The sequence below is a fragment of the Meriones unguiculatus genome, chromosome 6 (assembly GCF_030254825.1).
Source record: "Meriones unguiculatus strain TT.TT164.6M chromosome 6, Bangor_MerUng_6.1, whole genome shotgun sequence".
NCBI lineage: Eukaryota > Metazoa > Chordata > Mammalia > Rodentia > Muridae > Meriones > Meriones unguiculatus.
In genome coordinates, this window is record NC_083354.1 from 51,801,570 (window position 1) to 51,872,678 (window position 71,109).

The window sequence follows — 71,109 nt, forward strand, 5'->3', positions numbered from 1 at the left end:
ACACCACGGAGATGAGCGTGTCGTCGTGTGGCCCGGCGGGCGCCTCCTGGTCGGGCTGCAGCAGGGGCTCCGGGCGCGCGGGCTCGTGGAGGCGGGGGCGCTTGGCAGGGCCGGGTCCGGGCGGCTGCGGTGCCCAGCAGGGCGCGGCGTCGGCGCTGGGGCTGCGGGGCCTCACGCACAGCATGTGGACGGCGCTGCGGGGCCGCGGAGGCGCGGGGCGCGGGGTGCGGGGCGCGGCGCGGGGTGCGGGGCCTGGTGCGGGCAGATGCGACGGCGCGGGCGGAGCGGCTGCAGCCTCGCGTTCTGGCACGTGTGCCAGGCCAAGAGCTGGGGGAAATCTCGATCTTGCGCACTGAAGGCCGGATACGTATAGCTGTCAATCAACTTGCAAAAGATGAACCGGAACCATGTCAACACGGAAAAGGTCAGTCTAGGCTGCACCTTAGGGCTGCTGAGTCCTGGAGGCTCCGCCCAGGAGTGTCGGCCTGACCAATCGTCTTGGCTGTAGTTGGGAACTACTTCTTTTGGCCTATAGGAGGCAGAACAGTTTACGCGGAATAGAATTTCAAGATGGCTGGGGATTAGAACTCGTAGCGTTTTTGGGGAGTCTAAAGATCGCTGAAAAACTTGCCTCCGCCCTTTAAAACCCGACCTAGTTAGAAGCTACGGGAAATTGCTTTAACAGTTTTTTGTTGTTGTTGTTGTTTTTGTTTTTTTTTTTGGTCTTTTTTCTGTGTTTGGAGAATGGGTTACTAGGTAGCCAGGGCAGACAGGAGATGTGAACTACTGAGATTGTGCGTGTCCTTGTGCAGCCTGTACTCACGCCGCAGGTAAAGAGAACTGTGTTTGAGGCAAAGAGTCGCTGCAGAGTGACACATTGTCTCAAACAAAACAAATCTGGTCCAGACAGAGCTCAACAGGTAAAGATTCTCAGCGCCTTGCCTGGTGACCTGAATTTGATCTTGGTCCCACTTGGTGACACGCGGTGGCACACAATCCTACACATAGTAAATAAATGTAATAAAACCTTTTTTTTTTTTTTAATTTAAGATAGGGTTTCTCCGTAGCCGTGGATATCCTGGACTCACTTTAAACTCACAGAGACCTGCCTGCCCCTGCCTCCCCAGTGCTGGGATTAAAGGAGTGTGCCACCATGCCTGGAGACAATCTTTTTTTATGCTCTCTGGACTCCTTATCCAGGAGAATGTGACTTTGAACTTGTAATCACCTGCCTCCGACTCCCAAGTGCTGGGTCATAGCCATGCACCGCAACAAGTGGGCTTTATGCCATGCAGGGAGTCGAATGGAGCCAGGGCTTTCTGCTTGCCTGGCAAAAACTCATTCTTGCTCTCATCTGTTAAACCAGTGGTTCTTAACTTGTGGATTGTGGCCTCTGGGAGATGTCGATTGACCCTTTCACAGGGAATGCATATCAGATATCCTGCATATGGGATATTTACATTACGGTTTATAATAGTGGCAAAATTACAGTTATGAAATAGCACGACAATAATTTTATGATTGGGATTATCACAACTTGAAGAACTGTATTAAAGAGTCATAGCATTTGGAAGGTTGCCCTAAATTAAATGGAAAGTACAGATTCCCTTCTCCAGCTCTAGAAAAAGATTTTTTTTTTTAAGTTTTTTATTTCTTTGCTTTTCAAGATAGGGTTTCTCAGTGTAGCCCTGGCTGTACTGGAACTCACTCTGTAGACCAGGTTGGCTTTGAACTCAGAGCTTTGCTTGCTTCTGCCTCCTGGGTGGTGGGATTAAAGGCCTGTGCCACTACTGCTTTGGCAAAAGGCATTTAAACAAACAGTAAAGGGGAACCTTTGTATAGATGCTTCCTGAATATCAAGGGAGGCACTCTAATTTATTTAAATTTTATGGATTTTTGCCAGCTTGTATTACCTGGGCACCACATTCATGAACTGCTCGGGGAGGCCAGAAGAGGGTACTGGATCCCCTGCAGCTGGAGCTACAGATGGCTGTGAGCCAAGATGTGTTGGGGGTCAAACCTGAGTCTTCTGGGAATAGCAACAAATACTCTTAATGGCTGAATTTTTTCTCCAGCCCCTTTTCCTTTTTTTTTTTAAATTAATTAATTTATTTTATGTATATGAGTGATCTGACTTCACACACACCGGAAGAGGGAATCAGATCCCATTGTAGATATTGTGAGCCTTTATGCGGTTGCTGGGAATTGAACTCAGGACCTTCTGGAAGAGCAGCCAGTGCTCTTAACCTCTGAGCCACTTTTTCAAACCACGTTTTCTTTTTTCTTTTTCTTTTTTTCTTTCTTAAACTTTGAAATTATTACTTTCTTGCTGAATGCATCCATGAGTGCTGATTTTGTATAATTTCCACCCCTACCTCTTTCCATCCTCCAGTCTCATTCGTTTTTTGACTTCTTTAATTGTCACAGACATATCTTTATATGACATATAAATACAGCCCGCTGATTCCACTTAGTGTTGACCTCATGTTTATTTATTTAGGGCTGATCCGTTGGGTTTGGATAAACGACTGGTGGGGCTCATTCCTCAGGAAGACTGATTCTCTCTCAGCAACAGATTCTGCATCCCTTTCATCTCTCATTACATGTTGGCATGTCAACTGGTATTTTTACTGTGCGGGCCTTGTTTAGATGACCATTTTTTTTTTCTTTGAGATTTCTCGGGTGTGGCTTCATATACGGAGAACAATGTCTCATAGCAGGTGACCTAGTTCTCTGGCTCTTACATTCTTTTCTTTTCTTTTTTCCTTTTTTTTTTTTGAGAAAGTGTTTCACCATGTACCACTAGCTGGCCTGGTACTTATTACATAGAGTATGCTGGCTGGCCTCAGACCCACAGAGATCTGTATATATACATATATATATGTGTGTATATTATAAGCAATATATAATATATTTATTATAAGCCATATATATACGCAGTTACATGTTACCTTCAAGTTCCGGGAGGACCAAGGGCAGTAGCAATAGCCTTTGTTATTTTGAAAGCTTCTACCATTCCCTTCACCAAGAGCTTGAAGGGAGGGTCACTACGCTTGGTGCTGGGGTAGTCTATGGCTATCTGTAGGTACTTTCTGGGATGGTTCAATCAGTTTTTGCTATCCAGGATTTAGGATATTTTGACCAATATGTGTATGAGACCAATCATTTGTGCCCCCCAAGGTGTAAATTCTTATCCAGCTATAGTCGTACATACCTATAATCCCAACACTTGGAAGGGTGGTGGCAGATAATTTATTACAGAATTACTAGGCTGTCACTTTCAAGGCCAGTTTAGGCTAAAAAAATATATTCTATGAATATTGATTGGTCTTGTCTATGGTTGGGGACATTTTAGTTTTTAATTTAGCTCAGGTCAAAAGGCTAAATTCCATAGCTTCCTGACTCTCTGGACCTTATGAGGACTGGGAGTCTTTAGAAGCAATTGACATGCTAGGTTCCTGGCAGAACTGTTGGGAAAAATTAGTAGGCCTGGACAAAGAGAACTGCAGTGAAGAGTGATGGAGGGGCTAGTGAGGTCACAGCCTAGAGAGGAGGTCCTACTGCCTCTACTTTACTAAACCAGCATAATTCCTAAATATTTATCCTTGTGCTCACAGATAAGTGTATCTCTCACCTCTCATCAAAGGAACTTCTCTTTGCAACTGGTGGAGATTGTGATAGAAAACTAAAAGCACTCACAAAGCAGAGATAAAGTGATCATGGGGGGCCCAGCACCAACTATTATATCTCCCAACCTCCCAACTGCTGTACCTATGGCTGGGGGAACATAACGGGAGAGGAGGTGGAAAGAAGGTAAAGAGTCAGAGGACCAGAAAACCTACTGTGAGAATAAGTCTCCTATAAATGACAGGGAAGGGCTGGTGAGATGGCTCAGTGGTTAAAAGCACCATCTGCTCTCCCGAAGGACCCAGGTTCAATTCCCAGCACCCACATGGCAGCCTAATTCCAAATGACCTGGCACCTTTACACTAATGAACATAAATTAAAATTAAAAAAGATGCTCTTGAGTACAAAGAAATGACAGGAAAGCCACAGCCATGATAGCTCAATGACACGGCTGCCTAAATAAGACCTGAAGAAGTACACCCCCAAAGGATATGTTAACATGGAATGGGGGAGATCTCATGAGGTCCCTCCCAGTCCATAGACAAAACTTACAGGCAGCTAAGGAATGCTGGGAGTGGAAGAAACAGTCTTCTCCACGATGAGTCCCCTAACTAGTTATCCAGTACCAAGTGGTCAGTCCTGAAGTGATACACATACAAGTAACAGTAAAAAGACTGAGCATGTTTTATATGGAGCTTGGGGAGGGGAAAGATATATTGTCTGAAAAAATTTAAATCAAAGAACAAATCAACATACACTTTAGATGAATAATGATTGGAACAGAGTAACCATAGAACCAGAGAATAATTCCTTGAGGTCATTGACAATCATTTAGTTACTAATTCTCACATCAATCAAAGGGGTCAAGGATATGGACATTTCATTCCAGCATCTCTAATGTATTAATACCTGAAATTGGACCATTTGTGATGTTTGAATATTAGAAGTATTGTGTGTGTGTGTGAGAGAGAGAGAGAGAGACAGAGAGAGAGGGGGAGAAAGAGAGGGGGAGAGGATACATTCCCTACAGTTTGGCTCTTACTTACTTTTGGATCTTTGGAAACCAGGAAGAGGCAAACGTAAAATTCTCGTATAGAGCAGAAAGCTAATCTCCCTCTAAGCTCAAATTTGTGTGTTTAGAAAGAAATAACTGACACAAGGAAAGCACTGATGATGTAGGTTCATCCTATCAGGTGGCATAGTGACTGAGGAGGAATTCAGAGGTTCAAGATAAAATTATTCTGTTTTAAAAAACAATATTTTCTGTGGATTAAGCCAACCTCACATATGCTAGGAGAATATTTTTTGTTACAGCTGAGCTATATCCCAAGGCCAATGACTCATTTTTAAAACTGAACTGCCGAGAAAGAATTAATCCCCAGATTTAGGAGATTCAGTGGAATGCAACAGATACATCTCCTAGGATTAGACATTTTAACTTGAAGGTGTAGCTCATCAAAGGCCATGAAAACACTAAAACGAACACCCTCCGTCAAGACAAAGAAATGGCACTGCAACCTGAGAGCGACTTCTCATCTGCGACAACGAACAGTATGAAAAATAACTCATTGAATTAAGTGAGAGACGCAGAGGTTACCTCAAAATGGAAATCCCGGCTAAAGCAGCACAGGTGTCGATGTAAGAGACAATTCCAGACACAAAGTTAAGATTCATTACACAGCAGAGGCCGTGGAGGAAAGAATCCTTAAGAAGCGCATTGCGGGCTCCGCGTGGGAACACCTGCTTGGAATGAAATGCTTGTGATGCTAAAGCAGGAGGATTGAAAGTTTAAAGCAAGCCTGGCACAGGGCAGCCCTGTCAAAAAACAAGAGAACTGTACTGAAGCAAGAAGACACATGAGGACAGGATGAAGGGACGGAGTGTAAGAATGAAAGTGAGGAAAGAAACTGGCAAAGCATTTCCCAATTTAAGGAGTAAATGTGAATGTTCTACAAAAAGGCCAGCATCTTGTGGCCTTTTAGCTTTAGCAGTAATGATTCATTTCCTTATAAAAACATGGGCAAACCTGTAAAAAACAGACAATTAAGCATTAGGAGTGATGTGCATAAAATCCAAACAGCAAACACAAGAAAAACCAGTCCTAAACACTACAAGGTCCTTCCCCACAATAACACTGAAGAACAAAACAACCGTATGGAATTACAGACAATCCCCTGAAATAGCAGGAAGGCAAAGAGCCTTAAGTGTTACAAGTCCTACCTGTGAAAGTCATTGCATGAAAAAGACTGCACGAGCAACAGAGAGATGGCAGCAGTTAAGAGCACTGGCTGCTTTTCCTGAGGACCTCAGCCCCATGTGGCAGCTCACCCCCATCTGTAACTCAGGGGTTCGAATACCCTCTTCTGGCCTTCACAGGCACCACACCCATGTTGTGCATATAAATACATTCAGGGAAACACATAAAACAAGAACAAAATCTAAGCTGGGCGCGGTGGCACACACCTGTAATCCAGTACTCAGGGAGGCAGAGGCAGGTGGATCTCTGTGAGTTTGAGGCCAGCCTGGTCTACAAAGCTAGTCCAGGACAGCCAAGGCTACACAGAGGAACCCTGTATTGGAAACAAACAAACAAACAAAACCAACAGCAACAAAATGAAATCTTAAAAAAACAAAACAAAATGGGAAAAACACTGAAAAAATGACAGCACAGGAAGCCAGGCACATAGCAAATGTTTGTAAAATTTAACATTTAAAGCCTCAAAGTGCCTCTTTGATCATTTTCTCCTCCTACCCATTTGCTTCTAACTCTTCAAAAGACTATGTTACATTTACAGAGGCTAACCAGGCCACAGAGGAAGACAATGCAGCCAGTCCTGATGAGACCTGATAGGCTAGGGTCAGATGGAAGGGGAGGAGGACCTCCTCTATCAGTGGACTGGGGGAGGGGCATGGGAGGAGAGAGGAGGATGGTGGGTTTGGGAGGAGGCTACAGCTGCAATACAAAGTGAAAAATTGTAATAAATTAAAAAAAGAAAAAAATATTACAGAGGCAGAAGCCCTAACCCTGCTCTCATTCGTTATTCTCCGAGTTCTGTAGTAACCTCAGTGGCTTCAAGCTCCACTTTGCTCCTATGTGAAGACACCTGAGTAAGTTTAAAATCTTAATTCCTTTATTAAGTCAATATTTTAATTAGTTTGGTGAAGTCGTTTTTAGTTGCTTAACCAAACTAACACAGATCTCTGTGAAGCAGAAAGATTGACAAGTAGCTCCTTAAACTACTTGTTAAAGGACTACTGGTCAACCAGATCTCTTGAGACAGGACTTCCAACCGTGAATTTCTACCTGGACTTAATATCTAACGCAGATCATCAAGGAAAATTAAGCTTGTCAAAATCGGCTTGTGTCAGTTTCTCATTAGAAGCATCATTGCCTTTATCTAACAGCTGCAAGCACCCAGGCACAAATTATTAAAGAAATCAGTATTTTGTTGGATCAGATAAAATGTGAACCATTTCATACATTAGTAATAATAAATAAATTCAAGCTCTTGTGATTATTCCTATACGTAATTACCATAGCCTCAGGAGTGTGTGAAATTCTTCAGAGTAGGAGAAGTTAAGAATACACAAGAAGGCTAGAGGGATCACTTGGCAGTTAAGAGCACTTGCTGCTCTTCCAGAGCTTGGCTCCCAGACCAACATGGAGGCTCACAAACCTCCAACTTGAGTTCTACGGAATCTGATGTCCTTTGCTCCCTCTACAGGCCACCAAGCACAGATGAGAGGCACATACACACATGCAGGCAAAACACTCACACACAGGAAATAAAAATAAATCTTTAAAAATGTACTAAAAGAAATGAAGTACTTAAAACATACTTAGAATATTTGGTTCTCCTGGAATACCTCTCTCCCCAAAACAAACCAAACCAAAAACAGCTAACCAACTATCATTACCATCCTCAAAAGCCAAGACAGAAACAAACCCCAAACCATAAAATGTTGAAAATAAAAATGATTTTCTCTCTTAACTGTTTTTTTTTAAAGATAGCACTTTATTTTAAAAAATTTTATTTATTACAAATTATTCACTCTGTATCCCAGCTGTGGCCCCCTCCCCCATCCCCTCCCATGCCTCTCCCTGAGTAGACTGCTAGGGAGGTCCTCCTCCCCTTCCTTCTGACCCTAGCCCATCAGGTCTCATCAGGACTGGCTGCATTGTCTCCCTCTGTGGCCTGGTAAGGCTGCTCTCCTTGGGGAGGTGATCAAAGAGCAGGTCACTGAGTTTATGTCAGAGACAGTCCCTGTTCCCATTACTAGGGATCCCACTTGGAGACTGAGCTGCCATGGGCTACATCTGTGCAGGTGTTCTGGGTTATATCCATGAATGGTCCTTGGTTGGATTACAGTCTCAGAAAAGACCTCTGGGTCCAGATATTTTTGTTCTGTTGCTCTGCTTGTGGAGCTCCTGTCCCCTCCAGGTCTTTCTATCTCCCCCTTATTTCATAAGATTCCCTGCACCTGCTAAAAGTTTGGCTTTGAGTCTCAGCATCTGTTTCCATACCCTGCTGGGTAGAATCTTTCAGAGGCCCTCTGTGGTAGGCTCCTGTCCTGTTCCCTATTTTCTCCCTCTTCCAATAAAACAGCACTTTATATAAAACAAAACATTGCTGGGCATGGTGGCACATGCTTTTAATCCCAGCACTCAGGGAGGCAGAGGCAGGCAGGTTGCTGTGAGTTTGAGGCTAGCCTGTTCTATAAATCGAGTCCAGGGGAAACCTAAGGATACACAAACCCTGTCTCAAAAAAAAAAACAAAAAACAAAAAACAAAACAAACAAACAAAAACCTGTTCCCCCCCCCAACAAAACCCCCCAAAAAACAAAAACAAAATGAAAAACCAAACAACAACAAAGAAAAAAAATCTGTGTAGTAAAGCTATCTACTGGAGTCACCTCAAGGAAATAAGAGCCCAGATAGACACAAAGTAGGAGAGAATTAGGGCCAAACACTACCAACCAACAACAACAACCACAAAATCATATTATTAATTGCGAATAGCTAATTAATCCCAGAAGGGGTACATGGTAAGGTAGAGTTTTAGGGAAACATGTTGGAGCTGAAGTTTGTGGCACCACTTGGGGTGTTCAATCTCTTGAGTCAGCTCAAGGACCAAAAGTAGGTGACTTTCAAACAGTATGTATGTTTTGGTGGCGATGATTTTTCTTCCAGGCTTTCCAGTCAACCACCGATCCAGTATTCTGCATTCCTGTCACTTCAAAACCCCGATGCAGGGCATCAAGGATTTGTGCGGGGCAGTTCATTCACAGAACAGTCTCCTCCGGGCCTTGCAGGGGGTCCGCGGAGGGCACGGAGGGCGCTGCTCCTGGGGGCTTGGAGGAGGAGATGGAGGCAGGGGCCGCAACGGTGAGCTGGGGAAGGGTCCCTGCAGGTAGGTGTCCAGATCCCAGGCAGACCTCGGAGAACACGCCTCTGCACTAGTGGAGGGCACCAGAGGCCAGGGCTCTGCTCCTGGGTCCTGAGGCCAAGGGCTGTACACTCTCGTGGAGGAGAGAAGCCCAGTGGTCTGACCCGTTGACGGATCCATCCAGAGCTCCAGGAAGTCCTCCTCCTCCTCCTCCTCCCAGGAGTCTTCTTGGTAGGAGATGTCTAGGACATACTCACAGAGGGAACCTGGCTGGAGGATGACAAGGTGGTCCTGGGGCAGGTCCTGGAGAGCGGCCTCCTGCGGACTGGAGGGCGAGAACCCAGGCTGGCCAAGCTGGGCGGAGGTCTGGAGGCCCTCTGGAACCAGGATGATGGTGTGTCCTTGGAATGTCACTTCCAGGACCGAGGTGGGCTCGGGCTCCAGCAGCAGGTCGACGCCGTCCAGGGGCAGCTGTAGGGCGGAGCCGGCGGCCAGGAACACCACGGAGGTGAGCGCGTTGTCGTGGGGCCCGGCGGGCGCCTCCTGGTCGGGCTGCAGCAGGGGCTCCGGGCGCGCGGGCTCGTGGAGGCGGGGGCGCTTGGCAGGGCCGGGTCCGGGCGGCTGCGGTGCCCAGCAGGGCGCGGCGTCGGCGCTGGGGCTGCGGGGCCTCACACGCAGCATGTGGACGGTGCTGCGGGGCCGCGGAGGCGCGGGGCGCGGGGTGCGGGGCGCGGCGCGGGCAGATGCGACGGCGCGGGCGGAGCGGCTGCAGCCTCGAGCCTTGGAGCCCTGGGCTTTCCTCACGCACCGCCGGATACACCCTGGACGTCAATTACACTTCAAGCCATGCACCGGAAAGTGAGGTCGTGAAATGTCACACTGGGCTCCGCCCCTCAAGCCTCCATTCCAGAGGCTCCGCCCAGGAGTTTCCTGCTAGACACTCCAATAGCCCAGGCTGTATTTGAGAAATGCTTCTTTGGCCTATAGGGGATAGAATAACTTTCATTCTTTTTTTTTTCCTTTAATGACAGACTAAGAATTCCCGTTTTCCAGTGGTTTTAGGGATTTGAAAGACCACCAAAGTGAGAGTAGCCTGGTCTACATATTTGAGAGTACAAAGAAAGTCTTTCTGTCTCTGTCTCTCTGTCTCGCTCCTAAGAAAAAGGCAGAACATCGAAAAGGATGCTCCGTCCACTCCCCAAAGATTCTCTTCCCTCCTTTTTCTTTTCTTTTCTTTTTTTTTTTTTTTTCGTTTTTCAAGAGAGGGTTCCTCTGTATAGCCTTGGCCTTCCTGAACCAGGCTGGGCTGGAACTCCCAGATCTGTCTGCCTCTGCCTCCTTGAGTGCTGGGATTAAAGGCATGTGCCACCACCGCCTAGCTTATTCAGTTCTCTTAACATCTGTGTTTGTCAAATTATTTATTTATTTTTAATTTTTTTTTGGAGAAAATGTCATTGTGCACATATGCCCTGTGGTGGATAGTGCAAGTATACGCTCCCAGCATTATTAGAGGGAGTTGAGGTGAACCTCAAGCTTTAGTTCAACCTGAGTCACATAGTGGAACACCATTTTGAAAAACAAACAAACAGGCCTGGATGGATTGCTCAGTGGTTAAAAATGCTGGCTGCTTTTCCAGAGAACCTGCTGTTCAATTCCCAGCACTCACAGGGCAGCTCACAACAGTCTGAAACTCCAGTGCCAGGAGATCTGACACCCTCCCAGACATACCTGTACGCAAACCAAACCAAACCAAAACAAAACAAGAACAGTTGGTTGTGGCAAATGTCTGGAATGCCTTTAGGCCCAGCACTTGAGAGGCAGAAGCAAATGGATTTCTCTGAGTTTGAGATCTGCTGGGCACTCCATCCCAAACTGAAGCTTTTAAAATATATATACATTTCTTTTTGTTTGTTTGTTTTGAGAAAGGGTTTCTTTGTGTACTTTGCTGTCCTGGTCTTGCTTGGACTGTCCAGGCTGGCCTGGAACTCAGAGATCCACCTGCCTCTGCCTCCTGGAGTGCTGGTATTACAGGCTTGAATCACTGTGCCTGGCTTTAAAATATATACATTTCAATTCTCGAAACACCCAAAGCTCTGAATGGTGAAAGTAATCCAAATTTAAATATCTAGTTTTAGTTACTGGAGTATAATTAGAGCATGTATTATCAATTTAACACTGTTGGTATAATGTTCTTGTGGAATGTGTACAATTTACCCTTGTTCATCCAAATGCTGATTTCTATACCACAACCATCTGGTTTTAATCAGGACATTGCATTGTGATGTTTATTCTAAGCATCACCTGTCTCAAGTTTGTGTAAACATGTCACCATTTGTTCTCTGTATTTTCAAAAAACAAAGAACAAAAATAACAACAACAACAACAACAACAAAACCCAACAACCAGCCAATGCTGTGCAATGGAGAGAATAGGGTGGGACATCCTGGTCTGGAAGGAAGGAGAGAGAAGCGAGTGGGAGGAGTCGGAGAACAGAGATTGGCAGGAAAGGACTTGGAACCACCAGGAGAGATGAACCAGACCTAAGGTATGACTAAAAGCAAGTATAATGTGGGAAATCTGAATGGTAGAAAACTATGCAAGCTTGGAGGTTTAGAATGGAGTAATCATTACCCAGCATTATGCTCTAGATTCATTAAGTAAATCCTAGTCTCTGTGGTAATTTGGGTATACAGCTGGTTTAGGAATATCTATTGTTAACTAAAAGATAAATCAATAATAAGTATTAGTAACCCACAACAGATGGCGCCCAACATGGGGCAGAATTTACACTAATCTAGCAAAAACTTACATAAAAAGTAAAACTATAGAGCAGTTTCTTAGTTCTGTTCCTTAAAAACAAAGCAAAGGAAGTTCCTAAACAGGGAGCTCACAGATTATTGATTAGACAGACCCCCTGCAAAACAGCAAGGCCTCCAACAGGCTGCAGAAAAACAAACAAACAAACAAACAAACAAATTGTTACATACAAACTCCAGAGAGGCAGTTTCGTTAAAAAAAAAAAAAAAAAGGTCTTTAACTAGAAAGCTTCTCAAAGCCAGACTTTGCTAGCCAGGGCAGAAAGTGAAATCCCTTTGAGAAGGGCTTCTTACCAGTCTGAGGAGCAAACATTCATGGGCCCAATAACTTTCCAGAGTGAGGAAGGGGTCAAGATCCAGTGAGAGAGGCAGAAAAAAAATACCTCTCCCTGGAAACAAGAGCCTGAGGCAGACTGAGAAGCCTCAAGCATCTGAACTGGTAGGATCTAGGAGGGAGGCTGGGTCTCAGAAAGTAAAGCCCTTAGGGAGAGGTTTTGAGATTTAAAAAGATAATTTTCTATGTTGAAAATGAAGGAAGACACAATGCTTCTGGATACCATTTGAGTTTGTTTCTCTTATAAATCATTTTTTCACTGATGATTTCAGTTTTATATATCCTCTTTGGGAAAAATCAGGATAAGACAGACTTGAAAAAAAGGGACTGAGAAAATAGATGCTAAATTAAAGGCCATAGAATAGCGATTGGGAGAATCTTTGAATCAAAGTAAAGAGTCTTCAGAGCAATCCAATCTGGTACTTACAATAACACCAAAAGAGATGGTTCCAGATGAAAAAAGTCCTCAGAGGCTTGAAGATATGACATTTAAAATGGCAGCCCATTGAGATGCTGGAGAGAAAGTCTTCAGCTTTATAGGCCAATTTGATCAGACTGGATATTATATATGTATTGTCAAGGTTCAATTACTGGATGAAGGTCTATATACTAAAGTAAAAATGCAGATCCTGTTTAATGTCTTGGAAAGTCATACAGTGGCTGATGTGCTCCATTTTACAGAGTTTGGAGAACTAAAATACATGCACCAGGCAATAGACTCATATTCAGAATTCCAATGGGCTTTTGCCTTAAATTCTGGAAAGCCTGATCCTAAGGTTATACATTTGTTAGAGATGATGAATGCTTTGGAGATGCCCTAGCAAATCGGGGGTAATGGTGCTTAAGCATATATATCCATTGAATTTAACAATATTTTAGACATTATGATATAAAACCTGTTACAGATATAAATTATAATCCTACAGGTCAAGCAGTTATGAAAATATCTAACAGTAATTTTGCAAAGATGGTCATAAAACAAAGGGGAAATATAATATCTTCCCAAAATAGATTAAATAATGATTTATCAATGTTAAGATGTTTAAATGAGATAAGTACCACACCTACTAAGACACATTGGAATTTAGAAAGGAATGCTAAATTAAAACAACATATAAAGGTCCTACTTCTGAAGTGGAGAACAGGGAAGAGGTTTTGCACATATTCACAGAGGAAGAGCCCCTAAAGATTTCGGCCACACACAAGAAGAGAGAAATCAAGGAGACTAAACAAAACAGATAACATACAATACTGATCCCTTCACATGGGAACAACTCTGAAACTGACTGAGACCTAAAAAATTGTCTCCAAAGAAGAGGGAGGGAGGGTGGTGTTGGGAGGGGTGGGGAATAGGGCTGGGAAACAAAGTGAACAAACTGTAACTAATTAAAAAAGGAAAAAAAAAAAGAGGAGAAATTCACTCACAACAATGTCTCTACAATAGCTTTAAGAGGAGACACAATAAATGATTGTCACTATCTCATAAAAAAAAAAGTCTCCAGTCAGATCTTCAATAATACATGGCCAATAAATCGTTGGCTACAATATCCTCAAAATTTATCATGCCATTCTTTTAATTGGCATAGATAAAATTGGTTTACAGTTTAGTTTCATCCTGCACATCTCATACAATTATAATTTTAGGACTGTATAATGCTTGTGAGAAATTACGTGTTTGTAGAACAAAAGGACCTGATACTGGAGACACTGAATCAAACCTGACAGAATTCATCTTTCCAGCATGCCGAGCCATCGACACACCCGTCAATGTTGACAGATCCAGCATCTTGCATGTTCCAGCACTCTGCTTGTTCCTGCCTCAACTGCTTCAATTGATGTTTCTCATCAAAGCCTGCTCCCGAGAGAGCTTTGAAGAAAGCTACTAATCTCAATTGGTCCAGCATTTTAGAGTGTTCCAAACAGGACTTCTATTAAGTCTAAAATTTATGAACATTAAAAGACTGGATGACAAATGTTAATGCTTGCTTAATTAACCTTTTTCCCAATTTCCTTTGGGCCCCTACCTGGATTTCTGCATGTCCAAAAAGTCAGCTAGAAAAAATTCATGAGAATGATGTCCAATTTCCTTTAGGGGGGCGTTGGTTAAGTTTTTAGTTGTTTTCTATGGCTATGAAAGTTTATTGTCATTGGGAGATGGTTATAAATTATTAATGGTCTTATTCAGAGAGAAAACAAGGTTAGACTCAGGGATTTCTGTCTTTTCTCTTTCTTTCTTAGATAAGGAGAAAAGGGGTTAAAATGAAAGAAAGGGGAATACAGCGATATCTTATAGGACTAATAAGACAAAAGGTAGATTATTGAATCTACTCAACTCAAGGCCTTATTTGTTCTCAATTAAGGTTATTTTTAGCTCTGGTATAGGATTTTATATATTGATGCAAAAACAAGTCTATTTTTAACAAATTGGTAAATTTTCATATATTGATACAAATTCAAGTTTACTTCCAGTACTTTTAAACTGCTATTACAGCTGTTTAAGGTATTAGGTAATGAAAATTAATTGCTAGCTAATCAACTCATAGTCATGTCAGACATGGTCTAATCTATCATGGAGTATACATCCTAGGTTTAACAAACAGATGTGATTTTGTAGACAGGTCAATTATATAAAGATAGGTAGTCTTCAGAAACTTCAGAGACCTACGGAATATGGCACCTAAAAATGTCTTTATTATTTTAAAGATTCTTTGACAATGAGACAGGTCATCTCCTGGCAACACCCTGCCTACCTCAAAGAAGATGATGAGCATTGAAGAACCTCCATATGGAGATGGCTTCAAATATGGCAAACAAGCCACCCGGACAAAAAGAAAATGCCCTTGTTTCATGACAGACAAAATTCTGCCATAAATGGACAAGCTTAAGTGCAAGACAAGTCAACTACCGAACTCTGCCAAGACAGGGTAAGCAAGTCCTAAATAGTTTCTACCTCATACATATGTCTGTCAAATATACTGAGTCAAAAGGCTAAAGATGATGCTCCAACGTTATAGAGAGTTTTGGGTGACTGTTCAGACAGCAAACTGTCTCTGTCAATTTTTCTATATTTTGGAAGCTGCTAACATGCACTTCCTATTTACTCCAGTAACTAATTTTATTCCTTCTCAAGTCTCTGATGGGGTTGAAAGCCAAACAGTTATAGTTCCACAATTAAGCTTAAGTTGTTTAGAATTTAAAAAGCTTTAATAGTAAAATAAAATATTACAATAATAAAATAAAAAGCTTTTTATTCTGATACAAGGACCAGATAAAGGATCACACTGGCCTTGAAACTGCACTAATAGTAGCAAGGAAACAGAATCAACAAAAATAGTCGTCTGTGATTTTCTGTTGCTGTGATATAATAAGCCTGGCAAAGGCAACTTCAGGGAGAAAGAGCTTACTTTGGCTCACAGTTCAAGGGTACTTAGGGTCGTGGTGGGGATGGTGAGACAAGTGGCCCATGAAGCTGCTCATCATATCACGCTGTATCCAGTCGGAAAGCAGACAGCCGTGAATGCTAGTGCCCAGCTTGCTTCCTCCTTCTTATGAGGCTTAGGGATTTCTGCCTAAGAAATGGCACCAGCTACAGTGGCCACATCTTCCCACCTCAATGAGCATAATCAAGGTGGTCTCCCACAGGTATGCTCAGAACTGCATTCCTCAGGTGATCCTAGATCTCATCAAGTTGGCAACCGAGATGAACTGTTACGATGTCCATTAACAGATGAATAAATAGTGAAAATGTGGTGCATATACACACTGGGGTTGTGTTCAGTCAAAAAAAAAAAAAAGAACAATGAAGTTATGAAAGTTTAAGAAAATGTACAAAACTAATAAAATATATGCATTAAGTGAGCTAAGGTAGGCTTAACAACAGGAAACCCATGTTCTTTATCATATGGAGATCTTAGCTTTTAATTTTTATGTACATATTTAAGTGGAAGTAAAGTCTATGGAGGTCACAGGACAAGAAAGGCCCCCCTGGAAGGAGAAATAAGATACTTTTAAAAGGGGTGTGGGAGATAACAGAACACATGTGATATGAAAATGGAAGGGGGAACACTAAACCAAGATGGGGAGCCAAGAGATGAGGGAGAGGAGGCATTGGGAAAGGGCCAACCACCACCAACCATGCTTGACAATATTACAAAAAACTCTGTGACTTTGTAAATAAAAAGCCACAAAAATAACCACAGTGGAACTGTGATTTGAGAGAATTGTAGCGTCTTTTGAAACTCTTTTTGTCTCTTCTTGGGGCTGAGAATAAATAAATGAAACCCTCCCTCTACCAGCTTCACATTCTCTGAACATAGTAGGAAATCTTTTGTATCACTCATGACAATCCAGTCACAAGGGGAATTTTAGATCTTTCAAGCCTTGTTCAAGGAATTGGGAATATTTTAGGGGGCACCAGCTGAACTTTTTAGGGGCATAACCATCCTCCCTGGGTAACAGCAAAAGGACATTGTCAATTCTGGTCTAGAAATATTCTGAGAAAAACAATTTTTTTGCGGTAGTGTCTTCCTCTACAGCCCAGGCTGGCCTCAGATTTACAACCTCCCTTCTCTCAACTGCCCGAGTGCTGGGATCACAGGTATGGTCTACTCTGCCCAGTCTAGTGTCCACTTAACCATACAACTCTATATGCAAAGTGGGCTTCTCCCTCTTAAAATCTCATGAGTGCATCACAGAACTAGAGGAATATTTTCTGTCAAGGGACGAAGGTTTACAGGAAAAAAACAAACCTGTGACATTGGGGAAATGTGTAAATTACTTGAATTATCTTACACCTGTGCAGTCCTTTTCCTCCAGCAAAGAGGTTAGACAAAGATAGCAGTGTTTAGCGTAGAAATAATAGCAGATGTATCATTTTTAGACAGGGTCTCACTAGGGAGCCCAGGCTGGGCTGGAACTTGCTATGTAGACCAGGGTGGTCTCGGACTCACAGAAAACTGCCTGCCTCTGTTTCCCAAGTGCTGGGATTAAAGACGTGAGTTATTTTAACTAGTTCACCTCTCTCATTTTTAAATATTGATTGATTGATTGATTGATTGTGTATGTATGTGCCCTCTGTGAGTGTAGTGCCCGTGGGGGCCAGAAGATGGTTTCGGATCTCTTGGAACTGGAGTTACAGGCACCTGTGTGTGGGTTCTGGGAACCAAACCTGTGCTCTCTGGGGGAGCAGCAAGCACTCTCAACCGCTGAGCATCTTCCCAGCTCCAGTGTGCACCAATTTTATTAAAAATGTTTAATAAGGTATAGCTTTGAGGAGTCTTTGAGTTTTAATCTGTTTTCACCTCTCAGCTTTATTATGGGAAGAGGAATGTGTAAACCTCTTTCTGGGCCTATTCAACCAGTTTTTGTTATCTGTGTATTATCTGTGGTTCTGACAAATGTGTATGTGTGTGAGTCAGTATAAGTCAGGCAATACTGGCTCATTTGTGCCCAGAAGAAAGGTAAATTCTTAGTGCCATATGACAGCACATGTTTGCAATCTCAGCACTTAAGGAGCTGGAGGCAGGAGATGTATCAGTAATTAATTAGGCATGTCATGTGCAAGGCCACCTACATTAAGAAAACCTTTCTTTGAATATTGGCCATTCTTGTTTGTGCTTAGGGAAATTTATTTTTAATTTAGTTGAAGGCCAAGGAATAAACTACACAGTTACCTGAGTATCTGGCTCATGGGGTCAGGGAGTCTTTAGAGGCAGCAAACATTTAAGGTCCCTGCGAAGGTTGGTGGTAAATGGTAGGAGGTCAGGACAAAGAGAAGGGAGAGTTGATGGAGGTGTTGAGGGACAGACTGGAGGCATGATGGTGGAGGCAGGTCTGGATGTAGGCGGACAAGGATGAAAACCTTATTAGAGAATACAGACATTTATTAGGGTCCAAGAATCACTGAAGACCCCAGACTCAAGTAGTATGCAAAAGCAGGGAGTGTTTATTCTGCAGAGCTTTTCCAGCATGCTGGGGCCACCGTTCCTTAGGATGGGACCATGAAGTTAGCAGGCAGGCTCAATTTAAAGGCGACTATGGGGATTTCCAGCAGGAGTGATGTAATCTTTCACTTGATCGGTTAGTAGTGACACAGGAGGTGGTGGGGGTGGGGTTAGGATTGGCTAAACATTTAGGAACTTTCCAGAGTTGCTAAGTACTTTTCTTCAGGTTTACTGAATGGTACTTAGCACAAACCTGTGTGTTAACCTTTAAGCTGCCTGATTGGCTGCCTGCAAGCTGCGGTTTTTCCAGAAACTGTTTTTCTATGTTCTGAGAAATAGAAACTCAGGCCTAGTTAGGCGAAGTTGAAAATGAAGCTTTTCATGGAGTCAGATTAGGATCTTCTGGGGGTCTCTCAGGGGTTTTGGAATTACTAGACCTCTGTTTGTTATCATTTGTCTTTGCCTCAAAACTCTTTCAATTAAGATACTTTTGATTCAGAAGTTCTTGGAGACCTATGACCTCCTGATCTAAAATGGCCACCACTGAACCTGAGAGGTCTCATCCCTTCCTTTTCTGAAGCACTCTCCAAAGTGTTTCAAAGTTAAGTGCTCTGCACTGTAGTCATCCCTGGTGAAAATGCGCCATTCAGAAAGAGACCCAAGACCGTGACTGCAGTGAGAATACGTATGGGAGGCAGTCAGTGTTGGCATAAAGAACTCCACAATAGCTGGCGATGGCAGTAAGTGCATCAGAGGCCCAGGACAGGCGGCAGCCTCTGATAGGACAGTTTTCCTTTAGAATACCAGGAAGGGCAGTCAGTGGCTCAGAAGCCAAACAGACCTGGAAACGGAAACAGGAAACTCATCTGACTTTTCTGGTGACCCATTTGGTGATCCATGTAGATGGGACACTGGTGCAAACTGCAGAATCACCAGACCACAAGACAGGCTCAGACAGTGGACATAAGGGGTCTGCGAGCTCACGATTTCTTTCTTTGGGTACACTTTTAGTACAACAAAGTGAAACATGAGAGGGAGCAAAGGATGACAGAAAAGGATTCCATCAAGGATGGCAATCAGATCAAATAGATAATAAAAACCAAGAGTAAATACACAAAAAACTCAAAGTTCGGATCAACTGCTGGCAGTTCACACTGGGCTATGAGGATTGTCAGAAAAGCTAAAGAAGAAAGCCCACGCAATGAGAAAGAGGAGAAGGTGTTCAGAGCGTTCTGCAGTGGAGGCACTAACCCATTGCTAGCATTTGATGGTAAAGAGAATGAGAAATGCTTATAGTGAAAACAGAGAAAGCAGCATAATGGGAATTGGCAGTGTGAGATAATTGGAAGTGGGCTGATTAGCAGTGGAACATGCAATAAAATTGGAATAATTTGTGCCCCTCTTGGGAATATCTGTGTAGTCCAGAAGAGGACACTGGATAGCCTGGAATCAGAATAAATTTGAGCTGCCATCTGGATGCTGGGAATAAAACTAGGGTTCTCTGTAAGAGCAGCCAGTGTTATTAACCACTGAACCATCTCCATCTCCTGCACTGACTGATATTTTAAATAAAATACATCAATACCAATAAAGCAGATATCAATGTAAAGCTATTTTTAGAAACATTGATAATTATATTTTAGATAGTACAAGTGTGTTGTCAGTTTCTTTCATTTTTATTCCTGCTCTCCATTCCTTCATTCTATGCTCGTGTGGTAAACCTGACTAGAAATGAACATTTTAATTAGTTAGAAGTGGTATAAATGAAAACAAAACAAAACCCAGCAAACACATGAATGGAAATATACAAACAAGCCAGACTTGGTGGCACATTCCTTCAATCACAGCATTTGGAAGGCAGAGGGAGGTGGATCTATGTGAGTTTGATGTTGGCCTATCTACATGGTAAGTGTCAGGACAATCAGGGCTGTGAAGAGACCCTGTCTTAAAAAAAAAAAAATCAAAACCCAAACCAACCAGCCAACCAACCAATCACCCAATCACTCTCTAACCTCCCAAAGCAAAAACATCCCAGAGTGTAATTACAATTTCACAGAAATCCTATGGAATAGCAGAGATGCAAAGAACCTTATTTAGTTGTTGTAAGTTCTGTCACTGACAAGCCACCACATGGCCTGATGAAAAAGACACCTGGGAGCACCAAGCTTAAAGCAAAAAATTCTTAAAAATGGTGAGTGCTCTCTGTCACGAACAACTCCACATTTGGCTAAGGCCGAGGATCTGGCTTGCTTCCATGTATGTGGACCTATCTGCATTGCCCCCGTGGCACGCCTGGGTTGGCTACCCAGAGGCTATTTAAGCTGTGGGCTGGCTTTCCCCGGGGTCCGAGGATTGTTCAATGTTCCTGAATAAACTGCATTGAAAAAAAAAAAAATTTAACACTGGGTACCTGCAAGCAACTCTTCAATCATTTCTCCTTCCAGCCATCTCTTCTGGTCTCTTAGAAAGTCCTTTAGCTTACAGAGACTGAGACATCAACTTAGGAGCATACATAGTCTGGACCTACGCCCCCTGCACACGTGACTGATGGGTGGCTTGGTCTTCATGTGGGTTTCCTGGGGTGTGTGTGTGGGGGGGGGGTGTCTGTTTTAAACATGGACTCTATTGCCTGCTTTTGGATCACTTCCCCCTGGCAGGGCTGCCTTGCCTGGCCTCAGGGGATGGGGATATTCTCAGTCCTGGTGTGACTTGATGTGCTGGGGAGAGCTGATACCTAGGGAGGGGGCTCCCCTTTTCTGGGGGGAAAGGGAGAGAGGCAGGGGTAAGGAGGGGAAGGGAAGGATTGGGAAGAGAGGAGAGAGGGGGCACCCTTGGGATGTAAAGTAAATAAACTGAAATAAAAAGAGAATAACACCCTTCCAAAAGTCCTTTAGCCTAATTTCTTCTCTTACTGTGTTGCTGTGTGTATGCCAATGACTCAGGGCTCAACATAGTTCTTATATGAAGATGGTCTAATACTCAAGTTTTTAAACTAAAGTTTAATTCAATTATTAAATATAACATTTTGACAAAGTCTTTGTACTTAACCAAAACTAAAACAAAAACCCATTTTTTTTTTAATGATCAGAAACATTATAAAGTAACATCCTCAACAGGACAAAGACTATCTAACAACTATTTACAGAACACCCAAGACTCTATGGTAAAATTTAAGTAAGTGCACTGCATATGATAAGAATGTCTCTACTGAGTAGATTTCAATTGGACTTAAATATTTAATAAAAATGTAATTAAAAATAAGATATATTAGATGTCAAAGGTCCTAATGAGATATTAGGACCTATTAGAGATATTGTTTTCTACCAACTAACCAAAAGAAGGTACATAAAAATTACTAAATATTTAATGAATTTTGTTGGATATCAAGTCAACATAAGACATTTATACACTAATAACAATGAAAAACATAAATATGGGCTCCTCTAATAATCCTAATAATATAATCTTATAACTAATTATTGTAACAATTTAGGATTATGATCTCCAGAACAGGAGAACTATACTAAAAATAAACAAAATGAAATCAAGAGACTTGGTTCTTGTGGAAAAAGAAAAACTAACTCCTAACAATCCCCCTCCCCCAGACCCCAATCAAACAAGCAATCCCCCAAAGACACACACAAAAAACCCCCACCAACACAAACTACTTCTTAATTACAACAAAACAAAACAAAACAAAACACCATGATTATTGCTCCTCTTGCTAAGTTTGTTTTTATAAAGAACAACATTTGTGAGGTGCAACCATTTGCTAGATTCCAAATGAGGATCAGCCTCCGTAGGAAAAGGGCCCACGGCAAAAAAGCGGGCACAGAGTAGGAGAGATTAATGTCAAAGCTCATTAGACAAAAGATTTTCACTACTAATTACTAACTAATTCAAGTAATTAAGTTGGGAGGAAAGGGGTGCATGGTAGGGCAGAGTTTTAGGGAAACACGTTGGAGCTGAAGTTTGTGGCACCACTTGGGGTGTTCAATCTCTTGAGTCAGCTCAAGGACCAAAAGTAGGTGACTTTCAAACAGTATGTATGTTTTGGTGGCGATGATGTTTCTTCCAGGCTTTCCAGCCAACCACCGATCCAGTATTCTGCATTCCTGTCACTTCAAAACCCCGATGCAGGGCATCAAGGATTTGTGCGGGGCAGTTCATTCACAGAACAGTCTCCTCCGGGCCTTGCAGGGGGTCCGCGGAGGGCACGGAGGGCGCTGCTCCTGGGGGCTTGGAGGAGGAGATGGAGGCAGGGGCCGCAACGGTGAGCTGGGGAAGGGTCCCTGCAGGTAGGTGTCCAGATCCCAGGCAGACCTCGGAGAACACGCCTCTGCACTAGTGGAGGGCACCAGAGGCCAGGGCTCTGCTCCTGGGTCCTGAGGCCAAGGGCTGTACACTCTCGTGGAGGAGAGAAGCCCAGTGGTCTGACCCGTTGACGGATCCATCCAGAGCTCCAGGAAGTCCTCCTCCTCCTCCTCCTCCCAGGAGTCTTCTTGGTAGGAGATGTCTAGGACATACTCACAGAGGGGTCCTGGCTGGAGGACGACGAGGTGGTCCTGGGGCAGGTCCTGGAGAGCGGCTTCCTGCGGGCTGGAGGGCGAGAACCCAGGCTGGCCAAGCTGGGCGGAGGTCTGGAGGCCCTCTGGAACCAGGATGATGGTGTGTCCTTGGAATGTCACTTCCAGGACCGAGGTGGGCTCGGGCTCCAGCAGCAGGTCGACGCCGTCCAGGGGCAGCTGCAGGGCGGAGCCGGCGGCCAGGAACACCACGGAGGTGAGCGCGTCGTCGTGGGGCCTGGCGGGCGCCTCCTGGTCGGGCTGCAGCAGGGGCTCCGGGCGCGCGGGCTCGTGGAGGCGGGGGCGCTTGGCAGGGCCGGGTCCGGGCGGCTGCGGTGCCCAGCAGGGCGCGGCGTCGGCGCTGGGGCTGCGGGGCCTCACGCGCAGCATGTGGACGGTGCTGCGGGGCCGCGGAGGCGCGGGGCGCGGGGTGCGGGGCGCGGCGCGGGCAGATGCGACGGCGCGGGCGGAGCGGCTGCAGCCTCGAGCCTTGGAGCCCTGGGCTTTCCTCACGCACCGCCGGATACACCCTGGACGTCAATTACACTTCAAGCGATGCGCGGGAACCCAGGTCGAATCGGGAAATGTCATGCTAGGTTCCGCCCCCTCCAGGCTCCGCCCAGGAGCGTCGTGCTGACCAATGGCCGTGACTGTAGTTTGTAGGTCCGTGTGTGGAAACGTGGTCCTCACGCTCCATGGGCAGCCATCTCGCTTCCGCTTTGGATTGTGGGCCTTGTATGCTTCCGTCACATTAAATCAGTAGGCGAGCACCGCTCAAGTCTCGCGAGTGGAATGGTATGACAGGCCGCCGAGGCGTAAGCCTGGATTTCAGCCTTGACCTCAACCTTGAAGCGCCCCTGTTCCGTTTTTGACCTATTATGGTGGTCGGTCCGTGTGTGTCCCTAAGCCTCTGTGTGATTTTTAAACGACCGATTAATCATCCTCCAGGAATAACAGGTTCTGTGGTTATGGTTGCAATCTTTATTCCGCCAGCCAGTCTCGTAAGCGTTATGGTGTCATCCGAAGTACGAGTTTATGTAATCGGACAAAATCACAACTGTGAGGTATACTGTCTGTCTGTTTTTAAGCCCAGGAGGTAGCTGTCGAAAAGTAATGGCAACTAGTTACCGATTGCCTAGGATCTGGGGTCTAGCTGAGCTAGCTCGGGCATTTCAGCCTCTTTGAAGTTGCTACTGCTCCAGCGCGTTGATGTAACCTGCGCTTCACGGCCTGTCCGGCTTATCAAGATGGCGGCGTGTTAACAGGGCAATGTGTTAAAATGCCAACTGGGAACAACAAAATAGTTCCTCTTATGCCTGTTTTAACCATGCGATTCCTCAGCCTGGAGGTAATTATTATAACAGAATATCTTGGTCATTTAGAAGAAAATCATGCACTTATTTATAGTCCCTCACATCAAGTTTCATCCTATTTGAATCCTCTTTCCTTATTTATTTATTTATTATTTATTTTAAGGTGGAGTCTGGCTATATCGTTCAGACTGGCTTGAATGGAGGCTCCTCCTGCTTCCTTCTCCGCCATAGGATGATAAACTTTGCTCTGACACCAGGCTCTGTGTAAGTCAGGCCCTTTTAGATGGACATTTAAGCCTGTGGACAACCAGTGGTGATTCTGGAACCCTCTTATGCAGGCTCTTTAATATTAATGCTATTAAGGATATTTAAAAGTCTGGCTTGTACCGGATATGGTGGCACACGCCTGTATTTCCAGCACTCAGGGAGACAGAGGCAGGTGGATCGCTTTGAGTTTGAGGCCAGCCTGGTCTACAAAGTGAGTCCAGAACAGCCAAGGCTACACAGAGAAATCCTGTCTTGAAGAACAACGCAAAACAAAAGTCTGGCTGGTAGGCTGAGCCATTCAGGGAATACTGGTTTTCAGTCTAGACATTTCCTTCCTGCTGGATTTCCGGTATTTCTGCCTGAGAGGTGGAAAAATTTCCCAAGGTACAACGGCCTCAGGCAAGACAATCCCAGGAGATCAGTGTTGCTTCTACAGGATTTCAAACGCTCCAGGGAGAATTTGCAAGTCCAGAGACGCCTTCCCTGGAGCTAGAATGTGTGCTTCCGGAAGCTGCTCTGCGGGCTCCCACGTGGTCCTGGAGAGCTCTGTCTGTGACCCTGCTTTGGGGTCCTGGAGAGGTTCTTCTGTGACCCCTGGCCGCCCCAAGATTGCAAGCACCTGATCATTTCTGAACAGGGTGCTATTGAAGAGAGAGGGTGACGAGGGTCATGGTGTAAAAGCAGAGGATCATTACAGAGCCGGGCAGCGCCCTGGAAGGGCTGAGTAGGTGGCACTGACGACATCTGTCGATTGCTTGATCTCATGAGTTTATCTGACAAAAAAAAAAAAAAAAAAAAAATCTAGAATGCGGTCTTTTGACTTGGACAGATTACGAGTTAGCAAGGATCTTGATTTCCCCTCCTCTGCCAATTTTCAGTTAGGCAATCCTGGGCAAGTCACTTCCCCTCCCCTAGGTCTCTGCTTCCTCACAGGTACACGCGGGAATGCCGTACTGCTGTCCAGGGTGGTTGTAGGGTTTTGTGTGCAGTGTTTCTGGGACACAGTGAATGTTTGCTTTATGTTAGCTACGTCATACGAGATTTATAACTGGGCTCTCTCGCTTGTACTGCCAGCCTCGTTTCGCATCATACGATCATACTGTTATCTAATTGCTTAGAGAACAGAAAGTTTTTTGGTTTTGTCTTTTTTGAGGCAATGTCATGGGGTCAGGCGGGCCTTGAACTCTCATGTAGTAGATGCCGACCCAACTCCTATTTCTGCTTCCACCTCCCAAGTGCTAGGATTATAGATATATGCTACCACACCCAGCAGCTCCGACCATTTATTCGTCCACTTTAATACAAAATTAAATTGCTTAAAAATTACTTTTTATTTTTAGTCACAGGAGTAATAATTGCGTTTCCCAAAATAAGCCAAATTGTAAGGTTGTAGCCTGTCCTCAGCTCCTCCCTGATGAGTGAGTTAGTTTAGGGCAGTGAGCTCATTTTTCTGTGTGATAACCCTGGTTCCTACTGGAAAGGTAATGTGTTAGGAGCGTTTTTCCTGCTGTGTCAGAACTCACCGCCATTTTGTATCGTTACCTTCAAAGTGCATGATCTCTCCTGTCTCATTCCAGAGACCATTTCAACCGCCGGTGTTGACATCTAGATTTCGATTGTTCTGTATGAGACAGGCAACTTCAAAAAATCACTTGTGCATTGATTTCTTTTCCTCTGAGAGAGTGCTGAAAACAGCTCAGCTCCCTGCTGGCCTTGCAGTGGTCCTGGCAATTGTGGTTTACTACAGTAGGCCACCCCTGTTGCCTGACAACAGCCCTGAAGGGTGAGGTGAATGCTCTTGCATTGCTGATGTTTTTTAGGGATAAGCTGTGACAAGGGCCCCGGTGATCACAAAATAATTAATCCTGTGCTATTTTTAAGGATGCCAAACTGACATTCAAGTAGTGATGCAGAATGGAAGCCTGGGGATGAAGGGAATTTGCAGATTTTTACCAAGTCTTTAGGGGGATGTCAAGCCCTGGAGCTTCGTTGTTATCACCAGAACCCAATGATTTTGACTTTTGTCTTCAGCTGCCACAAGTTTCCAGTTGTTTTTCTGGTTGGCTTCTGGGTTGTGAAATTGAGTGGTTTGCAACGGTGATGGTTCCTTCCTCATCAGGCTCTACACCTGCAGTTGTTTTCCCTTGTCTAATTCTGTGCACAGGTCCCTTCAGTGCAAGATAAATAATAATGGGAAATGGCGTCTTTTTCTTGTTCTAGGCAAGAATGCTAGTCTGGTTGCTCAGACACAAACAGGTTGAGAGATTTTTTTTTCTGCCCTTTTAGTGAAATATCTTCACATTTACAGAAACATTGCCAAAAAGAACCACCACGTTGGATGTGGTTGCACACGCCTTTAATCCCAGCACTCAGGGAGGCAGAGGCAGGTGGATCACTGTGAGTTTGAGGCCAGCCTGGTCTACAGAGAGGCCAGAATAGCCAAGGCTACACAGAGAAACCCTGTTTCAAAAAACAAACAAACAAAACAAAACAAAACAAAAAAAAACAACAAAAACACAAAAAGAACCACTATACATATTTTATTATTATTATCATTACTTTGCTGCACCGGCTTTATCATTCTGTCTGTCTCTCAGAGAGATCATATGGTTGTCTGTCTGCCCTTACAGTGGAGACACTTATGTTCCTCCAGGTCTCATAAGTCTTAGCTTTTTTGGCAAATCTTCCCTCATTTCTTATTTCCCTCTCACTTTTTTCAGGATGAAAATCCCAGATTCTGTCAATTTAATTATCAATTGATTCATTTGTATAACCCAAACAAATTAACTTTAGATTTGAAAGATTTTTATCAACACAAAAAACTTAGTAAAAAGTTTCAAGAATTTTTGCATTTGTCCTGCTACTGACTGAAGGACCATAATTGAGATGCTGTGTTCAAAATGAACATGGCTTCATAACTTCTCTTTCATGAGGTCATTTCATTGCATAGAAATATAGCTAGATTTGGTCATTTATGTTTATATTCAGCTTTATTCTTCTTTCCCCTGATTCTCTTGTTCACATTCTCTGTCTCTCACTGTGTGTGTGTGTGTGTGTGTGTGTGTGTGTGTACAATGTCATGGAACACATGTGTTCACAGCATTTGTGAAGTTAGTCCTCTCTTTTCACCTTTTTAACGGTTCTGTGGATGGGACTTCAGCAGCAGGCTTCTGAAGCCAGCTCTTAACCAACTCCATGGCCCTAATGGTACAGTTTTGAAATGGAGTCTGTTAGCCAGTGTATTTACAATTTAACTTCACAGTGATATTGATCTGCAGTATGGTTTTTCTGTGTTTTCAAGTCAGGGTCTCATTATGTAGTCCTGGCAGTCCCTAAACTCACTGTATAGACCAGGATGACCTCAAATACAGACATCCAACTGCCTATCCATGTTTTATTGATTAAGTATATGAGTCTAGATTCTAACTGCTTGGGTTTAAATCTCAGCTCTGCCACTTACTGGCTATATTCCTGGTTTATGTCCATATGTCTCCTCCCTCTCTCCCTCCCTCCTAAGAAGAGGGTACCACAGTTGTGGAATTGCCTCCACTGGATTGTTCCATGGTTATATCCGTTGGGTATTTTCTCGATTGTTATTGTTGTGGGAAGGCCCAGCCTATTGTGGCTGGTGCTACTCCTGGGCAGTTGGTGCTGGATTGTATAAAAACTGCAGCTAAATGAGCCACAGGCAACAAGCCCATAAACAGAGTTTCCCCCGTGGGCTGTGCTTCAATTCCTGCCTCCAAGTTCCTGATTGAGCTCCTGCTCTGGCTTTCCCTGATGAACTGTAAAGTGTAACTTAAAACAAACTATTTCCTCTCCTAGCTTGTTTTGGTCAATGTTTTATCACAGCAACAAAGGGAAAAAAAAAAAAAAAAGACTAATACAGAACTGTGTGCCCAGTGTGGGGTGTTGCTATGAGGGGCCTGACCATGTTTCTTTTGGGGAGCACTGTGGTATCATTTGGAACTTTGGGCTAAAAAATCCATGGAATGCTTGGGGCTTAATAAGCTCTCATGGGTACTTGGAGGATAATTCTGAGAGCTTCCTTTGACAGTGGACTGAACAGTATAAGGTGAAATAAACTCCCTTTTTTTCCCCAAGCAGGTTTTGGTGAGTATTTTATCCTAGCAACAAAAAGCAAACCAGGACAGTGCGTTTAATAGCTAAGTGTCTGGGCTCTGCCCTCTGTTCTGTTGATCTGACAATTGTTTCTCTGACACCCATGTCTCCATCAGTGCAGCTGTGCAAGAAAGCTGAGGTTCAGCTTTGGTTTTCCTTCCTTTTGTGTTGGCTCTTCTAGGCCCTCTGCCTCCCTCTGCACATCTTCAGGCCTAATTGTTAGTTCCCACACAACAGCAGGCTGAAACCCTAATTTGGATTTGGTTGAATCTGTAGGTCAAAGTGGAAAAAAAACCTCACATCTTGACAATATTGAGTCTTCTCAAGAACGAACATGAACTGCCTCTCCAATGTAGAAAAAGTTGGTTGTTTTTTTAATTTGTTTGTTTTTGTTTTTTTCATCAGAGTTTTCCTGCTGGGCATGGCAGCACCTGCTGATAATCCCAGTAGTGTAGAAGCAGAAGAAGGAGAATTGAGCATCTGAAGGGTAGCTTGGCCTGTATAGTGAGACCCTGTCTCAAAACAAAAATAAAACAATTGGCGTTTTTATAGTCTCTGTCATATTAGCCCTTGTACATGTTTTGACAGTTTACTTCCTCCCTCCCTGTTTCCCTCTTTCTTTCCTTCTCCTTCCCTCTCTCCCCCCCTTTTTTCTTTACTTCCTTTGTAAAAGGTATTACTTTTTCAGTTTCAAATTCCAGGTTCAGTCCCAAACATTATTTTATTCTTGCATGTTTAAAATTCTTTGTTGCCTTTAGAGTTGACAGCGAGCGGTAGGACTTGTGAAAGTTTTGAGATTTGCTTCTTTGTTCCTTTGAAAATTTTGCAGTGCTACTTGAATATACCCTAGCTCCGTATGTTGTAGACAAATCTCAGGCTGGCCTGCTTGTTTCTACTTGGTCTTTATGTCTCATAGCCCCGAGAATAATTTTTCTTTAATCTTGAAGCCGGGCTTTTTGCTAGGAAATAAGTCAGTCTTGATTGTTTTGTCTCTCTACCTCATAGTCAGTGTATAAAGCCAACATTTCTTTTATATAGGAAAAGTGATCCAAACTTGGAAGTTGAAAAGTAACACAAATTTAAAACGCGTTTTGCACTTATTTTCTTCCCTACCCTGCAAAGTTTGGGCATTATCTCTCTACTTTGTCTTCTGTGTCTGTACTGTGTTTGTAGTTAGACATTTTCATTTTATTTCCTTTCTTCAAATTCCCATGTGTATCTTCTAGGCCCTTTGCCTAGAAGCCTGCTGAGCCTTTTCTCTTGTCCAATTTTGCCATAATAAATATCCATCTCACATTTTATCGTTTGGCATCTTCTTACTATCTTTCTTCCATATCTTGCTGCATAGAGGTCATTGCATCATTGAGACTTCAACATTAATTGTGAAGTCAGTTTTCATTGTTGTCTTACATTTCTCTAGTGTAGTTGGATTCTACCATGTTCTTGTCGTGTTTTTGAATCATTTCTCTCTCTCTCTCTGTGTGTGTGTGTGTGTGTGTGTGTGTGTGTGTTTTGAGATAGGGTTTCACTGTGTAGTCCTGGCTGTCCTGGAACTCACTAGGTAGACCAGACTGGCCTACGAATTCACAGAGATCTGCTTGCATCTGCCTCGGAGTGCTGGAGCTAAAGGCGTGTGCCACCACAGCAAGGTTTTTCTCTCTTCTCTTCTCTTCTCTTCTCTTCTCCTCTTCTCTCTTCTGTTCTCTTTTCCTCTTCTCTTTCTTCTCTAAAGCCAGGGTTTTGCTATGTACTTCAGCCTGACCTTGATCTCACTGTGATTCTTGTCCGTGCCCCAGTGCAGGAACTACAGGTGTATAGTGCTATTATTGGCTTCTTGCTGTCTTAGTATTTTTACAAGCAATACTGAGACTGAGCATATTAATATTTTAATTATTCAGAACCAGTGTAGAGACATCTGGATATCCGTTTAGAAGTGTACAGCCATCTTCAGATGTAATCTTTTATTAGTGGAGAAATTGACTAAATTATTAGAAAGAAAGAAATATGTTTTAAGTTGGCACAGGAATTTTTTATCAAAAAAGTTGATTACTAGGTGCCACACTAAGCTCCTTGATGCTTTAATTAGAATTTTCACAAGTAATGGTGAAATTAAACATTTAAATATTTTATTGGAGGGCGGGTATAGTGGCACACAAGCCTGGTCTACAGAGTGAGTTCCAGGATAGCCATGGCTACTGTGGTATCTTTTTTGAGAAATCTTGTCTCAGAAAAACAAAACTCAAACAAAAAGGAAAGCAAACAAGGAAGCAAGCAAGCAGAAGAAACATATACCAAAACTGAGGTCCATGTTCGTATGTACAGAGAACCCATTCAAACAAAGTAGAAAACCATAATATATAAGCAAAAGACCTATAAAGTAAAAAATAATAACAGCAAAAAGAAACCTGAAGGAAACACCGTAAGAGCAAAAACAAAACAAAACAAAACAAAAAACAAACAACCCCAAAATACCATTGAGTTAACTTTTTGTTGGCCGTCTACTGCTGGACGTGGGTCTTGCTCTTATGTAGGGTGTGTATACCCAGTGAGACTCCTTTAGAAAAAATAGATTTATATACATTTTCCAAGTTTCTGCAGACAAAAAATGTAACTCCCAGTTTTTCAAACACTGCTGTAGGCTGGGCACTCTGGGAAATAGACCCCGAGATTTTTTCTTTTTGAGAAGCTATCTATTGGCTATAGCTTCTAGGTTAGGGATGGGGATTTGCGTCTACTTCACTGGGCATGTACTTGTGTTTCATAAGTGATCTGCTCCTTTTGGCCACTGCATGGTCTCCTAGTATATGGAGTTTTCTGGTGAGCTGCATATTATGGGCTGTAATGCTTTCTAATCTTTTCTCAAGTATGTTGCTTCTTTCTGCTTAGACTATGTTATCTTTTGTTGTACAAAAATGGTGTCACTTTCTTCGATAGAATTTTCTGAGCAAATTAAAGCTATGTATTTCCTTCTAATAACTTAATCAAGCTCCCCAACAGTGAAAGTGTGCTACACATCAGGGTTGTCTTTGTTTTTCGACAGGGTCTCACTCTGTAGCCTTGGCTGGCCTGGAACTCATATGTAGGCTAGGCTGGCCTCAAGCTCACAACGATTGGCTTGCCCTGCCTCCTGGGTTGTTGGGATTAAAGACATGCACCACCATCCCTGGCCTGGTTTTTGTTTTGTTTTGTTTTTCTTTTCCTTAGTAATTGTTGCAAAAATTTCATGAATTGTTCAAAAATGTCATGTTTCAGCTGCATGTATATTGGTGCACCACATGCATCCTCGCTGCCTGCATCTGAAGAGGGCATCTGATCCTCAGGAATTGGAATTGTAGATGGTTGTGAGCGATCAATGGGTGCTGGGAGTTGAACCTGAGGATTCTAGAAGAGCAGCCAGTGCCCCTCACTTCTGAGCCATCTCTCCAGGCTCAGTACTTGGTATCTTTATAATTTTGCTTTTTTTTTTTTTTTTTTTTTTTGGTCCAGGAACACTACAGCTGGCTTTTTTCTTTTTCTTAATATAGAATATTAAAAGTTTCTTGACATAGGTCTTGGGAAGGTTTTAGATTCATTCTTGTATTTACTTTTAGCTCATTTCTTTGTTTTTTTGTTTTTTTTTACTTTTAGCTCATTTCTTGCTCTTTCTTCAGTCCTGCCTCCTGTTCTTACTGTTCATTCCAAACATTTAATGTTCTTAGTGAACTCATGATTAGTGTACTTTTTTATTCTCTGGTATTCACTAACCAGGGCACCATTTTCACCTGCAAGTGAGGGCATGCTTCTTACTTCCAGTACACCTGGCACCATTGCTGGGGCCATCTCTAGCCACTTGTGTTGCAGTGGTGCAAGCAAGTATTTCTGGTTGAATTTTAACCTTTGAGCCTCCCTTCGAAGTTTCTCTCCTATTCAAGTTTTGTAGAAGCTTTTCACTAATTATTAGCTTGAATATCTTTTTCTTCAGTTGATCATTTTTTTCAAAAGATTAAAGAAAAGAGAGGATATTTAAATAGACTGTGTGCTCTAAGATGGTCTCATATAGGAGTTTTAGGCTCATACATGTGTTTGGCACCTTGTTGTTTGTTGTGTGTGTTCTCAGCTCTTTCACAGTTGTGTGAGGTGAGATACATTGATTTGATTTTCTCTGTGCTCTGGGACACTTCATAAATACAGTACATAAATAAATACAACTGAGTGTTTATTTGTTTTTAACATTTGGGAGTTTGTTAATTAAGTTTCTTAAAAATGAAGTTCTCTCCCCCTATTTTTTGGTGATTATTGGTCTCCAAAAATCACCTTAATTCCAACCCCCTTACCACCCTTCTCAGAAAAAAGGATTTAAGGGTGCAGATGGTTTGAGTGTGCTGGTTGCATCCCATGCATTTAGGAATGGAAATCCTTTGAGAACCTGCTGGTTACATCCTAAAAATACGGAATTTTAATCTCATCTTAGTTGATAAATTTCTTTTCAGATTTCCCCTTTTATTTAAAAAATAGGTAGGAACTAGAGTTTCCATATGTATGTGTGTGTTTTCATATGTGTGTTGTTATAATGTTCTTGTGGAATGTATACAATTTACCCTTGTTCATTCAAATGCTAATTTCTCTACCCCACTATCTAGTTTCAATCCAGACATTGCATTGTCATGTTTATCGTAAGCATCACCTGTCTCAAGTTTGTGTAAGCATGCCACCATTTGTTCTCTGTATTTTCAATAAAAAAACCATCCAATGCTGAGCAATGGAGAGAATAGGATGGGAGATCCTGGTCTGGAGGGGAGGAGAAAGAAGCGAGTGGGAGGAATCGAAGAGGAGAGATTGGCAGGACTGGGAACCACCAGGAGAGATGAATCAGACCTAAGATATGACTAAAAGCAAGCATAATGTAGGAAACTATGCAGGATTGGAGGTTTTGGATGGAGTAACTATTGCCCAGCATTATTTATTTATTTATTTAATGACCTATTTAATTATTTAATAATTTATTTATAATTTATTTAATTAAATAAATCCTAGTCTCTGTGTGGTAATTTGGGTATACAGCTGGTTTAGGAATAACCACTGTTTAACTAAAAGATAAATCAATAATAAATATTAGCCACAACAACATATGTGTGTACATTTTGTTTTTAATTCTTTATATTGGGTTAGTGAACATAGACTATAAGATTTTTTTTTTGTATGTGTGCCCTCGTAGTCAATGCTTTGTAGCATTTTATATGTGTTTAATGCAATTGTGTTTTCTTTGTTTTTCAGTTAAATTCAGTTTATTATATGGCATTTAAATAATGTCACTAGTGTTCAACAGAACTTCAGATGACAGCAATGTCATTTATTTGCTCTGTCTGGAAGTAGTAGCTGGTCACATATGACTTATTGAACATCTGAAATTGTGTCTGTTGAAACTTATGTATAAAGCTTGATTTCTACTTAATTATAATTATTTTATATTTATTTTTCTAACTAGCCACGTTTTAAATAGACCATCTCATGAAGTACCACTTTTGTATAACTGGCTATTTGTAGTCTATCACTTACTGAGAGACATTTTCAAGTCTCTCTCTGTGGCTGTAGATTTGTTGTTTCGTTCTTGCAGTGGGTCATTAATGATCGCTGATCTGACAGGGGCTAGAGTCAGCTAGGAGATAGATATCTGGCCATTTCGGCAAGGCGGTTTCCAGTTTGTGCTTACTGAGGTGGGACTCCATAGCCTAAATGTGGCAGCACCGTTCCGTGTGAACTGTAGAGTCGTGGACTGAATGCGAAGGAGAAAGCAGGCCAAACACCAGCATTTGTTGTCCTTGGCTCCCCACTGAGTGCATCGAAGCTGCCTCCTGCTCCTGCCACTAATGCCTTCCCCACTAAGAAGAACCCCATCTTTAGTGTGTGAGTTGAAGTAATCCCTTCTGTCTCTAAGTTGCTGCACTGCTTGTTTTTTGTCAATTTACCAAGTCACGTGGGGTGATGCCTACCTGACTCAGGTAGATGCTGTGCACGTTGGGAGTTGTTGAAGTTGAAGGACCCTGTGGTTAAGAAGACCCTCACTTATGATGGGCCGTGAGCCCAACATTTATCCGAAGAGCGATGTTGTGATTTTTGTATTAGACGGCAGCTAATTTTGCCCTTTGCTCCCGCAGAGATGCTTCTTCTGTCTGATACGGCTGTTCCCTATTCAAGCATTTCCCAAAGAACGATCTGGAGCCAGGGCAGTGGCGCTCGCCTGTAATCCCAGCACTCTGGGACGCAGAGGCATGTGGATCTCTGTGAGTTCCATGAAGAACCTGGTCTACAAAGTCTGTCGAGGACAATCAAGGCTACACAGAGAAACCCTGTCTCAAAAAACAGGTGGTCTGGAGCAAGAGTCACCAGCACCGCTTTTAGAAGGCTTGAAGAACAAGAGAGACCCATGAGAAATTCTTTCCCAATACTCTCTTCTTCCTGGAGCTTTGAGCTCTGAGGAGCCTCAGAATCTGGCCTACTTATATGTACCAGATCCTTTTCCTTAAAATTTGGCTGTAGTTTTTTTCTCTTTCAAACCAAATCTCTTAATCTTTTAGAAATTTCTGCCCTTTTTTTCATTACAAAATTTAAATGTAAAAATTTCAGTATTTTAAAAGTGAGGAACAATATCAGCAGGGGTTACTGTGGGGTTCCCAGAAGAAATGACCTCACACATCGTTCTCACTCCCCATTGGCCTGTTGGTCATGCTGACTGTGATTGGAGAGCCTCTTTTAAGCTGTCTGCTTCTCTCTGTGCTATTAACTTACTAAGACTCCTTATTTTACTAGAATACCAGTTCTCTGATAGCAAGGCCAATGTTTGTTTTGCTGTTTCTTCACTGCCTAGAGAGATGCTTAGACGATGGACCGAGTGAATGCTTTACACTTTCGTAATAACTTCATTGAGATATAGTTTATATACTATAAAGTTTACTTCTATTTTCATTTTTGAACCTAGGATCTTAAGCATGCCAGGCAAGTGGCCTACCATTGAACTTGTCTCCAGTCCCTCGTTCACTTTTCAGTTTGAGAAGAGGGTCTCACTTAATTGCCCAAGTTGCCTTTGGCCATCCTCTGTAGCCCAGGCAGGCTTTGATCTTGCAGTCTTCCTATTTTGACCTACTGAGTAGATGGGATTAGAGGCCTCTACCATTAGGCCCCATTAAGCATTTTTCTATTTAGGAGTGATGTTGAGCATCTTTTCACATACCTTCATCATTTGTATATATATATGTATATATATATATACATATATATATATTTTTTAAAGAGATATGTCTCTCAGAGATCGACTGCCTCTGCTTCCCGAGAGCTGGCATTAAAGGCATGGGCTACCACCAGAGAGGCTGTGTTGCTTTTTTATTGGTTATTCTTAGCTGAAAGAGCTCTTTCTTATATCTTTGCTAAGAGTTTCCCAGCAGATGTAGGATTTGCAAGTATTTTCTTCCATTCTATGGTTTGTGTTTTCATTTTTTTGGTATTCATATTTCCGGTACAGAATATTTCAATTTTAGTGGAACTGGTCACCTATTCTTTCTTTTATCACTTTTGGATTTTTGAGTATCATGTTAAGATTGGATGATTTTTTTTTTTTTTTTAGCTAATTGCCTTATCTTTTAAAATTATAGCCAAAGTTATTTTGCCAAAAGGAGAATTTTGTTAAGTCAGTTCCAACGCTCATTTCTCAGTGGCTGTTTTCTGGCCACAGCTTTGGTGATGGGGACTTGGCGAGGAGCTAGTGCCCCACTCCAGCCCTGGTTGGAGCAATGCCTCTGTTCTTGTTCTCTTTTTCTTCCCCTTTCTCATCAGGACTATTGACTCTGTATATGTGAAAGACAGTAACATTGTGGGGAGATGAAATTACATAGGATCCTGACGGCATGAAAAAAAAATCTTAAAAATGGGTTTTGTGTAATCGAAATAATATTCAGTCCGGGAATCCCAAGTGTGGGCTAATAAGGAATGAGTTTATTTCAAAGGCACGAGCTGCCTTAGATGGTGATCTGAGCAACTTCTTATCAACTTGAAGGCCTTTTCCTGTGCAGTGTGCAGCTACTCTCAGGGCGAACACTTCTGAACTCCCTGGGAGAGCTGAAGGCATCTCCTATTTCAGAGTAATTCAATTTAAACGGTGCTGTCACAGCATCTGCAGCCTGAAGCTGTTTCCCACCCAGACATCACAGTTCAGAGTAGACATGGAGGAGGCAGGGAGGCAGCCATATCCCTGGTTACTCTCCTTTGGAGGCGGGGGAATTTAAGAAGGGAATTAAGAGCATCTACTCCGTGTAGGGGGAGGCTCATTTAATCGTCATATCATTCTATTGGGGTAGGTAGTCTTCTACCCATATTCTAGGAGTGTATATACCTGTGGCTACAGCACTCTGTTCTTATTAGTCACCAATTTCCCATCAGAGAACAGGAAGCATTAGCTGTGCTCCACCTGGGCTCTGTACGCCTTGGGTGCAAGGTACTGTCATTCATGTTGGCTTACAGATGGGGAACATTTTGGAAAAGGCATGGTCAAGAACAAATAAACAAATAGCATCATTACAGATTTTGGTAAGAACTATGGATGAAATAGGTCAATGTCTATACTTTAAACTGAGTGTTTTCCAGGTAATATGAGGAAGATGCACAAGATTTCACCAGGTTTCCTCACATAGGAGTAGCACAAGGATCCCAAAGACAGAGAGGATTGCTGTGTAGTGGGAACTGAGAGGTGACTTTTGTAGGGCATGGCAAAGCAGATGCAAGATGAGCATCTGCAGTGATGAGCAGGAGCCAGATCATGTCCACTCTGCAGGAAAGGAGTTTGGAGTTTTTTAGGGTTTGGGCAAAACTATGTAAGCGTGTTAGGAAGGGGAGTGTGTGAACAGAGCTGTGTTTCTGTCTGTCAACTTCTATCTTTTGTGGAGTATAAACTATGTGGAGACTTAACTTACTGATACCTTTGTGACTTCATGGCATGTGAGTTTAATTGCAATGATGAATAATGAAATTTTATTAAAATTGCATATTGTCCAGGGTCGTGGGTCAGTGATAAGGAGCATGCTTAGCATGAGTGAAGCTCTGGATCTAATTCCCACCACCAAAAATAAAAAAAATGGATCCCCCCAAAAAAACACAATCAACCAACCAACCAAACAAGCAAAAAACCCACAGCAACCAATCAACCAACCAACCAACCAAAAAAGAACCACACACCAATGAGCCCATTGTAGGAAATTTGATAAAAGCCAAACTTTCCTTTTCTCATCCATAACTTTTGTTTGTTGGGTTTGTAAGATACACAGCATGACTCTCAGAAGGAAGAGCTGTTCTGAAAAGATTGGTTTGGTCCTGTCCCCAGGCAGCACTGGAAGGAGCTGGAGTGGTTGTTCACTGGAGATGATCCAATGGTGGGTCCTCAGTCATGGACAGAAGTAGAGGAGTTGAAAGGTGTTCAGGAGGTGGACTGTTCAGAACGTGGCTTGAGTTGGATGGATGGTGGCAAGGAGGGAGGATGAAGAGCAGACCCATCAGGTAGGCAGAGGTGCAGCCCTGGCTTCTTGGCTTCCAGGCTTCCATCACCTTCCTATGCTACTGAACAATCTCTTAGTTGTGGGAATTCTCTCTTTCCCACTTTCATGAGTTTCAATCTTTATAACACCAGCTTTGGGGATCCTAGGTTCCCCAGCCAGCACTTGGCCTGGCCAAAAACGTGGCAATCTCCTCTTCCATTTAGCTTGGCTGACATAACGTTTATGTTTTTCTCTTAAAGGCCATTTATAGCATGAAACTGATAATAAGTAATCTCATTAACATTAAAAAAATTCAAAACTTTGCAACAAGAGTTCTCAGAATGTGTTTTCTTTTTCCTCCACATAATTATTCTCTGATTAGCATCTACTGACTCCATGTTCCTGGTTGGTACTTGGTTCCTGGATGAATCCCAAAGGTTCTTGCCTTTGGGGATCCCCAGACTTGGTAGGGAGGCCTCTCTGAGCAGTCTGAGACCCTCCTTTTCTGAGTCAGGGCCAGAGTTGCCTCCACTTTCTCACTGGGATCTTTAGCCAGAGGTATGCAGCTTGGCTTGCTAGGCCCAAGAGATTGCTTTGGGTTCCTGAGAAGGCTCCCTAGTGAGACAGGTCACCATGTTGGGGGAACACAGGGAACTCATTCACCTAGAGCCCAGTGCAAAGTGAAGACAGGAGGTCCTGCTGGAATGGTAGGAAAACCACCCTCCATCATGGTAGCTACAGAGGCCACATGTTCCAGTTTCTAGGAAACTGCCCTTCCCCATCAGATGATGTGGATGAATGTACCCCTAAAGCCCAGGTGTTGGAGGGTTAATCCCAATACAACAGCATGGAGGTGGGGACTTTAAGACATGATTATGTTGTGATGCTCTGCTCTCATGAATGGACTCATGTCCCATCACAGGGTCAGGCTTGTAAATAAGAGACCAGTAGGCTTACTGTAAAAGCAAGTTCAGCCATCTTGCTTTCTCTAGTGTCATATGATGTTTTCTGCCAATCCATGATCTGACAACACTCACCAGACACAACCGCTTGGCCTGGAACGTTCCAGCCTCCAGAACTGTGAGTCACACCAACCTTGCTTGTTGTGATCACCCAGCCTGTGGGTTTCTGTTACAAGCAGCACCTCATGGGAAGGTACCAGAGTTAGCTGCATTTGCAAGGAAATAAAGTTGAATCCTGTTCACTCTGCAGCCTTCCCTAAGTCCCTTCTTCCCTTGGGCTCCAGTTTTTACTTCCAAATAATGAAGTCATAGCTGTGGCATTGATCACTGAGTAGCATTTCCTTTTACTGAGTTCACCTCAGAGCCCATGTTCTCTCCCTGTGTCATCTTTCGCCTGTTTCTGTCTCTTCTGCACTCATCTCACCAACCCTCCATTGGCCTTTGAAGTCCAAGTTCTTCCAGGGACCAAGCTGCAATTGGGCACCATGGCTTTCTGCTAGTGGCAGCTTGGTTTACTGATCACCTAAGACAGAATTTCAGTATAAGCACAGTCCTGCTAACATGGATCATTTCTTATTGCTTGGTTGTAGTGTAAACGTGTGCAAAGAGACCTTCCTTCCAGAGCTGGACAGCTTTTCTATGCTCTTTCAGAAGGGACCAGGGGCCTCAGAGGGCCCATCTCCCCTATGGGTTCTCTAGTTTCCTTTCCTTTTTGACAGCGTCTGGTCTGTGATATATGACTGATTTTATAAGCCCAACTCTGTCCCTTCTGATTTTATGGTCTCTCCAGGCATGATTTATCAAAAAGGTTTTTTAATATACTGTTTTTATTTATTCATTCAGAATTTCACAGATATATATGATGTGTTTTGGTCATATCCAACCCTTACTGTCCCTGCCAAGGGCCCTGCCCCGGCCCAGCATGTCTCCTTCCCAAACTGATGTCTTCTTGCCTTTTTTTTTTTTTTTTTTTGGTTTTGGTTTCTTGAGACAGGTTTTCTCTGTGTAGCCCTGGCCTTCCTGGATCTTGCTCTGTAGACCAGGCTGGCCTCAAACTCAGAGATTCGCTTGCCTCTGCCTCTGGAAGCTGGGATCAAAGGCGTGTGTCACCACCACCCAATGAGATTTTTTTTAATTAAAAATTTTCATACAATATATTTTGATGTTTCCCCCCTCCTCCAACTCCTCTCAGACCCACCTTCCTGTCCACCAAACTTCATGTTTTCTCTTTATCTCTCTCTGTCTCTCTCTTACACAAAGAAACAAAACCAAAAAAACCCTTACCCCCCCAAAAAAAAACCACAATTCTGATGTTTGTAACTCATAAGCATGAGGTATCTTCTCTTCATTTATCTAGCTTTCATTTTATTAATTAAGTAATTAACTAATTCATTAATTAATTTAGAGACTACGTTTCTTCTAGTCCAGGCTGTCCTTGAACTTACTATATAGCTGCTTGAGGATGACCTGGAATTCTTGATCCTCCTACCTTTACCTCCCAAGTACTGAGATAACAGCAAGTGCTACCATGTCTGGCATATTTAATGTTCATCTGTTTTTGTTGGAAGTGTTGACTATATGTTTGCCAACATATAGTGTAACAAGCTATACTTCTTAAATTACAATCTATTATACAAGAAATTTCATTGTGGCATTTGCATACATATACATTACTTTGATTATATTTTCAACTTTTCTCATCACATTTCACAGCCCTAACACTCTGCTCTTAGCTTTGTTTTCTTATTTGTTCTAAATTGTCCATCTGAGAGAAAATATATGATGTTTGTTTTGCTGAGTGTGGCTTACTTCACTTACCGGGACAATGTACAGTTCTATCCATTTTCCTGCAAATAATATGATTTTTGTTCTGCTTTACTGACAAATTAACATTCCATTGTGCATTTAAACTCAATATGTCTTTACCTTTCCATCTGTTCATGGGCAGTTAGGCTTATGCTATGTTGGTTATTGAATGGTTCCACAATGACCATGGATATGCAGGATTCTATACAGGAAGCTGATTTTATTCTTTGGATTTTAGTCTCAGGAGTGGTATACCTGGATTTTAAAGAAATATTATGGTGTGTGTGTGTGTGTGTGTGTGTGTGTGTGTGTGTGTATTTGTATTTGTGTATTTGTGGAGTGGGGGTGTGTGCATGCAAATGTGTTTTCATACATGTGGGGTGGCCAAAAGTCAATCTTGGTTGTCATTCTGCAGGTGCTATTCATCTTCTATTTGATAGGGTTTTTCACTGGTCTGAACCTTGGCAAAGCTGGGTAAACAATGAGCTTCACTTTTCTCTGTTTCTTAGCATGCTGGGATTGCAAGAATCATCATGCCCAGGCGTTTGTTTTGTTTTGTTAATGTGGTTCGATGAGGATTGAAATGGTTGTATAAGGGTGGAACTCAGGTCTTTGTGTTTGTGTGACAAGCCTTTACTGACAGAAGTTACTGCCCCCAGCTTAGTTCTAAAGTTTTTGCTTGTTTGTTTTGGGAGGAAGAACAGCTAAAATGATTCCAAAGTGGCTAGACTAATTATAGTCTTACCAGTAGTAATAAGTGCCCTTTGATAACCATTTTGACTGAAATGAGATAGAATCTCTATGTACTTTGGGTTTGTATTTCCATGTACTTATTAGCCATTGCAATTTTCTATTCAAAATGTCCTCAGTTCATTTACCCATTTACTGAGTGAATTATTTGCTCTGAGTTATTTATGTACATTGGCTACTTTTTTCAGGTTCTCTCTTTACTCTGCTGACCATTACTTTTTAATTTGGCTGGACAAAGGCTTTTTAATTTGATAAAATGCCATTGTCTATTCTTGTATGTCCTTGGGTATCTGAATCCTATTCACAAACTTGCTGCTGATGACTGTGCCTTGAAGGGTTTCATTCATGTTTTCTTCTAATAGTTTCTAGGTTTCAGGTCTTATATTAAGGATTTTGATCCATTTTGAGTTGACTTCCTTCCTTCCTTCCTTCCTTCCTTCCTTCCTTCCTTCCTTCCTTCCTTCCTTCCTTTCTATCTTTCTTTCTTGATTTGCTTTCTTTTTGTACAAGATGAGAAATAATGATCTGGCTTCAGTCTTCTGCATAAGAAGGTCTTTACGGCCTTTAAAGTATTTACCAACACCATCTGTTAGGGACTCTATTTTACAGTGTAATTTTATGCATCTTTGTAAGGAATTAGATAGTGGCAGTTGTGTGAACTCTTATCTTCTGCATCTTCTGTATCTTCTATTCTGTTTCACTGATTCACATGACTCTTTTGTGCCAGAGCTTTTATTGCCATGACTCAGCAGTATAGTTTGGAGTCAGATAGTTCGATAACTCCAGATTGTTTATTTTGTTCAGATTGCTTTGACTATTCAGTTTATTGTATTTGATTGGTTCCTCTTCTATTTTTGTCAAAAATGTCATTGGGATTCTAAGGGGGCTTCACTGAATCTGTGGTTTACTTTTGGTACTAATGACCATGTTTGTCAATATAAATGTTGACCATCAGGGATCATGGAGGTCTTTCTAGTCCCCCAGAGTCTTCAATTTCCTTTTCCACTACTTTATAATTTTCATTTTAGAGGACTTTGATCTCTTTGCTTAGGTGTTTGCCTAGATACTTTATTATTTTTAAGACATAAAAAAAGAGATTTATTTATTTACTACTTATACAGCATTCTGCCTGCATGTGTGTTTGTGCAATAGATCTCACTATAAATGGTTATGAGCCACCATGTGGTTGCTGGAAATTGAACTGAGGGCCTCTGGAAGAACAGCCAGTGCTTTTAACCTCTGAGCCATCTCTCCATGGCATTATATTCCTGACTTTAAAAAAAATTTTTTTTAGCAACTCTATCATGGCCGTATAGAAAAGATAGCATTTTTTGGTGTACTGATTTTTACATCCTGGTACTATACTGAAAGTATTTATTATGTATGACTTTTCTTGTGATGTCTTTAGAATCTTCGAAGTATAGAGTTATAGAATCAGCCAACAGGGATGATTTTCTTTCTTTCTTTCTTTCTTTCTTTCTTTCTTTCTTTCTTTCTTTCTTTCTTTCTTTCTTTCCCATTAGTATCTTTTTTATTGCTTTCTCTTGTGTTATTACTATAGCAAAGATTTCAAACACTATGTTGAATAAGAATAATGAGAGTAGACACCCTTGCCTCATTACTGATTTTAGGGGAAATATTTTTACTTTTCTGTCCACTTATTACAGGTATTTGCTGTTGATTTGTCATCTACTGTCTTTCTTATATTTAAATATGATCTTTTTATTCCACCGTTTTCAGGGATTCTTTATTATGAATGGATGTTGAATTTTGTTAAATGTCTTCTTTGTATCTTTGAGATGGTAGTGAAATTTTTGTCCTTGATCCTATTTCTGTTCTGTACATTTATGGCTATGCGTATGTGGACTCAGTTTTTCCTTTCCTGTAAGGAAGCCAGTGTGATCATTTTGTATGATCTTTTGTTGATTTATACTTTTATACATGCATATAATGCCTTTTGATCACATCTGCCTTCAAAACTCACCTCTCCAATTCTACTCCTATCCCCCCCCACCCCATTATTCTGTTCCAGTGTCACGTACTATTTCTTTTTCTTAAGTCCACAGTGTCCACTTAGTGTTCCAGTGTGTGCATGGGTGTAGAGCCAACTACTGGAACCTGGGTAGACTCTCAGGGACCACATCCCCAAGGAAGACTGACTTTCCTCCTTCCAGCAGCCATTGATTGCCGTGAGCAGCCCCCCCCCCCCCCACTAGAGGTATTTTCTGATCATCTCCATTTTGTGTTCTGGGATTCTGTCTGGCATGATCTTGCGCATGTCTGTGCATGCAGCCACAGCTGCTGTCAGTTCCTATGTGCAACTGCCTGTTACGTATAGAAAACACCATGTCACTGTGGTCACCCCCTGCCTTGCTCATCCATCTTTCCAGTCCTTGGTCTACAAGTGTTTTATGGAGCACTTTGCATCTGTATTCTTTGAGGAAGTTGGTCTGTAGTTTTCCTTTTTGTGTGTCCTTGCCTGTCTTTGTTATCTGGGTTATGCATAAGTTTGGAAGTGTTCCTTCTCTTTGTATTTAATGGAGTAGTTTCAGGGGCATTGATATCAGTTCTTTAATAATCTGGAAGAATTCAATGGAAATCCATCGATTCCTGCTATGTGCGTGTTACTGCTCCCATCTTATTACCCTTAGAGATGTTTTCCAGCTTTCTTTTTTCTCCAGTCACAGATATGACCCCAACTCTATTTGACCTTCTTTTTGAGGTGCAGGTTGTTGGTCTGGCCACACCCCTTCTTGTGGCACTTGACTGCCCGGGGGTGCAGATGTGCGTAGCACTTGGGGCAGATCATCTTGTCACAGCTGTACTTCTGGGCAAGCTGACGGAGGGACGGCTTGATGATGCCTCTCAGGCGCAGCACCAGGTGCAGGGTGGGCTTTTTCTGGATATTGTAGTCAGACAGGGTGCGCCCATCCTCCAGCTGCTTGCCAGCGGATATCAGCCTCTGCTGGTCAGGTGAGATGCCTTCTTTGGCTTGGATCTTGGCTTTGGCATTCTCCATGGCATTACTGGGCTCAACCTCACAAGTGATGGTCTTGCCCATCAGGGTCCTCATGAAGATCTGCATGATGGGGTCCACAGCTCAGCCGCCCTGTTGAAGGGAAAGAGGACGGCCCTTTTCTGGCTTTTAGTAACAACTTTACTCAATTTTGGTAGATAAGACCCATAGTTTATCTATTTCATCTACATTTTCCAATATATTGGAATATACATGTAGTGAAGATTTTGGTTTCTTAAAAAAAAAGCAATTATGTCATGTGAATATGTTTTTGTTTTAATCCCATGTGTGAGATAGGGGGCTGCTTTAGATTGTCCACAGCAGCTGACTATGATTAGTCTCGTGCTCTAGGAGGAGCCTGACTTGTTTCAGCTGCAGATAGTTAATGTTTAGAATTCTGGGGACTCTTCAGAGGGCATAAATGCAAGAGCCCCAAGAGGGCCTGTTGGGGCTGCTGCTGCCTTTGCTGTTCCCCCTGTGCCGCCCTTGCTGCTGCTGGTTCCTGCTGCTGCTGGTTTCTGCTGATGCTTTTGCTGTTTGCTGGATTGCTGGTTGGAGATATCCTGAAGATGAAGACTGGACTTGCTCCAAGGAATTTGATACCTCTAATCAGCAGGAAGCAGTCTAAAGAGATCTCTGTCCCCTTTTTCCTCTACCCTTCTTTCTCTCCTACCTAGTGTTGGGAGGTTAGGGGGGTTTGGGGTGGTATAGAGTGTTAGGTGAAGAATTCAATAAGGTAACTGAAAAGTACAGTTATGCATACATTTCCAAAATATTCTTCAATGATATTCTGGATTCTGGTCATATTTATTGTAATGACTCCTTTGTTGTTTCTGATTTTAATACAGGCTCTCAATTTCTGTTTTTCTTTTGATGCTTAGACTAATGTCTTTGGTCTTGTTTATCTTTTGAAAGAGCAAACTGTTTCTTTAATCCTTTGTATTATTATTTTGGTTTCTGTTTTATTAGTTCCTGCCTTGATTTTAATTTGCTTTACATTTTTTTTCTTTGTATGTGTGTGTATGTGTTTGTGCATACAAATGTGTATGCATGTGTGTATGTATGTGGAGGCAAATGTTGGTGTCTTCCTTACTTGTTCTCCACCATATTTCTTTAGACAGGGTCTCTCCCTAACGTGGAGCTAATGGATTTGGCTAAGCTGGCTGGCCAGTGTACTCCAGGGATATAGCTGTCTCTAGTTTCCCAGTGCTCAGATTATAAATGCATACCACTGTGTTTGCCTTTCCATGGAGCTGAACTTCAGCCTTCATGCTTGTATGACAAGCACTTAGAGGACTTAGGCATCTTCTAAGCCTCAATTTTTATTACTTATTTCTTTACAATTTTGAATTTGTTTTGTTTTTCTAACATTTTGAGGAGCACCATTAAGTTCTCTTGACTTTCTAAATTTACAACCTATAAATTTTCTTCTTAGGTTTGCCGTTGCTGCATCACAAAGATTCTGGGAAACTGAGCTTTGATTTTCATTTGTGTATTGGGAGCAATATATTTTCTTTTTATATGGAAGTGGGGGCTTCTCTTAGGATCTCAATCCTCACTTCCATTCAGAGAGGAGCAAGCAGACCGCAGTAAGAATGCTACTGGACAAAAGTTTCAATATAGCAATAAGTATTAGGAAGTGTATCCACTCTCCACCCTCGTGAGTATGAAAGAAAGAGACTATTTGAGAGGTTCTCACATGACATTATCGGAAGGCAGAGCCTCAGGAGTGGGTCACCAGCATTTGGGGGCATGCCCTGGGAAGCTATATCTTGTCTCAAACCTCTTCTCTCTTCTTTCTGTCTGCCATGAGGTAAGTCACTTTAGCAACGGAGCCAGGAGGCCATGCATTGGAAACTCTGAAATGCCTGCAAGAAAAGGTCTGTCCTCCTTTCTGTAGTTTATGTCAAGATTCTGTCACTGTGGTGACAAGTCCGACTGCATACTTCCTGTAAGCTTTCACAGCCTCCTGGAATCCCTGTGTTCATAGCAGTGGAGCCTGAGCTGTTATCAGCCTAGCGCTCATGTCTTTCTTAAGGATGTGAGCTCCAAGGATGCACAGCCCTAGCTATATAGTCCTCCTTGCATAGAGCCTTGAGCTGGTGCAGTCTGTAGCTCAAGCCCTGTTCTTTACCTTGAAGATTCTTAAGGTTCAACTGGCTTTGCACTTGCCATGGTTTTACAGGCTGTCTGGACATCCTCTCTGGTCCTCTCTGACCCCTGATCCCAGAATCAGCATTATCTATCTTTTGTGACTGCATGACACAACAAAGTACCTTACAGCAACAACTTCAGGATGGACTGTGTTGGCTCACAGCTTCATAGAGATCCAGTCCATCATTTCAGGGAAGGCTCATGTGTGGGAGTCTGCAGCAGCAAAGGGTTCACATGCATTGATTAGGTAGCAGAGAAAGCAGGCCAGAACCCTAACTGGGTATCACACCTTCAAAGTCTTTCCCCTACTAACCTGCTTCTGCCAACCAGGCCTTCCTTCCTGAAGAATACAGAACCATCAGCATAATCTGGGCACAATCTGTCACAATCTGGGCACTGAAAATGTGAGCCTGTGGGGGACACTTCAGATTCAATCTGTAAGAATATTTTTAAAGTCAGCCTTCTCATAGGCTCTGTCTGTTCTTTCACTCTATGGCTGTCAGAGCCTCCTTGGCCCCAACCCTGTCTCTTGGCCCTGCCCACTGCAACTCATTTCTGTTAGAATGAAAAGCCAGATTCTTCTTGGACATTTTCATTATTTTGAATAATTAATAATTATCTCGAACCAGTGTCCACCCTGGTCTGGCCTGTTGGCACTGAGCTGAGAGAGCCATGTGGCGCACACTATGTGGCCCAGGCAGTAGACGGTCTGACAGGCAGAGGCTCTCAGTACGAAGATGGAGTGACCTCTGTCTCTAGTCTCTAGCCACAGATATCCCTTCGCACATGGACTCAGGCTGTTCCTGACTATCAATGATCCTTGGCTATTTGATGAAAGCAGAGCTTTGCTCTTCAGTGCCTGACCCATGTGGCCTGAGAACTAGAATGGGGATTCCTGTGGGGCAGGGGCAGGTTCTCAAATCAGCTCCCCAGTTGCCCCTTCAGACCCAAGAATCTGCTTCTGGTGGTGTGACGATCAATGCTGGCCAGCAGAGCTTGGGCCTGGGAAGTTTCTATAAGTGCTTGGTGGTACCTGCTGCTCAGGAAAACTCTCTCTGAGCAGACATTGCAAAGCATTCAGAGGTCTCCCAGCTTTTGCCTGCCTGTGACTACATTGGGGACAGAGACCGCTGGTCTCCAGTCCTGGCTCTCAAGACGATGCTACATTTCTCACATGTCCCTGAGCCCTGGCAGCATCACCTAGGGGCAACTACCTGCAGGGAAGACAGCACTTCTCCCAGCAGTGCTGTTCCTGTCCTCCTGCTCCCTGACCCCCAGCCAGTATGTGGGAAGGGTATGGGAGGTTCCTCCAAAGAACAGGGAGCTGCTCTTGGGGAGTACTTTGTGAGATGGACCCAGTCGTGGAGAGGCCTTTGCTACTTCTCCTTTGAGTCCCCAAGATCTGAAATTGGTGGCTCATGTGAAGGACTGAGGGTTTGCTATTGTCTCCTCTAAGGGTATTGAATGGAGGAGGTGGCATAGCGTTGTAGAAAGGATCAGAATGAGGGCTTGAACCTGGACTCTGGAAGGCTCAAGCAGGCTCTAGCACACTCCTCTCAGAGCTTTGCTTTCTTCCCTTAAGACTCTATCTGGAGGAGTTCCAGAAGTAGACTGGGAATCACCCTGTTTATTCAGGGTTTTGGGGTCAGTAAATTAATTGAGCCTTCCTCTTAGGAAAATGAGGAGGCTCCTCTCTGATTCTCTTTAGCTACAAGGTGACCTTCTTCTGCTATGGATGTGTTATACCATGGGGTTCTGGTTGGAAGGTGCAGGCGTAGTGGGTCCTAGGGCACATTAACAGGGCCTGAGGAGCCTAGCCTCTGTGGGGTCATTGGTTCCAGGAATCCCAGGTGCCTTCTACAAAAAGAAGGGAGTCTTAGTAATGCTAAGTCATGTCAGCATGTACACAATGAGCACTTCCTGCATTGCTGGGGAGAATGGCACCACAGAAACAGGCAGAGCACATGGACAAGCTATGAAGTACGTAGGCCATAGAGGCGGGGTGCAGTGTGCAGAAGTCAGGGCAGGGGAGAGCGCCCTGTATGTGGATGGGGGCAGCAGCTCCATGGCAGTGCTTCTCTTACTTCTATCGGAGCAGAAAGCTGGAATGTGCAAGGTCAGGAGAGTGCTTGCCATGACCCAAGACCAGAGAGCAGAGAGTCGGAGCACCGTAGCAGCCGTGGGAAGAGGAGGTGCAAAGAAGACAAGGAAGCTTGTCATGGCTGCGTGAGCAGAGCACAGGTGGCAAGCTGAAGGAACACCCATTGTGTCTTAGGTACATGTGTGTGTGTGTCTCTGTCTCTGTCTCTCTCTTTCTCTGTGTGTGTGTGTGTGTGTGTGTGAGAGAGAGAGAGAGAGAGAGAACTGACAGGACCAGACAGTGAATGGGTGGCAGTTGCTGAGAGGCCTTGGTTGTGGGCTGGAGGGGTCTGTCTCATCTCTGTGTTACCAGTGGGGCTGAGCAAATGAGCAGAGTCCCATGGGGCAGAGGTGTGGTCTGGCAGCATGGGTTCACTCTGACTGCTCTTGTACGGCTGTACCATATTAGCTGGTTAATCTTAGGGAGCAGCCCCTTCCCTTCCTGGGCCTGACTAAATCAGCCTCGTGCCCATGACTTTGAAATGGTCCAGTTCATTGGAATCGGAAACAGAGGGAGGAGCCGTGGCTAGACTGGGTGCCTATTGCACAGCCCCATTTCACAGGCTGTGGAACCCAGACCTTCCAAAGCTGGCTCCTGAGCCCGCTGTGTCCCAGCTTACCCATCCTCCACAAGGACTCACATACCACGCTGTGCTGTTGGAGGTACCTAGTGGCCTTGAGGTGGCTGCTTCCATTCCCTATCAGCTGTTGACATACAAGAGCCCTAGTAAGGAAAATATTGTCATTCTTGTATAACAGCATTCTCAAGCTGCTTAATCATATTTTTCCTTTGTCTCTGAAAACAAGCTCCTGTGTGGTTTCCTGTCTTCTTGCTGTTCTGAGAACGCTCTAGAACTGAGGCCTGCTCCCTGATACTTGATGGTTTTTCACTGTGTCGCTGCCCTCTGGCTTTTTTAGATGGGACGGTGGCTGAGCCCATCCACGTGCCTCATACCACACTTGACACTTTATGGACAGAGATCTCCCGCCATCCTTGTCTCTACTCTGGGACTAAGGTGTTATCTTATTTTGCAAAAGAAAATGACATTCAGAGAATTAAGAGTCCTGCCCAAGGCTGTGTAGGCTTAGAAACTGCAGGGCCTGAAATGGAAATCCAAGCTGGTATGTTCTCCAAACTCAGCCGTATGATACTAGTAAAACTCATCTGCTCATACCCCATTCCTGTTGCTGATACCAGCCTGCTATGATGACCTCAGCCAGACCTTTGGAACTTCTCTGGGCATGATGGTCTATTATAAGTAAGCAGCCCTGGAAAGTCATAGATCGCTGACTGACTATACAAGCCATCGGTCAGTTCTTTGGGGGAGTGGGAGGGACTGCTATGGCCAGAGTATAATTGTCCTTCCTGGTGGACTAGGCTCTGATGAGACTCGGAAGAGAAATGCTTGCTGCTGGGCCTTGATCCCATGTCTCGAAGCTAAATGCTTCACACGTGGGAGAGACTGGGAAGGTGTTTGCTGGAGTCCCGGGGCATCGCATGGGTTTGTGGTAAGGAGAGAGTCTTCACAGAGAGGAGGAACATGCTTATGCTAGGTGTGTGACCTGGTGAATCCCGCCCCAGCTCCTTTGAGGCAGGTACCTTGCTGGTCCCTGTTGGACAGGTGAAGATTCAGCCGAGGTGTCTGAAGGGCAGAGCTGTAGGCAGGTGTGAGCAGAGGTGTTTTCACGGTGAGAACTGAGCCTCTCCTCTTCTGTAGCCCCCTGTTCTTCTTATCCTGGGACACTGAGCACTGAGGGAGGGAAGCTCAGCTTCTGCTCCATTAAGGGGGACATCACAGACCCCTGAGTGGAAGAGGCATGCTGTGGGCTGCTCAGGCTCCTGTAGCCCAAGTGCCATTTTAAGCTCAATTCTGCCCAGAGAGAAACACAGGCCCAGCCCAGAGCTGCCGTTCTGTACGCTGCGGCCTAGAGCCCTTCCCTGCTTGGCCTTGGGTCCTCCACTGCTAAAGTGTGGGATCTGGCTGCACTGCCTGAGTCCTTGGCTCCATTTCTCTGACCTCCACATTCTTTGAGCATGTGCCTGTTCCCACATCCTGACAGCCCCTCTGAAGCATGGGCCTGGCCTTTCCTCACACTCTCCTTAGAGTATGCCTATCTGTGACCAAGGCTGGCACATGTGGCTGGGGTATAGGGAGGCAGGTTTCCTGTGGAGGGAGGACAGGGAAGAGTAGGGCCATGTAAAGTTCCTCTCAGGGCTGGAGAGACCACAGTTACCTTGGAGAGAACCTGAGTTCAACTCCCAGCACCCATGTTGGGGAGCTCATAATTACCCTATCTGTAGCTCCAGCTCTAAGGGGTCAGGTAGTGTTTTCTGTCCTTTTGAGCACCTATGGCATGCACACACGCACGTGCACACATGCATGTGCACACACACACACACAAATTTTTAAAATTATATAAACAAGCTGCTGTATCCAACCTTATGTGGGTTCTTGGGATCTGAACTCATATCATGATGCTTGTGTGGCTACCAAGTCTCCTTCCCATCCCCCTTCCATGCTCCCTGGTGCAGTGATGCTCTGTGGCTCTCTAGTGCAGTGGAATGCTATTCTCAAAGCAAAGTTTGGATAGGGGCCAACCTTTGGCTGAAATCTGTGTCCCAGCCAGCCCAGCACCTGGGGTCTGTGCCTAAGGTCCCAGCACTCACTCTGACTCCCACGTTCCAAGGTAGGGAAAACTGAACCTTGATCTTGGGGATTTATCTGTGGGAGTAGGTGCCACACAAGACTGTTGGGACTAGACTTGGGGGTGGGGGGAAGGGCGGCAGAACCAGGCAGCATCTTCCATGACTTCATACACCGTGAAAATCTCAGCGTGAGGCTGAGGAGCGGGAGGCTCAGCACTCTTGGCACTGCTTGAGGGGTCTCCAGAACACCTTGAAAATGAGGCTTCAAGGCTGAAACTTAGCTATGTGTGCCTCAGTGCAAGGCAAGCCCTTTGCCCCACCCTGCCTGTCCCTGACACAGTGTCTATTTCCATCTGGATGTTGCCACACGGACTGACCCACCTGACTAAGTAATGTCCCTTTTTTTGCCTTACCTTTAAGGACAACTCCAGTCTTGTCTTCCTAGGAAGCCTTTTTGGGATTTTTAGCCCACCTAAGTTTTTCCCCCCGTGACATGCCCATTAGACCTATGGCCTTTTCAGTTCTCCTAACTGTTCCCTGAGGGCCCAGTCTCCTTAAGGAACTGTTTATAGCGCAGTGACTGGTGCCCGCCGGGTTGAGATCCAGGGCTGCAGGACCAGAAGCAGAGCTGTGGGTGGGTGGGTATCCAGTGAAGCCCTCAGGCAGGCCTACACAACTCAGACTATAGCACTTGGGTTTTTATTCTACCTGGCGTTTGCCACTCAGCCAGGTGGTACAGGTGGGTGGGTAGCAAGCATAAGGTCATCTTTCTTAGTGCCATGGGGAATGAACCATCTTTCCCAATTCTGTCCAGAAGTTGTCTGCCCTCCTGGTTCAGTGCTTGTCCTGTTTCCGGTGTGACATCAGTGGGGTCAAGCTGGTCAGCTGCTCTGCCCTTGAGTTACTAGTCTAATCAAAGGGATAAAGGAGTCCTTGGAGATGAATACTCTGGTTTCAGAGTATAGAGTTTCTTGGTTCACCTCAAGAAAATGTGATAGCCTGAATAGGACAAACATACACATGTTCTCACGATTGTCTTTCTCTGACATTATCAGCTGACTTTTGTCCATTGCTTTGATTTCTTTCCAAAACACAATCACTGATTCCAAAATGTTGCTTTGGGCCCCAAGTACTAGGGCACAGCACATTCCAGTTCATGAGCCTGATCAATCATCCATCCTTTTGATGTCCAGGAGGTAAACCCTAGATGTCATCGGCTCCTGGAGTGCCTCATCTCAGACCACGTGTTCACACGAGGGTGTTCAGGAGAGGAACCGTTCCTCGGAGGCAGCAGAGAATTGCCTAGCTTAGATATGGCTGGGTACCTGGAGTTCATGCCTTCTGTCTTCATATCCAGCTTACTCCCTACTAGGATACTGGCTCCCACTAACACTTGCCTGGAGTTTCTAAAAGTGCCAGGCAAGGAAGGGATCTGGGCCTGGCTCACCCAGAGCAGTTTCTGTCTAGGCCTTGCTCTGCAACATCACAGAGGTGGTGGGCAAGACTGTCAGAAGAGCCAGCCAGAGTGATTTCATTTTGCCCTTCCTGGGGGCGTCTCTAGGGTATTCTTGCTTTCAGGATTCAGACACCCTATGCTAGTTAGAGGAATATTGTTGACGAATTTTATTAAGCGGGGGCAGGGAAAGCATATTTTACAGGGAGGCACGTGTCTGTCTTGATGTCAGTCCCCCGGTGGGGTCATTGTAGTTAGATTTCAGCTGCGGAGTTGAAGACATTTTTGCCCTACAGTCTTGCAAAAGGCTTTCAAAAATTCTCCCAAGGTATGTTTCTAATTTAAGATTGAAAAAAATATTTCTATTGTGCCACATAAAGTAACCTAAAACCTAATAAAAGCCCTGAATTAGGGTTGGGCAGGATGGTTTGAATTAAGTTCAGGTAGAGGCAAGGACACCGTATCTATCAGTTGGGGCCAAAGGCAGGCTCTAGCTGGGAGAATGGACTTCCCGAGTCTGGAGAGGAGCCATCTCTTTTGTGGATTCCCAAGCTCTTGGCCATGGCCCACGGGACCCTGATACTATTGGCACCTGGCCCCATCCCTGAAAGGACCTAACTCTGGCTGTTCATGTCACCTTGGTTACTCTGCAGTTTTCTCATTGAAGCTAAGTTTATTTGATTCGGTGGTTATTTATTCGTTCCTTTTTCTAGGGGACTTGCCAGCCCTTGCCCAGCTTCTGTGAGGTTTCCCTTTCAGAAGTGGAAGTCACCTGGGCCTCCATCCATGTAATGACCTGGTGAGCCCTTGGCAGAGCTATGGCATGACTGACTTGTCTCAGTGTCCAGTGTTTATTCTGAGACTAGAAAGCCGTATATGCCTAGAAAATGAATAGAGAATTTATAGCTTGGAGTGAACCAGCGAGTGAGGAACATGTTTGTTATTATTAATGCTGCATGGAGCATATCTACATCTCTATCAATGTGTGCACATACACACTATATCCTCATGATCTATATTACGTGATACATATGCACATACACACACATATATGCATATATGTATATACATATATATCATACATATATCAGCTACCCTGCCTCTATTCCTATATCGCACTCACATGCTCTAGCTGTCTCAGTTGTGTCACATGATTCAATATTCACTTTCTTGCCATCCTCTTGTAAGCTGACTGAATGAGGAAGGTCAGCTGATTCCGGAAGACCCACAACGTGGGCCAAGCTAAACCAACCAGATCTGCTCTTGAGATTTGAACTAACAAGCAGAAAGGTGTTGCGGTGCATCAAGCTGGTAGGACACTAGCCCAAGAGGTCAGCAAGGTTATTGCCCATTCTCACGGCTCATCTCAGGCTAAAAAAAAACCCCCACTCCATGTGCCCAGCACCATGCAAACATTACTTGTTGGCACCTCACTGTCACGGCCGTAGCCTGCAGTCTCCAACACTGAAAGGCAAGGCAGGGTCCTCTTAGATAGCAGCCCAAGTCATCCAGTTATTAAAATGATGGTGTCGTGACCCCCACTGGAGAGGGAGATGGCAGAGTTCCCATTGTGTGGAGACCCTCTCCACACAATGTCAAGATATCCAGCCCCATATAAGGGTGATACCTACCCATTCTATTATCTAATGGCCTTCCTGTTTGTCCCTTGACCTTCCTGGGCACTTTTTGTGGATCGAGACTCTGAAAGGAGTGGTTCACTTTTCCTAGGAACCCTGCCATGAGGTCAACAGGTTCAGAAGTAAGAAACTGTAAAAGTGAGAACAGCTGAGCTCAGATCTGGAGAGAGCCTTGTCTGAGCTATTGGAAATGTGGGTCTGGGTTGGAGACAGTGCTGGAGAGAAAGGCCCGCAGCACAACCCCAGAGCGCAGGCAGGAGGATGGCCAAAGGTGTGTGTAGAAGGCAGGGGGTGTGGCCAGAGTCAGCCAGTGTGAGTGTGGGTGGGAACTGGGTGGTGGTAACTCAGACTGACTTGCACATCATCTTGTCCTTTCTATCTTTCTAATGAGAAACAGCTCCAACCGTCAAACTGGAATCTTCAGTGTCCTGTGGGGATCAGCTGGGGAAACCAGAGCGCAGGCCAGTCCTGGGCTCCCACTAGATGGCACTGTTGCAGGTCCTTTCATCCAAGAGCATCTTTGTACCTCTCTCTCTCTCTCTCTCTCTCTCTCTCTCTCTCTCTCTCTCACTGTGTGTGTGTGTACATGAGTGCCTACATTCGACAGCTCATTTTTTTTCTCTTTCTTTGGAAATTCTCCTTAAAATAAAACTTGCTGCTCCTGAGATGGCTCGTTGAATGCCAGGGGGCCATGGAGTAACCAGGTTAGGCCCAGCTCTCCTGAAAGCACAGTTATTGGTGGGAGCCTGGTGAGTCTCAAAATCAAACCCCAGAGGCTGAAGAGTCCCAGTTCCCAGAGGCTGGGTGGGTAATAGTGGAGAATTTTGAGTGAAGCAAGCCTCAGCGGACTCATGTCTCTGACACAGACACATTTTATCTACGTTTACTCCTTTGGGTTGCAGTGGCTTCAGGAGTGCACACTTGGGGGATCTTCTGAGATCCCCCTCAGAAGGAGAATGCTGTTTCCTTCTTGATGTCTGCCAGGGCCTGGGTCAAGAATGGCACCCATGATGTATTCTTCTTATAGATGTTAGGTGATCCCACCATCTAGTACCAACTTGAAAATTATCCAATTCATTTATTGATTTCTGAAGGTAGAGACTGAGGCAAACTGAGTTACCAGTGTCTTTGTGCACACAACTTGCCTCTCCAATTCATCCAGTTCTAAGGCACACTGATTTACCAGTGCCTTTCTGCAAGACACCGTGCCCCTCCAGTTCAGCCAGTTTTGTGTTCAAATAAGATTCCAAACAGCAGTCTAACATTTGCCTGATGTTTTGTGGTCCTTCCGTGGTGTGGCTGCCAAGAGAAAGCTTCTGGTTCAAGCTCCTCTTGGGTGTGTTTGTTCTATGCCAGGAAAACTTTCGTGAGGCGGAGGATGATAAGGCAAAGTCTTACACTCTCACGAGAGAAGACAGGAAGAAAAGACCACTGCATATGTCAAAGTGAGGGAGGGACAGGTATGTAGCTCAGGGGTAGAGCACTTACCTAGCATGCAGATGACCCTGATCTGGTAGTGGCTACAAGGCAGTGAAGTACACATGGTTAAGGACAGGGACTCTTGTCAGGCAGGCTCAGCAAGAGTAGGACGGTCCCAGGTTAGATATGAAGCCATTTTGGGTGGTATGGGAGCCTTCCCAGGCCATTGCTTCAGGCCGGAGGTTTGTATGAAGCATGTTTCATGCCTGACTACATGAGTGTACACGGAAGCAGCCAGCAGAGCCCTGCAGAGGAGTAAGTTTGCAGGAGTCTGCAGCTTCTGGACCCAGCTCCACCCACAGTTAAGAAGTTCCTATGGTGTCCCTTGTCTCATTTTTCATACTTAGTACATTGGGTTAATTAGAAGCAAAGTAGATATGGTTTACCAGCCAGTCTGTGCTTGCTGGTCCTTGTTGCATAACCAAAAGGGTATGAATGTGAGTGTGCTAGATAGGCAAGAAAATTATGAAATTTGGGGACTGTTCTATAGGAGTAGCCAGGAGCTATGCTAGACACTTCATCTTGTTTCATTCTTCCAGTAATTCGACAAGAGATACAATTATTATTATTATTTTTTTCCAGGAGAAAAAGCCAAGGCTCAGAAAGATCAAGGAAATCTGGGACTTTTCCCTTCCCACTGAGGTTCACAGCTGGTGAGATCGCTGGCTTTGGAATAACTCCTTTCTAGAATATTCTCCAGCCTTCCACATCAGTAGCTATGGCACCTGTGAGTTTTTGGTGAATGCTTTTCTGTGGGCTCTGGTTACACCCTGGGGTACTGGCTGGGTTCCTAAAGGCAGGAATAGTGTTGTGGAAGAGTAAGGAATACTTTTTACCATGGTGCCTGTGTAGAGTGGAGAGGCCCTGACACTTGGCTGCCTGATTCAGTAAACTTCCTTTGCTTCTTCAGGTTCATGAAGACAAGGCAAGGCAAACAGGACATGACTTTGACAAAAAGGGTCAACTGAGCTCTCATGGGGAGGAAACCAACATGGCTCATCAGCCATCTATTCCAGACCCCTGAGCCCAGCTCATGATGGGCGTTATCGGTGGCATGGATGCCCTGCAGAACACAGAAGGGATTCGTCTAGCAGAGGTTCGGGAATACTGAGCAGTGTTCGGGTGCAGCTGTGGATGCCTGTGTCCTTTACAAAGTCCCCAAAGCAAGGTGGAGTGTGTATGGATCAGAGCCCCGTAAGTAGTTGATGTAGTAGGAACTGCAAATTGTAGAGAAGAAGCAAAGAGAGATAGGCTCTTAGGCTGGAAGGTACAGGCCAGGCTTGTGGCAAGACAGGAGTCTAGACTCCATCCTATGGGTAGTAGTATGGGTAGCTTGAAGGATTTGCGAGCTGACAGTTTATAGGGTGATGGTGGAGACTTGTGGAGACATGGATGACAAAGACTATGGCCATGGAAGGCAAAGCTGAGGGATTGAACATGCATGCAGCATGATAATGTATGGGAGATCAAAGGTGACAGAGACTGATGTCTAGCTTGGTGTCAATGGATCAAAGGCCCTTCTTGATGGAAGAACCAATATTTTATTCAATAACGTTGGGTTCCCTTCCCTAGGGTTTACATCATTGCATAAGCCCTTTTAATAACTCTTTATAAACTTGACTGGGACTGCTGGGTTCCATCATCAGCTCCAAGGCCTGCCTGCACCTATGAGCCTGGCCTAGGGGTATGTGGGCAGGAGCATGGTGCTGGGCAAACTCAGCTGTGGCTCCTTAGCTCTGCCAGAACTTCAGAGCACCATTGACCAGAGACACAGAAGACACTTCCTGCTCCTGGTCTGGTACCTCCAAGGACAGTTGCATCTCCAGGAAGGTTATTCTCAGAGATCTCTTAAAAACTGCTCTCTTGGGGTCTGGGGAGTTAGCTTTTTGGCTAAGAGCACTTGTTCTTGCAGAGAACCCAGGTTTAGTTTCCAACACTCACATGGCAGCTCACAACTATCAGTAACTCCAGTTCCTGAGCTAGGGATCTGATGCCCTCCTCTGGCCTCTGTGGGCACTGCATACAAGTGGCACACATGTCTGCTCAAAACATTCACACATAAAATAAAATAGATAAATCTAAAAAGAAAGTTGAAACTGTTTGCTAACTAGAGAGTCCTAAGGGTGGGAGATGCGTATCAGAAGGAAGCCTTCACGTCCAACTGGGTTGTGAGGGGAAGGAGTTCACAAGTTTGACCTTCAGAGAGGCCATTCTCAGTCAGGATTCACTGGGACACCCACAGTGGGCATCCATGATCAGAAATAGGCTGGCTGGGAGTTTAGAAAAGAGGAAAGTGGGCTTTACAGACCAGAGGGCTGAAGAGACCTCAGGCGGGAGGGACAGCTAGCATTAATGCTCACTTAAGAGAAAGGATGGTGTTGGGCCAGGGAGAGGCAGGGGCAGGAGAAGCGAGGGAAGACTGCCCTTGGCCTGAGAGTGTACATAGTCTGTCTCATCCGTGTCCCCAGTTTGTCATCCCCTCATCTCTCAGCCTTGGCTTCATATGCCTAGAAACTTGTCTCTTTATCCCTTGTGTTCCCCCCCCCCATCCCTCCCCGCCCCAGGAAGCTGCATGTGATCTTTCCTTGATGATCTCCAAAGCGCCATGCACACCTCTTTCACCTAGTCAGGTGGGACTGTGCTCATATTTTCTATTTGTCATGTCCCCTTAGACTCTAAAGTTGAGAGTGATTTTGAGGGAAGAAGCTTAGGAGGGGTTCTAAGAGCCAAACCCATCCAGAAGGAGAGCAAGGGAGAGGGAAATCTGCTGTTTCAGTTGGAGTGGGAGTTTAGGAGCTATGTGGACCCTCTCCCAAAGTCCCCTGTCTCTCAGCACTCCCTCCTGGTGCTCTTTAAGTTTGGACTGTGGGGCTAAGCCATCTCCAGAAAGGTCCGTCCAGCTCGAGGAGCATGCGCTGTTTGTTCTTGCCCGGTGCTCACTCCATCAGGGTCCCTGGCACAAGAATCTGATAACTTATGTAAACTCCTAGGGCGTGAGCCCTGACGTCAGGGCCCAGCTCCTCCTCTGTTAGTGTTTCCTAATTGGTATTATCCCAGCCATTGCTTTGGAGAAACGCTGATGAAAAAAAACCTTTTAATTACATAATGAATTATTCTCCGAACAGGTCATCGTGTTATGGCTCAGCCATGTGTGGGGCAGGGAGCCGGCTGAAGGGGAGTGTTTGGGATGAGCTGACATGCTTTCCCCACAGTGTGCCTCTGCATTTTTCCGTGGTGACTACAAGATGCATTTTGGGACTTAAGTGGCCTGCAGGGATAACACATGAGTATGTGGGCCACAGGGAAACAGCTGCGCCATTTTGCTCCTGGTGGACCAGAGAAAGCGGAGTGCGTAAGAAGCCTTGTTTTGAAATGTGTTTTCAAAATAAAGGGTTTCATAATAACCACGATTGCAGAAACAACTGCTGTTGGGAATAACTTCCTGGAAAGCAGAGGCCTCCATGGCAGTTGGGATTTAAAAGGCCAGGGTAACTTACAAAACAGGTTTAACCTAGTCACAGCTGAGCATAGCTCCACACACAAGCATGCCCATATGTCTTCCTCAGGCTTCATTTTTAGCCTCTGATGCTGTGCCTAGGAACTTGGGGACTTTTGTGTCAATGTCTGAGGCAACATAGGGCTTGTAATAGATTCCAAGTTTGCCCACACTCTCAAGTCTGTGATGTAAGCAGAGTGGCTAGAGGTGGCTCTTTCTGCATGGCTGCCTTCTGGCCACAACCCATTGGACCAGGTTATGGAGACTTAGCAAAGGCAACATCTTCTAGGCTGGCGGGTGCTCCGCTGCAGGGTGCTGAGACTTGGGATTTGGTGCAATCAAATCCTTTGATTGGTGTGGTATCGAAGAGAGAGAGAGAGCGATGCCCACAGGTAGCCAGGGACCAGAGGTCAAGAGAGTGTTAGAAGCCAGGAGTTAGCAGAGTAGCAGGGACTATTAGGAGAGCAGCCAATAGCAAGGACTTCCCAGGTGGCTGGGAAGGCCTCAGAACCTGCCCAACATCTCACCTGCTAGTAGGTTTGCTCCAGCCCTGAGGCCACTCACATTCTCAGCCCTTAGGTACTTCTGCTGGGCATCACAGACAAGCAAGGAGCCGATTCTGCCGTGGGAATCACCAGTGCTGGCCTGGCCTCCTCCCCACCCTTCATTGAGATTTTAGGCCTGGGATGGTGGCGTCAGGGGAGGGTGGAGGGAGGGACTCTCCGAGGCTGGTGCTCTTGGCAGCCCCAGGAGAGCTGGTTTCCAAAGCAGAGTTTCCCACAGAGGTGGAAGGACACGGTTCTGCTTTGGATTTGGAAAGGGTCTTGCTGCATTTTTCCAATGTTGGTTCAACGAAACTCAAAACTGTTTTCCCTAACTCTCTCTTCCCTTCATTTTGAAGTCACTCTGTATGCGCAGAGCAAGGAAGGACATGTGCTTTTCATTCCTTGACCCCTGAAATCATCACCCTTTCTCCCTCGAGAAGGCCTGTGTCTCAGAGACATTCAAGCCCTCTCACCCCCTCTCTAAACGAGGACCCTGCATGCTGCTGAAAGCAAATAAATGCGGAGGGTTTCAATCAGGACAAAAAAGCATTCCTCCCAGCCTGTTCCCAGTGCGGTCAAGGGCAACCTGAGCAGCAGCGCATTCACGAGAAGCAAGGCCTTGGAGAAATCAGCGCCTGTGTGAAGACAGCATGGGCTGCCGAGAAGAGGGCTGGGGTGTCAAGTTGTAAAAAATTGTCAACGGTTGACCTGGGTTCTGTGCCCTGTGACTGCAGTGCCTTTGGTCTCCTCGGCCCCTGGAGTGGAGGCTGGTGTCCGGTACTCTGACCTCACTTTCTGTGCTGAGCACATGCCACATGGGACCTCAGTGTCAGCCTGTGTCTTGAAGCAACAGTTCCCTTCGGGCAATCTGATAGAAACGTGGTGTCCAGGGGAGCCTTGTGCACAACTACAAAATACTCATTCTGGACCAGCCCTGTGACAAACGGGAGAAGAGGATCTTGGGAGCAAAAGGGCTGTGCTTGCCGCCTTACGGTACAGAGGTAAAGGGCCTAGGACACCTGAGCTCAAGTTCCAGGTCTGCCGTTGGTCAGCTGTGGGGCTTTCGGCTGCTTGCTTCTGTGCCCCCCCTCCCATCTGTGAAGCAGGAATAGTAATAAGCTCCCAGTACTGTGATTCCTGATGATGTGCGCCTGCCTTGATTTAACCCGAACACGCCTGGCAAACATTCTTCAAACGTCTCCTGATATCAAGAATGCTGTGTGTACAAGTGAGGCCACATGATGCCCCACACTGACTGCATAGTGATCGCAGAGTTCATGAAGTGGATTGGGGTGCATCGGAAACAGGATCGCCACAGGCTGGCAATTGTTGACGCTGAGTGATGAGGACATAAGGGCTTTCTGCACAATTAATCATTTCTGGTGTTCTTTTGAAAATCTTTCTAAGGAAAAGGAACATTCTCCACAGTAAAAGTTATCTATGTCTATATCTATGCATAATAAATGCGAATGCAGATGCGTGTGGATTTACATCAGATTTACATCAGAGCAGGTTTACATCAGAGCTTCACTGCATACAGTGTGTAGGACGCAGGGCCTAGGCCTAGTCTCTCTCTTTCTCTCTTTTCTTCTTCTTTTTTTTTTGAGACAGATCTCTCTATGTAACCCTGGCTGTCCCAGAACTTTCTCTGCAGACAAGTCTGGCCTTGAACTCACAGAGATCTGCCCAAGTGCTGAGACTGAAAGTGTGTGCCCAGGCTGCATAAACTGATTTTAAATGATGTACGGATGGATTTATGCTTAAAATATAGTTATAGCAAGTCATGTGGGCCATGAGAGTGCAGAAAACTCCTTTTTTTTTTAAAAAAAAAAAAAAAGGTGAGTAGGAAATGTGAACATATTCGATGAAAGAAATTAGAGAGCAGTGTGAGTGGGGGGAGTATGTGGCTGTGATAGATTTGTGGAGAAAAAAAAGACTTGTTGAAGCCTCGGAAACACCACTAAGGTGCCAATGAGGTGCTCATTCTTTGTAGTGCACACCAGGTCAGTCTTAGGGAATAATTTGCTAGACGGTTCAGCATAAAAGGTCACAGCAGCCAAAGGGAGCAGTGGGACCATGGGCTTCGAAGATACACAAGCCTCGATTCAACTTCTAACCCTGCCACATAATGGCCGAGGGACATCTGGCCAGCGACTTACCTGCTCTGCTTCGTCTCCTCACCTGCCAGTCGTGGATGTCACTACACAGCTTAACGTGCCCCGTGAGGATTAGACGAGAATGCCTGTAGTACACCTGGCGCAGCGCCCGGCATGCGACTGGTGCCCGTCAGTGGTAATGCACCTGAAAAAGACATAGAGCCACAAGCAGGGCCTACGGAGTCTGGGCATGAGCCTCATAGGCCTTAATCCTCCATCCGGGCAGTTTTACATCTCCTTTAGGCACCATTCTCTTCGTGTATTATCTGTTTGCTTTAGGGTTTGCCTGGTCTGTGGCTCTGGAGACAAGGAGTCTAGGCAGGTAGAGACTTCTCAGTTGTTAAAATCAACATGACATCAGTTGGGCCTTTCTCCAGTCACACCATGGGTTTGGTAAATTCTGTTGCTGTAAACAGCTTTCACCTCATCAAGGCAAAATCCGCTGCCTGAAGTCCGTGCCTGAGCTTGTTTGTTTGTTTTATCAAGAGTTATCTTTGTGTCAGAGACCATGCTAAGTTCTTCATGTTCATTTCCTTTTGTGCTAGCATGGCAGCCACCAAGCTCCCATGTGACAGGAAAGTGACATTGGAAGGATGCAGTGACTTTTCGAGGGCCCCAGAGTAAGCAGGTGGCAGGACCAGGAAGGGACCAGGTATGATGCCAAAGCTCATGCACTCCATAACAGGATTCCATCAGTCCTGTCTCTGATGGCCCTTTTTATTTTATGTTTTCACTTTTGTTGCAGTCTTGGGGATTGGATCTAGGGCGTTACTCATGCTGGGCAAGGGCGCCACTGCTGTGCTTCGCCTAAATCCCAGGGATTTTTAAAGGCTGCGCTGTGTTCATTGGGAGCAGTGTGCCCCTTCTCCCAGAGTGCCCATCTAGACCTGGGGTAATGCCATGAGGTCCCAGTCAGAACATCTTTTTGTTTTGTTTTGATGATTTTTTTTTCTGTTTTCAATTGTTGTGTTTGCTTTCTCTGTCTGTCTATCTGTCTGTCCGCCCGCCTGCCTGCCTCTCTCTCTCTGTCCATGTGTGAGAGTGCAGGTGTACACATGTCAGTATGTAAGGAGGTCAAAGGACACATTTGGGTGTTGGCCTTGCTTTTCACATTCTTGCTTCTGCTGCATGTTCCAGGTCAAGTAGCCCACAAGCTTCCGGAGTTGCTCCATTTCCCACTTCCACCTCATCACAGGAGCTCTGGAATTACACACGTGCTAATGCATCCATTTTCACATGGGTTCTGGGTGGGGGTCCAAATTCGTGTTTGTTTGTGAAGTAATTTACCAACTCAGATATACCCCAGCTCTGAGTTTTTTTTTTGTGTGTATCTGCCTACATGTATGTCTGTGTACCGTGTATGTACCTGGTATTCATGGAGGCCAGAGGAGGATATAGATGCACTGGATTGTGAGCCAAGATGTGGGTGCTGGGAATAGAACCTGGGTCCTCTGGAAGAGCAGCCAGTGTTCTAACCACTGACCATTTTTCCTGCTCCATGAACATTCACAGCAATCCTTCTTGCCTTAATCTCCTAAGCCCTGGGACTGCTGGTGCACTCTGGCACACCAGTCTGCTCTTTGGCCATCTTGTAGGCATAGCTTCCTGGTAGAGAGGACGCTGACCCTAGCATGCTGCAGCCTGGCTGAGCTGTGGATCCCCTTAGAGTTTGGAGGCCGTTAGACATTTGCATTTAAAAGTGCAAATCTCTGCACTTCTTCAGAGGAGAAGTAATGACAAGCAGTCTTTGAACATTTGCAAATTGTATTTTTAGGTCGAAAGGACCTTCCTTTTTTATGTATTAGGGCGTAGGGATGGAAAACATATGCCTCAGTTTCTGTCACGGGTGTCCGGAATCCCAACGATAGTGGCTGAGTTTCATGGTAGTCTGTTAACAGATTTTCAAACGATTTCCCACTAATCTAGCAGTTCTAGCAGCTACTTTTTAGGCATCTGGCATTTTGAGAGAGAGAGAGAGAAAATCACTCATAGTTAGACATGGTAATCCCTGTTAATTGAATTAGTCTAATGTGGAGGGGATCATCTCCTGACGGAGGGGAAAGTGATGGCGAGTCTGGCAATTACATTAGGGGCTACTCAGGAAATGTAAGTATTATCAGATAGAGGGACAGGTGTGCCAGCTTGCATGCTGGCCATTTTCAAGAGTCCCTCCCAGGCTTTGCAGCGTTCAGAGCATGCTATCATTATTCCAAGCTTTTGGGTGGTTTCCTCTAAGTGACTGCCTTCAGACCCTATGACATGTCATTAATTCAGTGCCATTAAGGAAGGCAGTTCCTTTTCTTAGGGGCAGAGTTGCCGTTTGGAGGTCCCTAGTCTCAGATCAATGAAGGTCGTTTAGGTAACTGAGTCAGCAATTAATTGCTACAATATTCCTACCTAAGAAGCAACCACAGAACCTCGGGGGCGTACGCTAATATCACATAGCTCACAGATCTTTGGAGAAGCAGTGGCTGTGGGCCGAGTCTCTGGCTGATCTTGCTTGGGGTTTCTTCTGCATCTACTGACTGACCTTGGCCAAGCTTGCTCAGATATCTAGGGTGCAGCTGGGTGACGACAGCTTAATATGAGATATCTGAGGGACTCGGCTGACTTGCCCTCATCTCTAGCGGAGGATGTACAAAGAGGAACAAGGGCCCTTGTGCAAGTTCATCTCCAGTGTGTACAGTATTTCTGCTACTCTTCTGTTGGCCCCAAATGCCGTGTGGTAAATGGCACACTGTGGCCTCTTCTCAGTAGTCTACCACAGTGATCAAAGGATGGGGCATGGTTGTTGTTTCCAAGTGGCCTCAGAATCCTGGCAGTGATGTTGAGGCTAAACTATCCAGACAGGCATTGTAGACAGTGTTCCACAAGGCCAGGTCTAAGTGATGTGACAGCGCTATCCTTAGGGGAGAGGAGCTCCATCTGAGAGGAGTATAGTTTTACCATATGTCATATATTTGTATAAACAGTGCTCTCTCTCTCTGTGTGTGTGTGTGTGTGTGTGTGTGTGTGTGTGTGTGTGTGTGTGTGCGCGCGCGCGCGCGCGTGCGCGCATGTGCTAGGTCCTGAGTCACACATAGGCATGTTTTACCACACATATATCTGTATCTACATTTATACATATAGTCATGTCAGTCAGATGCTATTTCACCGAGCTCCCCAGCCCTCTCTTTTGGATACAGTGCCGAGAGACCCTCTTAGGCCTGTTGGATTGAACGAAAGTGGACCGAAAGTCTTCCATTTTTCTTTCCATATGATAAACCAGCCTCTAGTGTGTGAGCGGATTTATGTTTTTGCCTGTGGCAGCCAGGGCCTCCAATAGTGAAAACCCTATCTCCTTTCTGTAACTCGTTTCTTTGGCTGCGCTGGCAGGCCGAAGGAAGCTGTGTGGGGTGGGCTTACGTAGGATACTTGATTGATTTGTCCTCCATCTGCCGTGACAAGCCATGTTTTCTGGGCGTGCTTCTGTGCTGTGTGTCAGGCTCTGGGAGTGTGGAGACGAGCAGGAGGAGTGCAGGGAGTGGGGGGTGCAGCAGGGATACAAGGAGCGGCTGCCTTTGTGGACCACGATGATAGCAGTCAGTGAAGCCAAGAACTGTGTTAGTTCATCTTTCTGCAAGGTCAAATGTGTACATGTATACACGAACATGCATGTGTACACACACACACATACACACACACACACACACACACACAGTGCCAGGAAAAAAATGAGAGGTAGTTCCTGTTTTTATGAAGCTCAAAGAGAAAGTGTATGTACACACTAGGCTCCATAAGCGATTGTCAAAGTGTGAGATACTGCATCAGTTGAAGGGCCGGGATGGCTGGAGGATGCCCAGCAGGGAAGACATTTGAACTATGAACCCTCAAGCAGGACATGGAGCAGTATTGTTGGCATACCCGGAGTTGTGAGACCCACGGACCCACATAGGTCAGGACAGGACTAGTACAGAGAAGCCAAAGGTTTGGGATGTGTGTGCATGTGTGTGTGTGTGTGTGTGTGTGTGTGTGTGTGTGCATAGGAAGCCTCAGAGCACAAAGAGAAATTGTGGTGGCCAGTGTGCAAAGCTTATCAGAATAGTGCTCCAGGGAGCATGCAGAATAGACTTAGTAGGACCTGGGTTCATATGATTTCAGAGCTGTGTGCTTTTGATCAAATCACTTAATCTCTCTGAGACTTACATTTTAAATCTATAAAGCAGCACAAATACACTGAAAAGTCTTTATGGGTATGAGATAGGTAATTTCGAGTAAGGAATTGAATGATCATAGCACCTGGCCCATTCATTATAGGTGGTTGAGTTAATCAGGAGAGGTAGTTAGGTGAGAGAGGAACTGTTCTTGGGGGACATGGTCCTGGTCCTGGGGATGCTCACAGCCAGGTGTGATCACCTACAAATGTCCTGAACTTCAAAGAAGCGGCTGTGCTCACGGGAATGACCAAAGCTGATGGAGTGTGGAAGGCAGGTGGGAAAAAGTCAGGTGTGTGTGTGAGCACTTGTACCTGCAAGTACGTGTTTCTTGCACAATGAGCCATGTGCTCAGAGAGAACTGAGGGTTGTTGTGGCCTTGATTGTTTAACAGTCCTCCATGTCTCAACTCTATATCTTATCCTCAAACCTCAGTCTGAAGCCAGAGAGATGTCCAGGGATGGCGTTTGGTCTTGCTCACACTGAGGTCGGTTGGAGACTGCTAGGAACAGTTAAGTCCAGGAGACTGACTCTCAGCCCAGCTAAGCATACTCATGAATAGTCAGTCTTTCTTCCTCTTTAGAAGTAAGGCCCAGGGAACAGAACAGCTGCTCCCCTGGCTTCATCTCTGTGAATATAGATGGGACCTGGTGCTTGAAGAGGGCAATGATGTATGTGAGAAGGGGGAGTAGACCTGAGGCTTGGAGATGCTCCAAGACAAGAGAGGAACGGCTATCTCAGCATCTGGATCGACCTCAGGGCCACTTCAAAAGCAGCAGCATAAACAGCAGCGCCAGCAGTGTCAGCGTCTCCACGTCCAGTTTCCATTCCTAGTCACACTAAATCTTCACGAGTTCTTCCGGGTCTGGCCAGTGCGCTGGCCCCACCAGTTCTACATCACAAAAACCACGGCACGCGTGGAAGCAGCCAGGCCTCCTACCTGTGCTCAAAGTTACCCACATATGCAAAGATCAGGGTATGAACTATTTCAAAGGACACCAGCCGAGTGTGCGTCCTGGGAAGCCCGAGGGAGCTTCCTGAGGGCAGCAAGCGCCCTTTGCTTTTCACATGCTTTCCTGAGCCCCTGCTCTGCTCAGCCATGGCCAGTGCTCAGTGCTCAGAGTTCAGCGCCGTCTCGAATACCTGAAGAAAGGTCCAGCCTTAGGAGAGAGGATGCTGGGATAGCTCAGGAGGAGAAAGACGGTGTGCTGATAGAGTAGAATCAGAAAAAAATAAACAGGCCTAGAAAAGCTGTACACATTTACGGGGTGCCGTGTGATGCCTCCATGCATGTTTAAATCAGGCTAAACGTGTCAGTCTCCTCAAACATTTATGATCTCTTTCTGGTGAAACACTCAAAATCTCTCATGGGGCTGCTTAAATGTGCAGCATACTGCCCTTATCTAAGTTCTCCCACTAGAGCACACCAGGACCTTTTACTTCTCTCTGTAACTTTGTGTCCATTGCTAACCCTTCCACTGTCTCTCCCCTCTCTCCCCTGTCTATTCTTAGGCAACCACCATGTTCCTTTCAACTTGGGTAAAATCTGTACTTTTAAATTCCACATATAAAATCATGTAGTGCTTGTCTCTCTGGACCTGGCTTATTTCACGTAATACGACAAGCCAGTTCCACCATGTTGCCGCAAATGGCATCCTTTCCTATGGATGACTAGTATTGCTTACTCTCTGAGCTGAGGAAGCAGGGGATCGAGACAGATGACTCATCCACAGCCGTGCACTCACAATTACTTATACTTGGCCACTTGACCAGTCATGAGTCTCCACGATAACCGCTGCCCATTGTGGGGGAAAGAGCTTTTCTGACCAAAGTTGAAAGCAACACGAATCTATGGATATATATATAAACATTCAGAAGGCAGTTTAGTTTACCCCCAGGGCCTCTGATCTTCCCAGTCATGGGCTTTTGCCAAGCTGACCGTACCCAGCATGGAGTCACTCCTGTAGGGAAGGCCTCATATACAGTCAGAAAGTGGTTGGTTACTGCCCTCCATTTAATTATTATGCTATTCTTGCTCCAGTGAGCACATCTTGTCAGAATTCTTTTTAAAGATTTATTTACTTACTATGTATACATTATTCTGCCTGCATGTGTGCCTGCATGGCAGAAGAAGGCACCAGATCTCATTGTAGGTGGTCATGAGCCACCATGCAGTTGCTGGGACTTGAACTCAGGACCTCGGGAAGAGCAGCCAGGGCTCTTAACCTCTGAGTCATCTCTCTAGCCCACCTGTCAGAATTGTCACATGCAAGGGCCAGTGCCGGGTGATATCATTGTCTGTTCTTCCCAGCAGTTCACACAGCACCTTCTGGCTAGCTGGCAGGGAGAGAGGTTGAGGTTGATTGTCTATGTCCTGCCTCCAAAGTGAGTAGTGTCTCTAACACTAGAACTAATAGCATCTGGTTCTGGTGGGCAACCAAGAAAGTGGCAATAGCCTGTGTTGTTTGGGGTGCCTCTGTGGCCTCTCCGATATAGAACTCATAGGGAGGCTGCCATGCTCAGGACTGAGATTCAATTCCAAGTCTCCTGGGAGCAGCGTTATCCACCCAGGAAAGATATTTCTGTTCAGATTCTGTATTTATGTATTGTATTTTAATTGGCTTACAAGGTAGTGAATTGTACAAGTCACCTTCATATATCTAACCCACCCCTACCCTCTTCTCCCCGAAGTCTCTCTGCTTACATTAAATTTTTAATCCTGAGAATGTCACCCCACTTTTCACGTCACCTGTGTTCTACTGCCCCTTCTAATTATTTTTCCCTTGGGCTGGGCTTTTCATGCATCCTCCATTTGGGGTTATGCCTTTCATACATCCCATTTTTTCTCCATCCTGCCATCCCCTTCCAGTCTCCTGGTGTTGTTTATTTTTCCCCTTCCATTCTCCTGGTGGTGTGTGTTTATCATTCATTTCAGTCCAGTGTAAGTTACTTCTTAAAAGCTGGCTTAGTGGCCATAAATTCCTATAATCTGTTTTTATTTCTCCTTCATTTTTAATACATAGTTTTGCTGGGTATAAGAGCCTGTGTTGGCAGTTTGTGGTCTTTGAGTACTTGGAATAAATCTTTTCAGGAACTTCTTTCTGGCTTTCTCAGTGATATTCTGACACTCCTGCCTTTATAAGTGACTTGATCTTTCTCCTTGCAGCTTTCAATACAATTTAAATTTTTTAAAAAATGTTTTAGCTATAGTATGCCAAGGGGAGCCTCTTTCTGGTCCTGTCTGGTGTTCCATAGGCCTTTTGTGATAGGTAAAGCATCCATTTCTCTAGGTTTGGAATCTTCTGTGATTTTATTTAAAACCTTTTCTATAATGTCACTATGGTATTCTTCTTCTGTGCCCATGATCTGAAGGTTAGGTCTTTTTTACAGTGTCCCAAAGTAGTATATATATATATATATATATATATATATATATATATATATACACAATACAATAGAAGGGACCAGGGACAAAATGCTCCCAAGGATCTACCCTCAATGACCTATCTCCTACAGTGGAACCCTGCATTTTAAAGTTTCTAAAATAGCACCACCCACTGGGTACCTAGAGAAACCTGCCCAGGACATTACATATTGAAACCATAATACCTGAGAAAACCGATTAGCTCTGAGTGAATGACATAATCCCAACTGGGGCTGATCAATAGCACCGGGCAGTCATACTCTCAGGCGGAGACTGTACAAGCCTTTCGCAGCAGCCTCTGGCTGACACATCCCTGAAGAATGTACCACGTATACACAGAGGACCATTTCCAGAGCTTATACAATGAGAAAACTCAGTATCCCTAGTCAATCAACGTCACCCCGTTTGCTCTCCTGAAGCAGTACTGAGACAATTCTGTTTGTTGGCGTTGACAGATATTCCCTGTTCGTCTTCTCATGAATTTTAGCCCTAAGAGTTCACCTAGAATTTGGGCTGGATCAGATTCCTTACTTGGCAGTAAAACTTTTTGAGTCAGCCATCACATTTTGGCCTCACGTAATCTTATTTTTATTTCAACACCAAGTATGTCTTCCACTGCTTCTGCTGAGCCAGATGTGTTGACCTTGTTGGCAGGGGCTAACAGAAGTCTCTGGCAGGTGTTGTATGAACATAAGCCCCAAATTGTGAAACAAGAGCGGAATCGGCTTGGATTTTTATGCCACAGATAGTAGTGTACATTTATGGCATTGTCTTCTGTGATATTGTTTCTTTTATAGTACAGTGTAATCCCAAGACACCTAAACATTTGAACAGCACCACACTGTCTCTTATGGCTTGCATCTGAGGCGTTTCCCATGGGCCCATGCATGGAGTCCTTGTTCCCCAGTTTGTGATGTGATTGTGAAGGTTATGGAGTTTTAAGAGGTAGGACCTGCCTGGTGGGAGCAGATGTGGCCCTTTACATGTTATAACCACCTGGGGTTCTAACTTGTGTTCTTTGCTGCCATGTGAACAAGCTTCTGCCACAGGCTCCCCCTGCCGTGGCTACTCCACCATGCCTTCCCCACTGTGAGGGACTGAGATCCCTCTGAAACTGTGAGCCAGGACCAACTTTTCTTCTCTTAGGTCATTCATGTGGTGTCTTGTTATAGCAACAAGAAAAGTAACTGACAGCATCATGTTGATGAGAGCATGGATGAGCAGGCATGACACTTGTTCTCTGTGAAGACTAAGGTGAAGCTCAGGAAGACACAGAGCCTCTGTGTTTATGGAAATCAGTGATCACAGCATGCTGAAATACACTCTCCAAAGGATGACTAGAGTCCCCTGTGCCTCCCAATTAAAGCACTGAAATGCACGT

At 44.6% G+C, this 71,109-nt stretch overlaps 4 protein-coding genes across 5 annotated transcripts in view; all 4 read right to left on the bottom strand.

Moving 5' to 3' along the window:
- LOC110548387 (proline-rich protein 23A3-like) overlaps nucleotides 1-184 on the bottom strand; it is a 783-nt gene extending 599 nt beyond the window's left edge. Inside the window, exon 1 of the mRNA XM_021636584.1 lies at nucleotides 1-184. This exon is cut by the window's left edge and continues 599 nt beyond it. Within this exon, the coding sequence (XP_021492259.1) occupies nucleotides 1-184 (184 nt within the window).
- Nucleotides 185-8,907: 8,723 nt separating this feature from the next.
- On the bottom strand, nucleotides 8,908-9,696 carry LOC110548392 (proline-rich protein 23A3-like). Its single transcript, XM_021636589.1, has one exon. It carries the CDS (start codon nucleotides 9,694-9,696, stop codon nucleotides 8,908-8,910), a length of 789 nt encoding a protein of 262 aa, XP_021492264.1.
- A 12,577-nt stretch (nucleotides 9,697-22,273) lies between these two features.
- LOC110548388 (proline-rich protein 23A3-like) lies at nucleotides 22,274-23,062 on the bottom strand. The gene has a single exon (XM_021636585.2). It carries the CDS (start codon nucleotides 23,060-23,062, stop codon nucleotides 22,274-22,276), a length of 789 nt encoding a protein of 262 aa, XP_021492260.2.
- A 21,011-nt stretch (nucleotides 23,063-44,073) lies between these two features.
- On the bottom strand, nucleotides 44,074-44,501 carry LOC110548403 (ubiquitin-ribosomal protein eL40 fusion protein-like). Of its 2 annotated transcripts, XM_021636610.1 has the most exons (2): nucleotides 44,372-44,474; nucleotides 44,091-44,284 (listed from the first exon to the last, which is right to left on the bottom strand). In XM_021636610.1, exons 1-2 carry the CDS (start codon nucleotides 44,472-44,474, stop codon nucleotides 44,091-44,093), a joined length of 297 nt encoding a protein of 98 aa, XP_021492285.1. The 2 variants fall into 2 exon arrangements, with proteins under 2 accessions (XP_021492286.1, XP_021492285.1); XM_021636611.2 differs by having other exon boundaries at nucleotides 44,074-44,501.
- Between the last annotated feature and the right edge of the window lie 26,608 nt (nucleotides 44,502-71,109).

Bases quoted from the DNA above. Each gene is read 5' to 3' on its own strand.
- LOC110548388 (XM_021636585.2), bottom strand. From the start codon at position 23,062: ATGCTGCGCGTGAGGCCCCGCAGCCCCAGCGCCGACGCCGCGCCCTGC.
- LOC110548392 (XM_021636589.1), bottom strand. From the start codon at position 9,696: ATGCTGCGTGTGAGGCCCCGCAGCCCCAGCGCCGACGCCGCGCCCTGC.
- LOC110548403 (XM_021636611.2), bottom strand. From the start codon at position 44,474: ATGCAGATCTTCATGAGGACCCTGATGGGCAAGACCATCACTTGTGAG.